Source organism: Manis javanica, chromosome 5 (assembly GCF_040802235.1).
Source record: "Manis javanica isolate MJ-LG chromosome 5, MJ_LKY, whole genome shotgun sequence".
Taxonomy (NCBI): Eukaryota; Metazoa; Chordata; class Mammalia; order Pholidota; family Manidae; genus Manis; species Manis javanica.
The window spans coordinates 154,192,417-154,258,629 of NC_133160.1; the positions used below are offsets into that span (position 1 = coordinate 154,192,417).

The window sequence follows — 66,213 nt, forward strand, 5'->3', positions numbered from 1 at the left end:
CTAGAGGATGACACTACCTGATTTTACGACTTATTAAAACAGTGTAGCTTATTTAGAAGGTGTAGTAGTGCCATAAAAACAGACATAGGTAAATGGGACAGAATAGAGATTCTCAAGATTGCCACACATATATGGTCAATTGATTTTCAACAAAGTTGCCAATGCATTCAATTGCCTTGGAGAAAGGTTTATCTTTTCATAAAAAGAAAACCAAACTTGATATATTCATATGCAAAAAACACACTTGACCCTTATCTCACTCCATATTTAAAAATTAACTCAAAATGAATGAAAGATCTAAATATATAGGTTAAATTATAAAATTTCTGGAAGAAAAGATCAGTGTCCTTGAAATTGGCAAAGATTTTTTTATATAGACCACAAAAACATGTACTATAAAAGAAAAGTAAAGTCCAATCAATAATTTGGACTTGATCAAAATGAAAAATTCTTGCTCTTCAGAAGACACTATCAAACAAAGGAAAAGGCAACTGAGAGAAGTATCTGCAAAAAAGGTACAGGACAAAGGACTTACAGATAACGTACATATAGAACCCTTAAACTCAATAATAAAAGACCAGAAACTCAACACAAAAAATGCGGAAACACACAAGTGAACAGCTGTTGGGAGCAAACCTGTGGGCCTTTAGGCAGGCTCGGTTACGAAAGCCTTAAGACAATAGCAACCTTTGAGTAAAGTCTCTCCTGTAAAATCGGAAACAATGAATCCATCCACCCGTTAGAAACAAGTTTTCCCCTATTACCAAGAAATGCATTTAGCAAACTCCTAAGCCGGAACTAGTGGTTAAGTTACCTAGCAACCTGTGCTTTTCTGTTCTTTCCACTGGCCTATTAATATTGCCAACATCTTGTTAATCAAGAAACACCCTCTGCCCCAGGGGAAAGCCCCACCCTTGAAACCTCCCTCCCAAGGGCCCCCACCCATAAGATGGCGAACTCCCTGCTTCTCTTCCGGGTTCTCCGCTCCCGCCGGCACCAGCCAAGGCCCAATCATCCCTCTACACCTTCCCGCCGGCGCCACCTAAGGCCCAATCACATTCTGACCCACCCCTTCCTTGCTACCTGTATAAATTGAGCCTGCAAACAATAAACTGTGTCAGCTTGATCAGACATTCTGTCTTGCTGTCCGTTCTTTGTGTCTCTTGCCCCTTCATTCGCTCCTCTAGGTCGTTGACCCCCATTGATAGTCCTGCAGGTCAGGACAAACAGCCTCTTCATCCAGCTAGCTGTAGGGAAGGCAAATAAGCACACTGAAAATATACTCAACACCATTAGTCATTATGGAAATGTAAATTAAAAACACACTGAGATACCACTACATACTCAATAGAATGGTTAAAATGGTTTTAACCATTCTACATACTCATAGAACCACTACATACTCATAGAATGAGATACCACTACATACTCATAGAATGGTTTAAAAGATGGGTCATACTAAGTGTTGGTGAAAACATGATGTAATGGGAACTCTCATTTACTACTTGTGAGAATGTGAAATGGTACAACCATTTAAGAAAAAAGTCTGACAGTTTCTTAAAAAGTTAACAGTACACTTCCTAATTTGATATTGCCAGAAAAAATAAAGGAAACCACATCAATTCTGAATTTCACATAAACAATGAATAATTTTTAACCTGGCTATATCCTAAATATTTCATGGGACATAGTTAATACTAAAGAATTGCTTGTTTATCTGAAATTCAAATTTAATTGAGTACTCTTGCATTTTTATTTACTAAATCTGGCAGGTCTGCTTCCCACACAACCTAGCTGTTGTACTCCTAGGTACTTATCCAAGAGAAATGAAAATATATGTTCACTTATACACCAATGTTCACAGCAGCTTTCTTTGTAATAGCCCTAAACTGGAAATAACACAAATGTTCTTGAACAAAAGATTGGATAAACAATTATGATAGGCATAGCCATACAACAGATGACTACCCAGTAAGAAAAAGAATGACTTCTTGATACATAAAAAACATGATGCATATCAAAGTAATTATGCTGAGTAAGAGAAGCCAGGCAAAAAGAGCATATACTAAATTATTCCATTTACATATAGTCCTGGAAAATACCAACTAGTCTATCATAACAGAAAGTTGATTAGTGACTGCCTGGGGCATATAAAGGTTGATGTAAAACGGGGTGGGGAGGATGCTTTTAAAACTTCTGGGAATAATGCATATATTAATTATCTTGATTGGGATGATGATATCACAGGTACATGTATATATATGTCAAAACTCATCAAGTTGTATTCTTTAATATATGTAGTATATTCTGTGTCAACTATACCTTAATAAAGCTGTAAAATTTTATTTTTATTTTCTTGTGTGTATTTATTCACATGTAACTGTGTGAATTCCATGATGAATTAGAAAAAGCATTTTACTTACTTGGAGACACAAGGCCAACAAATATAAAAAATAGATAAAAACACAAGTGGTAAACAAGATGAAATTTGGGGAAGTACTTGCAAATATTAAACCGATGTATTTTAATTTCTTGTACTACCCATGTATCTTCGCAGCCTCCTCCCTCAGAGAGAGCCCTGAAACTTGCAACCAGAGAGTGGAAGAGAGCAGGTATTTGACTTCATTATGAGGAGAACGGGCGTGCAAACTAAGCCTGGTGGAGCAAGAGCTGGTTTCCTTCATTTCTTTAGTGTATCAAAGTAGGTTTGGAGAACTAGCTCAGTAGTGTAGAGAGTACCCCTTGAGCTTGTGACAACTAAATACTATGGATTAAAGAGTATAGTAAGGGAGGTAAGAGAAAAGTCTCCTTCAGCCTGAAGGATGGTGGGGAAGAGAAAGAAGAAAAAAACCGAGTTTAGAGGAGATAGGAAGATGCCATGGTTGTCCGTTCTCACATCTCAACATCTGTCCTCCACTCCTAGTCCCCAAGAGGCTTGACCCTCAAGCTAAACATGGGGAGCCCTGGTGGCACAGAGACAAAAGTCCTGTTTCCATTGAAAGGCTCCAGGCCTGCTGACCCCCTGCCCACACCTGGGGCCCAGCCAGCACCTGTTCACGCTACTCAAGGGAAGGGCCTGAGTTTAGTTTCACTGTGTCTTCCTGGCTTTCCATGTGGTAGTAAGGTGTCCAGAACCATGTACATGCCCTGAGGGAGGGATGTGGAAGATACCTGATGGTGTTCGCTGTCAAGGCTCAAGCAGGGACTGCAGCTGTAGGAATCTTACAATACCGGGGTTCATCACTGAGGGGAAGTTGGTGCGGGTGTCCTCAGGCACTGACCAAGCCAGTGAAAGGGATCATGAGTTTGCTGACAACAGTAGTAGCTTCAGAGCTGGTTCAGTAATTAGACAGGGTCAAGACATCATGTACATTACCACAAGCATTCTGCAGGCTCCACATTATTTCGTCTTATTGTGTGTATGGGTGTAGGGGAGGCAGTAGGTTTATAATTCACTTAATTCTCACAATACTACTCTAAGGAATACATGCATTTTTCCCATTTTACAGAGGAATTAGCTATTGTTGCAAGCATACTGAGTAACAGGCAACTGCAAAATCTCAGTGACACACAGCATAAGCACTTACTTTTCACTTAGGCCTCTGTGCATTGGCTTTGGTACAGCTGAGCTAGGCTGGACTCAGCTGGGCTTGGTTCCAGGCTGTGAAGTGGGTCCAGGCGTGCTCAGTGTGTCTTGTATTCTTGTGGAGTCAGCAGGCTACTGGGACATGTTCATATTGAATAGGAACAGCATATGCCATCCCAAAATATACCCCTGCCACATAAGGATTATTGAGAATCAGTAGATGTAGGAAGAGTTCTCTGCCTCCCTCCTTCTCTGCCTAAAATCAGGGCATAATTTTCCTTTTGTGAAGGTGTCCCCTCTTCTCCGGTACCAGGAAGAGGAGAGCAAGTCTTACCTCCAGAAATGGAGAGTGAGCACTGAGATAAGTGCATAAAAACTGAGAAAAGTACATTAACACTGATCTTCCATTAGTTTTCCCATGTATTTTCTAATTACTTACCCACATTCATCATCCCTCAAGTCCCAAACCCCTGTTCCTACAGTATAAGCCCCCCAAGTCTAACCACTTTTTTTAGTTTTTTTAAACTCCTGAATGTATAAAATACTGACAAAAGGTGTACTTCTTTCCTCCTGTCAATCTGTCTTTTCTTGGTTTATTTCACAGGCTCTCATGTACTAAACATAAATGGGTAGAGGAGATGTCTATCTTCCCCAAAAGCCTCATGGCAAAAGGCTTAACAACACAACTGCACGAGCATATTTGAAGCCTTCATTTACATCACCTCTGCTAATGTCCCATTGGCTAAAGCACATGCATGGGGAAGCCATGTGGGCAGGGAAGCATATGCCTCCTGTGGAGGGGTGGGGGGCATTGCTGGCTTTCAAGTTCAACTTGTTTGATATGAAGGTGGAGCTGCTTTCTTGCAGCCTTCTTTGATTGTCCCCTTCTTTGAATTCCCTGGCTAATTTTCTTTACTTCTCAATAAAGCAATGACACTTATTGTCCTGTTGTTCAGGGCTTTGTTCTTTGGCATTTACTTCATCTTCCCAGTGGGACAATTGAGTTATCAAAGCAGAAGCGCTTCCAGTCACCCCCAGGCCCTACATAATCGTGGTTCAAAGAAGGAGCACAGTGGGTGGGTGATTCTATAAGGACTGGTCAGGTATATTTTTTCCCATCTGCCTAAGAAGAAGCCTGCAATAAGTGCCACTGTGAGCATCCTGACAGATCACATGAAAACAAGCCCAAAGCTGAACATGTAACTGTGGCCACACAGTGCTGGAAGGATATGGCAGCTCTTCATTATTCCACAGAATCTTCTCCCAGACGGTACACCTGGATTAATCAGCACTGTATCTTCCTTGCAGACCTAATTAGCAGCTTTTGTCAAAACTCATCTTGTTAAAATCATACTTAAAAAAGAAGAACAAACTATTCCAATCTTATATCCTTATCTTCAACTATATTTCATCAAGATGTGAGACCAAGATCTCACTTCCCTTTTTTGTTGAGCTCTAATTGACATAAACCATTGTGAAGTTTAAGGTATACATTGTTGATTTGATACATGTATATTGCTCTGATTACCACCATAGTGTTAGCTAACACTCACATCATGTCATAGAATTATCATTCCTTCTTGTGATGAGAACATATAAGATCTAGTAACTCTGAAGTACATAACACAATATTGTTAAAAATTAAAAATAGAACTACCATATGATCCAGCAATCTCACTGTGGATATATGTCTGAGGAAAATGACAACAGGATATCAAATAGGTGTCTGAACTCCCACATTTATCACAAGATTATTCACAATAGTCAAGATAAAGATAGAATCTGTCAACAGATGAGTGAATAAAGATATGAAGTATATATGTTATAGAATATTATTCAGCCATGACAAAGAAGGAAATCCTGCCATTTGCCTTAATATAGACAGATCCTGAGGGCATTATGCTAAAAGAGATAAATCAGACAGAAAAACAAATGCTATCTGGTATCACTTACATGTGGAATCTAAAAAAGTGAAACTCATAGAAACAAAGAGTAGAACAGTGGTTACTAGGGACTGGAGGTGAGGGAATTGGGGAGATGTGGGTCAGTACAAACTTGCAGTTAGATGAATAAATTCTGGGGATCTAATGTACAAAATCTCATCTTCTAAAGAGAGTTAAGAAGTGAGAATCAGAGTGATTCAAGAATGCCCATGCCCAATGCAAATTAAAACCACAATGAGATATCACCTCACACCAGTTAGGATGGCCAACATTGAAAAGATTAGGAACAACAAATGCTGGTGAGGATGCAGAGGAAGGAGAACCCTCCTACACTGCTGGTGGGAATATAAACTAGTTCAACCATTGTGGAAAGCAATACAGAGGTTCCTCAAAAAACTAAAAATAGAAATACCATTTGACCCAAGAATTCCACTCCTAGGAAATTACCCAAAGAAAACAAGTTCTCAGATTCAAAAAGACATATGCACCCTTATATTTATCGCAGCACTGTTTACAATAGCCAAGATATGGAAGCAACGTAAGTGTCCATCCGTAAATGAATGGATAAAGAAGAGGTGGTACATATATACAATGGGATACTATTCAGCCTTAAGAAAGAAACAAATCCTACCATTTGCAACAACATGGATGGAGCTAAAAAGGGTATTATACTCAGTGAAATAAGTCAGGCAGAGAAAGACAAATACCAAATAATGTCTCTCATTTGTGGAGTATAACAATGAAGCAAAACTGTAGGAACAAAATAGCAGCAGACTCACAGACTGCAAGGAGGGACTAGTGGTTACCAAAGGGGAGGTGGGGGGGAAGGCGGGTGGGGAGGGAGGGAGAGGGGAATTGTGGGGTATCATGATTGCTGCATATGGTGTGGGGGGGGTCACAGGAAGGACTGTAGCTCAAAGAAAATAAATAGGGACTCTGTGGCACCTTACTACACTGATGGACAGTGACTGCAATGGAGTATGGGAGGGACACGATAATATGGGTGAATGTAGTAACCACATTGTTTTTTCATGTGAAACCTTCATAAGAGTGTATATCAATAATACCTTAATAAAAATAAATAAATAAAGAGATTATGGGACTTTCCTATGATCTCAGTGCTGACAAATGATAGAGCTGGGAATGGACCCTGATCAAAATATATATATATATATATATATATGTTCTCTTTAATATTCCACTAAATCCCTACTGTGTTCTTTTTATATAAATGAATCATTTCAAACATTAAAAGAGTATACGAAATAATACAGAAACAGAAAACAGCCCACAGGTGTCGTTCCCTAATCCTTCAAACCCTTCCTCTACACACAGGTGAAAACATTTCTTGAATTCAATGTTTTTAAGTCTGATGTATTTTTTTAAACATTTACTATGTATGTATATAAGGACAAACATTACATAGAATTGTTCTGAATGTTTTAAAATTTTATTTAAGTAGTGTCCTAAAATTTGCTTTTCATTTCGCCTTACATATCTGAGATTTATCCATATTGATCCCTAAATAAATATTGCTATATAATATTTCATTTTGTAATTTTGCCATCTGTTAACCATTTTCCTGTTTTTTGTTTTTGTTTTAGTACAAACAGTTTATCAAGGGATATTTTCTGTACATTTCTCTTCAGGCACATGTGCCAGAAGTTTTCTAGGATACGTACCCAATAGTGCAGTTACTGTGTCAAAGGATGTGAATGTGTTCTACTTTATTGCTGTGTAGTTCTCCCATGTGGTAATGCCAATTTATATTCCCACCAACAGTTACCCACCTCATATACTACATACTCACCCACACTTGAAATTGTCAGAATTTTAAATATTTTCCAATCTAAAGCAGTAAAATGGCAGCTCATTTTAATTTCTAGTTTTCTGATTATTAGAATAAGCATCTTTTCATATGTTAATTGATCAGCCATGTTTCTTCTGTGAATTTGTTTTGATCTTATTTGCTGTCCGTTTCAAATGACAGTGTTTGTCTTTTTCTCATTGATTTGGAACTCTGATTAGTAATCTTTTGTTAGTTACATGTGTTGAAAATATATTCATTCCTTTAGTATATGATTTATCTTTCCACCTTTTTTGATGTCTTTAATTGTATAGAAATATTTAATTTCAACGTAGCTAATTTGCTAAATTGTAAATATATTAACCTTTCATATGAATGATAATACATGCTTATAGCTCAAAATTCAAGGGTACAAAGATCATGCACAATGACAAGTCTCTCTTCTCTTCCCCATCACCCATTTCCTTGGTATCCTTTCAAAATTATTTTATGTACATAGAAGCAAAATATAAATAAATATTTTCAACTTCAAATAACCCTAATATTAACACACTGTACCTGCTATTACCCATCTTGGGGTTCTTTCAACCTTTACATTACATCTTGAAGATTATCCCATACCAGTACTATATGAAAGAGTTTCATTTTACAGCTCCAAAGTATCTCACAGTATGAATGTGTTATAATTTGTAGTTAACCAGTTACTTATTATGTGTGGTTTGCAATCTTTTGCTTTTACAAACAATGTTACACAAAGTAACCTTGTTCTTTTATCATTATACACATATGTCTGGGGAGCAAATTCCTAGATAAAGAAAAGCATGGTCAAAGGTCAATATCAGTGCTTTGTAACCTTTTCACGTCATGATCCACACAATTATCATCTTCATAGGGCACACTGGTGTAAATGGAAGAAGCTAGTGATGTCTACCCCCACTACCTCCAAACCCCAGCTTCAGCTGATCCAGGTCTCCCCTAATCACCCCATTAGCTGACAGGATCAATATTGCAGCACATTTTCAATACAATAGAGAAGAGTCAAATCTGCCTACCTTAATACCAAACTGCTCTATTTCTATAATTAATAATAAACCTTAATCCTTGTCTGGTAAGCCAAGTCATTTTTTTGTTTTTCTTCAAAATTTTCTTTACTGCTTTCTGTCCCTTTGCTCTTCCAAAATAATCTTAATATAGGTCATTTGCAGATGAATTTTTGGAGACTTGGAATCTTTATGCAATTGACTCCCCCATCTATGAACATGGTATACATCATTTATTCACCATGATCTTATGTTTAGAGTTTTCAATGAAGTTGTATACTTTTTATCCTAAAGGTTTAGCAAAGTTTTTGTTACATCTCTTCTTTGGTATATTATGGTTTGTGAAAACTATGAAATCGTGCCTTTTTTCTCTTAAGTGAGGAAAACATGATAATGATAACACCAACAAATACTAATGCTGATTATATAATGACAAATAGTTACCACTTACACAGCCAATAACTATTCTAAGCCCTTACATATTTTAACTCATTTGATTTTCAGAAAAACCCTATTAAGTAGTGTTACTATTATTCCCATTTTATAAATGAAGAAACAGAAGCACTGAAAAAGTGTTTAACGTGCCCCCAGGGTGATCCAGTTGGTAGATGGCAGTCTTGCTGGAGGAGGAATTTTTTGAAATCCTACAACACTCCACACTTGTTTATTATTACATCTCTGAGAGAGGTCAGGAGGGAATGAGACACTAAAAGAACACATGGTCTGAGACACAGATTGTGCCAGGGATTTTCAGTCTCTCAGCAATCCTGAGCAATGAGGATAATTGTTCTATTTGTAAAATGATGAAAAAAAGCCGCATGAGTGATTCATAATAGCTTGTCTTTCAAGCTGGATGCAGAGCATGTTGTGAGCATGTGTCTTCCCACCTCCAAAGCCCATGTTGTCTCACAACTTGAGAGCCAATATGGTCATTTTCTTGCATGAGTTTTCAGAAGCCGGCGGCATTGCAATCCCAAACTAGCACCAGCACCCCAAAGCCAAGTATGGGTACAAATGAAGGGTAAAAATGTGACTGCCTCACCTATATGAATGTTCTTAATTTATTGTCAGAACTTCGCTGTCTGAAGAAGTTAGTGAAGTGTGGGGAGTTATGGAGAGACCTCCTTTCTGGCTCCTCAAAAGACCTCTGAAAGAGTTGAAGCGCTCTATCAATCAACAAGCATGTAATGAAGAGGAATCCTGTGCACAGCACTAGCTCCTTCCCAGCTTGTGGTGGTGACTGGTACCTGCTCTTAAGCTACTCAGGGGACATACTAATCATAGAGGACTGATCCCGTAGAAGTTAGTAGTCTTAGGTAAAGGGGAGCAAGGCTCCCCAAGTATCACAGTCATGATACAGTTTGCTCTAAGCTATCCAGTTTGATCAACAAGATGCACTAAATACATGTTTAAAATCACAAGTCTTGTCCTCTGGAAAGCAAATTCTACTGAAGCACAGAGATATGATATTCTTCTCCAAACAGAACTGTGAAAGCAACTCTATTATAGTATTTATTTAAATAATATTTTTTATCAATTATAAAAAGTAACATGTGAATTAGAGAAGAATCTGGAGAATATGGAAAAGTAAAAAATTCTCCATAATTCCCATACCTGATAAATCCCATTGCTAATAGGGTTTACACTTTCAGGTTTTGGCAATATAGTAAATACATGATAGAAGACAGATAGGCAGCACTGCTTTGTAACTATGACTTAACTCTTATTTTTACCCATGGAAGATCTTTCTGTGTCAAAAAAATTTGTTTCAAAAAACACATCCAGATTGGTAAGGAAGAAGTTAAACTGTCACTGTTTGCAGATGACATGATATTGTACATAAAAAAAAAAACCTAAAGAATCCACCCCTAAACTACCAGAACTAATAACTGAATACCAAAGTTAAAGGATACAAAAATCAATACACAGAAATCTGTTGCATTCCTATTTACTAATGATGAACTAGCAGAAAGAGAAATCAGGAAAATAATTCCATTCACAACTACATCAAAAAGAATAAAATACCTAGGAATAAACCTAACCAAGGAAGTGAAAAATGTATACCTTGAAAACTACAAGATACTCATGAGAGAAATTAAAGAAAGCACCAATAAGTGGAAATATATCCCATGCTCATGTATAGGAAGAATTAATAATGTCAAAATGGCTGTCCTGCCTAAAGCAATCTGCAGATTCAAAGCAATCTCTACCAAAATACCAATGGCATTCTTTAATGAACTAGAGCAAATAGTTCTAAAATTCATCTGGAACCACAAAAGACCCCAAATAGCCAAAGCAATCTTGAGAAGAAAGAAAGCAGCATAGATTACACTCCCCAACTTCAAGCTCTACTACAAAGCCACAGTAATCAAGACAATTTGGTACTGGCACAAGAACGGACCCATCGATCAATGGAACAGCACTGAGAGCCCACATATAAACCCAAGCATATATGGTCGCTTAATATATGATAAAGGAGCCATGGATATACAGTGAGGAAATGACAGCCTCTTCGACAACTCATGTTAGCAAAACTGGACAGCTATGTAAGAGAATGAAACTGGATTGTTGTCTAACTCCATACACAAAAGTAAACTTGAAATGGATCAAAGATCTGAATATAAGTCATGAAACCATAAAACTCATAGAAGAAAACATAGGCAAAATCTCTTGAATATAAATGTGAGCAACTTTTTCCTGAAAATCCTCTTGGGCAAGGGAAACAAAAGCAAAAATGAACAAATGGGGCTACATCAAACTAAAAAGCTGTACAGCAAAGGACACCATTAGTTGAACAAAAAGGCATGATACAGTATGGCAGAATATGTTTGAAAATGACATAACTGATAAGGAGTTAACATTCAAAATATATAAAGAACTCACAAGCCTCAACACCCAAAGAGTAAATAACCCGATTAAAATATGGGCAGACAATATGAACAGACAATTCTCCAAAGAAGAAATTCAGATGCCCAACAGGTACATGAAAACATGCTCCACATCGCTAATTATCAGAGAATCAAAAATTAAAACCACAATGAGATATCACCTAACACCAATTAGGATGGCCAATATCCAAAAGACACAGAACAGCAAATGCTGGTGAGGATGCAGAGGAAAGGAAACCCTCCTACACTGCTGGTGGGAATGTAGGCCAGTTCAACCATTGTAGAAAGCAATATGGAGGTTCCTCAAAAAAACTAAAAATAGAAATACCATTTAACCCAGGAATTCCACTCCTAGGAATTTACCCAAAGAATACAAGTTCTCAGATTCAAAAAGACATATGCAGCCCTATGTTTATTGCAGCACTTTTTACAATAGCCAAGGTATGGAGGCAACCTAAGTGTCCAACAGTAGATGAATGGATAAAGAAGATGTGGTACATATACACAATGGAATACTATTCAGCCATAAGAAAGAAACAAATCCTACCATTTGCAACAACTTGGATGGAGCTAGAGGGTATTATGCTCAGTGAAATAAGCCAGGCAGAGAAAGACAAGTACCAAATGATTTCCCTCATTTGTGGAGTATAACAATGAAGAAAAACAGAAGGAACAGAACAGCAGCAGACTCACAGACTCCAAGAAGTGGCTAGCAGTTACCAAAGGGGATAGGTGGGAGAGGGTAGATGGGGAGGGAGGGAGAAGGGGATTGCAGAGCATTATGATTGGCACACATGGTGTGGGGGGTATCACGAAGAAGACAGTGTAGCACAGGGAAGACAAGTAGTGACACTGTCGCATCTTACTACACTGATGGACAGTGACTGCAATGAGGTGTGGGGGGACTTGATAATGTGGGTGAATGTAGCTACCTCAATGTTTTTCATGTGAAACCCTCATAAGAGTGTATATCAATGATACTTTAATTTTAAAAAATTTGTTTCACTTTACCATAATTTTAAAGGCTGAATTGTGTGTCATTATATGAATGTATTGCATTTGGTTTATCCACTCCCCTCTGGTGTTATATTTATGTTATCACTGCTCTTTGGTTATTAAATACTTTGTGAGAAGAAATCCTTCTAGCCAAATTTTTAGTTTCCATATTAATTCCCTCAGCATAAATTCACAGAAGAATTGCTGGATCAATGAGAATGTACACTTTAAAACTAACTGTATGTGGATGGCTCTGTGTAGCACCTCAGGTTGGGGCTGGCGTGACCACATAGCTTAAGATGCTTGAATTTACAACAGGATTTCCAGCAATTCTGGCCTCTTGGGGTGAAGCTACACTTGCAAGCTCAGCAGTTGTCTCCCCACTGCTAGGCTGCCTTAGGATCCTTGGTAACAAGACATTCTTCTGCCAGTTGCTCTTACCCTGCAGGATTAAAATCACAAACAGTGAAGGGGGAAAAGGTAGATCTTTCTGGAGTCTTGTAAACCCTAAAGGCTCAGAATCTAGAACTAGCTAGAATCTAGAACTTGTAGAACCTGGAGTGAGAATGGTAGCTCCAGGTTAGAACTAGCTCTAAAAATCTCTTGGGGGTCTGTTTTGGGGAAGAAGAAATCATTGGTTTTAAGTAAGGGAGTCAAATAATTCTCAAACACGCACTACCTTTCTATAAGTGGTGTTCTAGTGTATTGGAGGCCCATGTGATATTCCAGTTTAACTGGCTTAAATATATAGAAGAAAGAGAAGCTTCAGTGTGAATTAACTGGGTTATTTTAGCTTTTTTTTATTTTCTATTACCATTGTATTAAACTTTGTTTCCACTCTTTAAAAGAGACTGTGAACTTTGAAGCAAGACAATCTGGACTAAATTCCTGGCTTTTACACGTATTAGAGATGTGCCCTGAGCAAGAAACTTAATTTCTTTGTGCCTTAGTTTCCACATCTGGAAAATGTAAATTAGAATGCCTACTTCATAGGCTAAAGATCAGATGAGAAAACAAAGTTGTGCACCTGTCTGAGTGCCTAGCATATAGTAAATACTTAGAAAATAATCTGTGTATCCTCTTCTCTTAGTTTAGCAGCACATCTGGTGAAGTACACATATTATATATGTGGAGCCCTTCCTGAGTGTTGACTTACAGTTGCAAGTTCATTGACTATCTTGAATTAGAGTGAGGTCTTATTTCAGTTAAGCATTTGCTTATAATAACCAAGAGATTAAATCAGCCCAAATATCCTTCAAGGAATGAATGTAATAAGAAAATTTTGGTACATACATACAATGGAGTATTATTCAGCCATGAAAAGGTACTGGTACATATTACTATGTGGGTGAACTTCATAAACATTGTGTTAGGTAAAAAAGTCCAGGAACAAAATGTCACATATTGCATGACTCCACTTCCATAAAATATTCACAATAGATAAATTTACAAAGAGAGAGAGACAGGTGGTTACCAGTTGCTGGGGAAGGGTGTAACAGGGAGAAACTATTTAATAGGTAAGGGGTTTGACTTTGGAGTGATGAAATGTTTTGCAGCTAGATAGAGATGATGGTTGCACAACCTTGAGAATGTACTGAATGTCATTGAATAGGTTAATTTTATGTTATAGGAATTCCACCCTAATAATTATTTTTTAAGAATCACAAGAGGACCAAAGTCATTCTCTAAAAAAGAAACAGTCTGGCAGGAGTGAAGAGGTGAGCACACACTCTAGGAGATGAGGGGGTATCTCCTCATTTATAAAATAGAATGACAATAGCTCCTAGCGCACAGAGCTGGTGGTGTGGTGCATGACTTAGTCTGTATAAAATGCTTAGAACAGGGCTTGCACATGGTATATATTCCATGCATGGTGTCTATCATTATTATTCATTGTTACCCAAGGTACCCACTAGAGAGCTTCACCAAAAAGTCTTAATGCAAATCACTTCCTCCTTCATTCCTATTAAGATAATAAAAAATCAAATAGTCTTTCATTTGAAAGAAAAGGTGGGACAAGAGTAACCTGAGTGTAACTAGCATCAGTGGAATCTACAGCCAGGTACTTTGCAAATACTACCACACTCATCCTTCCATTTTCTGGGTAGGCATATGGTCCCCATTTTGCAGCTGGAGAAACTGAGGCTCAAAGAGCTTAACTGACTTGACCAGTACCTCACAGATGGTCCAGAATTCAAACCCAGTCTGGCAGTTACCCAGACTCACACGCTTGCTAGTCCAGTGCCCCATGTTCCCTCCTCAGAGTTGGTCTCTGGCCAGGCTCATCGGAGTGGGACATGGGTGAGAGGCAGAGGTGGGAGCAAGAACCACAGGGCATCGGAAAAGCCCCCCAGGGGTGTGCCAACCCTGCTGACTGGTGTGCCCAGCACCACCAACTTTCTAGTTGGCCTCAGTTATATCCTTGATTCCTCTCATGATACATTAATCCCAAGCACGAAACTGGGACCATCCTGAGGTGGCTTCACCTCATTAAACTAACCTGCTGATCAGAAAGGAGTTCTAAGATATTAGCCAGGAAAATGCATGGGAACCAGAGTCCTCTCTCTGTGCTCTGCTCATGCTGGATGTGAGGGGCTCAAGATAGAGGTGTCAGCCTGAATCACCTCCGATAGGGTAATGCTTCGTCCCTGTCCTCTACTCCTCCCAAAGCACCACTGTCCCTCCCAGTGGACCTGGGGTTGTCTGTGTGATTGGCAGCTGTTGGGGGCGTGGGAGAAAGACCTCAGCTAATCAGCATGTGCTGTAGTAGCTCAGGGTCAGAGCCAACCAAAAGGTGAGAGGCGGGGACTGTTGCTGGAAGGTTGAGCTGGCATGAGTGGGGGAAAGCAGAGATCCCCAGTTTAATACTAAAAGGTGCCAGCCCATTAGCCAGCCCACATACATAGGGCTGATGGCAGGTCTCTGTCTCTGGGCAGTCTGGGTGCATGGGACACTGATTCTCATGTCCTCCCCAAACCTCCTGTCACATGGTGTCACTGTGGCCCTACACCTGCCCTGGGTTCTCCTCTCTTCTTCCTACCCACCCGGGTCCTGGGTGCCTGGACAGCTGTCCTGGAGTTTGTCCGCTTTGGCCATGAGCTGGGGAGTGTGGGACTCCTCAGTTAGAGGGCAGCAAAGCAGACTGTAATCCCACGTTAGGACTAGGACACAAAACATAAAGAAGCACTTGCATGACCCCGAGAGTGAGGGCCTCCTCAGCCTCTGTGCCCCTGGTGCTGCGCTTGCCTCAACTCGGTCTCACCCTGCTGGCCCTCAGCCACACCTGGCTCAGTAATCTGCACACACGCAGCAGATTTGACTCTCAGGGCACAGACTGCCATGAAGCCAGTGTAGGAAGCTGGTGATTGACACCAGAGAGCCCATTTGTTCATTTGCCAGGTTTGAGTAATTCAGGCAGTTACAGATTACAGAGTGTAGGGGGTGGACTATAATAATACTCATACCAAACCCTTACTAAACTTCTGAGGGTCACGCAGCATCGTAAGTGCTCTATTCAGTATCTCACGTAATCCCCACAAACAACCCTATGAGACAGACATATGAATGTGTTGTCCCCATTTGTCAGATGAGGAAACTGAGACTTAGTGAAATTAAGGGATAAAGTGATTTGCTTAGCATCCTGCAGCTTCCTCAGTCTAAGAATCCGGATGTGAGCAGCAGTGAGACTGGTTTGGAGACCATTACAAAGCACGGAGTGGAGAGTGGGAACTGCAGGACAGCGCATCGCATGCAGACGAGGGACAATAGTTATCAGTGTTGGGAAGGGAATCTGAGGGGCCTGTCACTGCTGGCTGTGGAGGGTGGGGCAGTGGGAGGAGCTGCAAAGAGCTCCCACCACTGGGTGGTGAATGACGATCACAACAGCGCAGCACTTTGGACAGAAGAACCTCATGTCAGAAACAAAGTGCTCGTTTCTGCTGAAATAAGAGTTCCATGTGGATGCCTTATTTGGAAACCCCAGTTAGCAAATGAAAGGATGGGTACTGGATGCATGAGAGGTGTTTTTACAGATTTCTCGGGCTGCCTTGGGGCAGCCTTCTGCTGAGCCCCTCTGAGTCATTCTCTGAGACCTTCTCAAGCTGTAAATGGGATTGTGATTCCTCAGCAAGTTTCTCCATATTCGTCAGTATTAAGCCCAAACTGCTTGGAGAGCAAGCACACCATCCCTTATCTTGATCTGAATGGCTTTACAGTCCCTCTGGGCTCATCTCTCACAGGCTCCCCCCTAACCCAGCCTGGCTGCTCTAAGGTCCTGTTCTAGATCCTGGCCTTTGTACCCTTTTCTTGGAAAGCACTTCCCCACTTCCCTCCTGCCTTCCCTAAGTGCTTCCACCTGCCTGACGGCAGCTCAGACTTCAGGCCTGGTTGGGCATCACTGCTCTGGGCAGCCTCTTTCCTCCTTCTGCTCCAAGGCCTTGTGTCTCCTCACCTGCTCTGTTCTTATCTCTCAGAATCAACAAAGTTGTATGTATTTAAGCCTTACTGTGAAGCAGCCATGTGTTGCGTGCTTTAATTCTGAATTTTAGTATTTCCTTATCCCTTGGCAGCATGTGAAGTGTTTCTGACTTAATGGAACATTCAAACTTTTAATAACTATGCATTTTCTTTAATGTTTATTAGGAAAAAAAATAATAGGAATCACACCAAATCCAGCATTTCACAAGTATTGCTCCTTAGATGAAGTCAAAGTGGGTAGCAGTGTTAATGAGCTAACTGTAGAGGTTGTAGGGAGATGTAGCAAACATTTCCAAAGACACATGCTAGTATATAAAGTGTGGGGAAATCACATTAAATCCCTGCAGGAACCCTGTGAAATAAATATCTTCATATTTCTGAGATAGAAGTCCTTGAGTCAAAGGTTAAATAGCTTGCCTCAGTTCACAGTTCTCCCAAGGGGCGTTAGGATTTCTTTTTAGGTGGGATTGACTCCTGTGACCTCCATGCATAGCTCATGTAGGTCTTTGTCTGTCTCTCTTTGGATGGTCGAAGGTCCTTGAAAGCAGGAACGTGCCTTCATTGTCTGTACATCCCATGTCTGGTGCTCTTAACACATTCAGTATAGAATTCGCTATGGTCCTTTGGAAAGAGTGAATGACTTCTGGACTGACTCCCTGCACAGTTTGCCAAGCCCTCCCCAACATTTTCATTCAATGCTCCCAACACTCTTCTGAATGAAGGATTCTCAGTCCCCGTTCCTGCTTCCCCGGGGACAGCAGAGCTGACCAGACCTGCCTTCACGCTGAGAGCAGGCAGAGTGGGATCCAGCTCACCGCAGAGCCAGAAGCCCTGGGATTCGGGGAGGGGCAGGAGGGTGCTAGGCAGAGAGGGAAGGAAGGGAAGTGACCAGGTGGTGCTCTGCAGACCTGGGGCAGATAACCTTTAACCTCCAGCACCTTTTCCCTTGCCAAGCTCAGCAGGCCAAAGCCACAGGCACTCCTGACCTTGGTGAGCTCTGACAGTCACTGGGAACAGCCTCCTGGTTACTCAGCAAAGATATGAGGAGACAGACCTTGTCCCCGTGCAGGGGAGACTCCTGGGTCTGACCCCGTTTCCCAGCAGACACACTTCCTGCGGGCCATTTGAGTTTTTCTGTACTTTATTACATTTTCTTACTGTGACAAAATAATATAATTTCATGGTCCTAAAATTTGAGGAAGACTATTTATATTTGTATTTTTCTTAAACCTCCACATACATGAAAACACAATTTTAAATGTATAAATAAATACATAATGTATATATAATTTTCTTTACAAGTATTTCTTACCACCCAGAAATGACTGGTAACATTTTTACAAGTGTAGGAAAATGAAGGAGGAGAGAGAAGGAAGAAGAAAGGAAGAAAGGGAGGGATGGGAGGAGGGCCTGGGGCCTGGGTCGAAAAGGGTCTCAATTTTTGCACTTTGTTGGGGGCAGAGTTCTTGTAAGTAGGACCTGAGGATCACCTGTGTCAGAATCACTGGGGAATTTCTGGAGGCTCAGGTTCGGGCCCCTCAGCCTACTGAGTTGGGGTCTCCAGGAAGGGGCCTGGGTTGTGTGTTTGAACAAGCTCTGCAAAGTTCAGACCCCTGGAACCAGGGGCCCACAAAAGTCCTTCTGGAAACAGGGGGATGGAGGGGAGGCTTATGTCTCCGCCTGGCAGGGCATCTGCGTTTGGAAGGAGCTCCCCATCCTGCACAGTCAGGGGTAAGTGTGGCTGCCTTGGCTGCTGGGATGTTCGCTGATTTCAGGCTTCCTCCGTGGGCGCCCGGGATACAGCGTGTGTGGAGGTCCCTGGGCCTGAGGGGAGGTGAAAGTGAACAGAGGCTGAGATCTGAGAGGAAGGAGCTGGCCGCCCCAGAGGCAGGCCAAAGAGAAAGCCCGGCGGAAGGGACTCCAGGTGGCCCATGTGGCTAACAGATGCAGTTGGGATTAAAGTCTTCCCTCTTGTATTGTCGCCTCTATGGCATTTTCAAGTTTTTAGGAAAGCCTGTGGCTTTAAACTGCTCAGTCTTGGTGCTTTAAGTGCAAGAAGGAAAAGGTAACTGAGACAGGAGACAGAGGTCCAGTTGGGAATGAAAGGTGACTCGTCACAACCAGAAGCCACATGCAGCCCTAGAGACCCTGAGAGGTTTACAGGAGCGAGCCAGCATTTCTGTTACCCCAGACAGAGGGTGACTTTTAACGGGAATGTTGGGAGAATGTAGTGACATTTGTGTAGACACACACAAACACCTTTCCTCTTTTTCCCTCTGTCTAGGTTGACTCTAGGAAAGTGGAAGCACAAAATAAAGTTGGCCAGGAAAGCCTCATTCTTGCCTTGGGCTGGGAGGTGTACTCACCGAGAAGACTTGGGCCATGAGAAGGCCTTAGGGCCCCCGAAGCCCTCCGGGCCTGCTGTCGGGGGGTGGAGGACTTTAACCAGTTGGAGATACTTTATCACACAGCATGCTTGTCCTCTGGCATCTTTTACTGTCACCTCAGTAGCTTGACCCACTGAGGAATTTGAACCACTGACGATCACATTCAGCTCTGGGTGAATACAGACACCCCCCAGGAAAGCAGGCTTTCATTAGAAGTTATTGGGAGAGAAGCATATGCAGCTTGGCTCCAAGTCTGTCCCTGTGCCAACTCTGCCCTGTCCTGGCCGTGCGAACTGCTCTCATTCTACTCCTACTCTGCCTCGCTAGGGATTTCCTTTCTTTGCTGTTTCCTTTCTTTGCTGTTGCTTTTCATCTTTTTCTCATCATAAAACTTATGCATATGCTGAACTGGCAGCATAAAAATTTGCTCACTGTCTATGCTTTTTTAAAAATGTAATAAAGATTATGTCATATACATAATTTTGATTCCTTCTTTGTCCACATTTGTTTCTAGGTTTATTCTTGGGTAGTTAATCACATCATTGCTATTGTGAATGGGATTTCTCTCTGCATTACTATTGAGGAATGGCTAAAATTTCTGGAACAATGGTGAATAATTGAGGTGGTAGCCAAATCTTTCTCTTGTTACTGATTGCGTTGGGAACGGTTTTGTTGTTTCCCATTTAGGTATAATGTTGATTCCTATTTATACCAGTTAGATGTTGAGATAGATGTTCTTGATCATGAAAAAAAAAAACTGTTTTTAAAATCAAATGACTCATAAGTGAATATTGAAGTATATTAAATTTTTCAAAAATATTTATAAAGAGGGCAGATATTGATGTTAATTTTATGAGTAGATTTTTCATATTAAGCCATCCTGACATTTTTGGCATAACATTATTTAGTATTTTATACACTGCTGGGCTTATTTACTGGACATTTGTTTAAAATATTGTTTCTATATACTTAAGTGAACATCATCTAAACTTTTTTTTTAACTCGTCTGAATCAGCTTTATAAACTGAATTGTGGTGCAGTCCATAGTGTTCTCTGTCTAATCCTAGAGCAATTTCTTTAATGTGGGCATTATTTATTTATCCCTTGAAGTGTTACTGGGCCAGGGCCTGGTCTCAAATCCAGTTCTGCTGCTCATTTCTCAAAAGGCCAAGACTCAAGTCATGAGTGTTGGTGAGAAGGAGTTTGCTTTGAGGCAGCCAGGCAACCAGGGAAGATGATTTTGGGATTCGAGTCAGGTAGAGTAGTGATATGATTACCCTTGTCTTTTGTTTTGGGGCCCATTTGATTTTGTTTCTTCCAGTGTCCTAATTGCTGTCTCGGGTATTGTGGCATATTTGTTTGTTTTACAGTAATGCAGCCTGGTGTCCATCTTCCTTGGGGTTTGGGTGACTGGGGCCAGTTAATGGGTCTTTGAATTTTGGTACTGTTTTCTAGATGGAAATTTTTTGTAAAAAGAGAGGGAAATGAGATGAAATACTTTACATTCAGTCCCTTATATGCAAAAGAGATGTGAGATCCTGGTTTAGAAGGAAGGTCTTGCCTTCTCATGATCTTGTGTTCTTTGTGTGTGTGTGTCTTCTGTGCCATTTGTAAATACGAACAGTAAAGACTGTTGCTAAGGGACATTTTGGAAGACAGAGATGCAAAATTGCTGTTCATGGATTGAGCAGTTCACAGCTGTCAGCTCACTCACCACCTCAAAAAACTCCTGTGAAAGGATAAGTTGGTTAAGGAATGGGATAGATTGACACTGGGTCACCTGCCAACCTCAAGAAAAGTGTCTGTGCAAAGAGGCACACTGTAACCACACAATCACCAGCCCCATGGCACATCCCTCCTGGGTATTAGTTGCATCCAAGGCCCAAGGCTTAGTTAAAGCTGTCAGTGTGCCTATGTCTGCCTTTTGCCTTGTTGTGTGTCTTGGGACCTTGGCTTTGTGACCTGGGAGAACATTCTCTCTGGGCTCTGCCGTCTGGAGGATGCACATACAGCCAGGCATCTGGCAGGCAGCCCCATAGGCTGTGGATCCAGGCATCTGTGTTCTTGGTCCAACTGAGCCAGCTAGTAATTCAGTCAAATACCTCCACTGCTCCTCTGCCTCCACATGGAGGCTCTGGGCTGTCCCCCACCGCCCCCTTTCAGTTCCACCCCCAGCTTTGTCAAAACAGGGAATGGCCTTCCCCACCTCACAGAGGGAACAGATGAGCAGAATTTCTCCTGGACTCTCCTGTAAATAATTTGATGAGGGCCAGTGTTTGGGAGGTGATAGAAGGAGATGGAATTTCATGATACTCTTTCTTTTACAAATCTATTGGTTATTGATCTTTTTTCTCGGGAATAGCATTTGCCTTATTTCTTTTCTCACCGGCTTTCTTCTTTCCAGGGAAGTGCAGGTGTTGGTTTTTCCTTAGTTATCTGTGGGAGTGATGATCTTATAAATATCTTTTGTGCCCCTTTGAGGACAACTCTTCCGGGGGTTGCTTAATACTGCTAGAAGTATTTACTGTTGTCCCAGATGAATCCTGATAGTATGATTTAAGCATACTTCAAAGCTTTATGGAAAACGGTTTTGACCAAATTGGAACTTAATAGTCAGACACTAATATAAATTTTTTTAGGCCTCTCCTGAGCTAAGTGTACCCAGTGGGGAAGAAAAACATTCTAACAAAGGTGGATGGGTGTGTCAGTCCTTTGATAACATTCAGGTGGCAGCCCAATTCTTTCAGTTGTCCTAGTTTTGCACACAGCGTTTTTACAGGACCAGGCGTGTGGCTTTAGAAACACTTTTTCCCAGGCTTTGACTATTCAACTTAAAATGCTTGTAGATATTAGAAAAGATAGGACATTTGGAAACAGGACCATGCTGGGCTTGAGGAAGGGAAAAATTTCAATATCCATAGGACTGTGATAATAGGCAAATGTGTATCCCCCTCAAACTCAACCTTGAAAGAACACTTGGCTACTCAATCTGTGCTTTTATGATGTAAATTTTGTACCCCATCTTCCCTTGGACATAAGAGCCATTCTCTGACATACAGACTTAAGGGAGCATATTCTCATCAGCAAATAAAAAAGAGAGAAAGGAACTACTTAGAAACTAGAAATTGGGTAAAAAATTTTTTCACAAATATTAGTAACCAGGAAATCTTTGTTTATATCTGTTTGTGTGTTTTTGTATGTATGTATTCTTACATATTACAAATGGAAGTTTATTTTTTTACCTCTGAATGGTATTGCTAAAATTAATTGGTTTAAAGAGAAGTGATTGTAAGATTTGGGCATTCCAAAACTCTCAGAAATTCTGAGAGAAACTAACCCAAATGTTTTTCAGGTTCAGTGATCTGGGAAAATATTTGATATTAATGCTACTATGCATTTGGTTTAATTAAAGTAGACGTGTCTTAAAGGTTATCAGAATTAGAATTTAAACTTTATTCTACTTGGTTTGATTAAAGCCAAATAAGTCAATGTTATCTGTTACAATTTTTTTTTTTTTTAACATGGGAGAATGGCTGATTTTGTTTGATGTCCAATGAAGATTTTGTGGGCAATCTAGCATGGTTGTTGAGAACAAGTAAACTGAATAGGTGTAGTAGGTGAACTTTCTAGCAGCAATATGTGTATGTGTAAATAAAAAAAGCTTAACAATGTTTTTGGTAATCTGAAATCTCATAGTTTCGCTAAGCTAAGTGATTAGTTAGTTATTCACTGATGGCTAGTTCATTTCCAAATAAGATAAAATAATGAAGCATTTATTACTGTATGTATGTTTATCTACTTTCAGCTTCCTTATTATAGAGACACTAAGGACAAATTTGAATCTGTTAATAGATATGTTTTGTGTGCTTTTGAAAGATTATACTATGAAGCAGCACATTTCTAGAAATTATGAAATGCATTCATAGATGTTCCAATCTAAAGAATTCTAATGTAACAGTTCACAACTGCTTACGATTTAGTTTTTACTGGAAATTATTTCCAGTTTCTGGAAAGTAAGAATTTTAATAAGTGTAATTTAGGCCACTAGAAATAATAGGGAAAACTTATCCCTGCATGCAAGAAAACTATATGCTTTTATTATAAGAAGTTCTGAGGAATAGAAATGCATTTCTGTTGAAGAGTAAAGGAAGTAATTTTGTCCTAAACTGAGAGGTTGGTTATTTAAAGATGGAAAACTTAGGACAAAATTTGAATATGAGGGCAAAGCTGTAGAAGGTTTGTGGGAAAGGAATTTTAATGTGACCAAGTTGGCTAAAGTTGCAATTAGTTTGTGAAAAGGGTGTCATAAGTAACCTTTAATATCAATGATCTTGTGTAAAATTGGAAATTAATTATGTTTTATCTGCTAAAGGACAAAAGTTTTCTAAACGGTTGGTCTACTCTTGATATCAAGAGATTGTGAAGGTTCTTTTTCTTTTTTGCCTTTAAAGTAATCATTTTGTCAAAATAATTTCTTGTGCATCATTGTCTTAATCAGGTCTTTAATTAAATAAGAAAACTGAATGTTCTCAATATTACAAGAACTAAAACTTGCTAACAACTATACAACTTTCTCTATTTGCCTTTAAGGTCTTTTACTGTCACTTTAGTTAAATGGATAACTATTGTTTCATAATGATCTGTGATCCTATTTACACTAATGCCTTAAAACCTATTTTGATACTTTTGATAAACTTCCCAAAATTGGTTATAAATAAAGTTCTTTTACCTCTAGTCACCTCTGAGATTTTCGAGAGGGACCCTGGAACACATCATTTGGTATGTTAAATTATATGGGTTTAACATGATGCTAAACCTTGTATTACATTTGTGTAGAAATATGTTATTAAAATACTTGTTCTAGAAATTGTATGAAACTCCTAGAAATCTAATATGTACTAGTAAGTTACCACTTGAAATTATAGTTATCAAAAGGTTATATGTCAGAGAAAGAATCAAATTTCCTTGTCAACCACATTATTATGAACTCTCATCAGATCTTTAACCATGGTCATTTTTAAGTCTTTTGTCTTTTACAACAGTTGTTGTCAGATGCTCCTACAAAAGGGTCCCTGGAAAAGAGCATTATCCTCAAGGAAAAATAAGGGTGTCTGACAAGTATAGACTTCTGATGACCTTAAGATTATAAGACTGAACTGGGCAAGAATTTCTGAACTAATGGAAAACTGAATTTAAATAGAACAAGAATTAATAACATGGGACTGAATGAACTGAGGAAGATGATTATAATTTGTATGACTCTTGTTTAAACATTGCTGGTTCTCTAAGGTTTGCTGGTTCAGATTTAAGGGAACGTTTTCTCTTAAGCCATCTAGGTCTTATAGCGATTCGGTAAATCATACCTTTATAAGCAGAATAAAAACATTTATCTTTCTCTATCTGATCCCTCCAGAATTTGGAAACTCTCAGTGAATATTTTTATATTTTTATGGCTATAAATTTATTTGCATAAGATCCACTGGAAACATTAATTATATTACTAAGGCTGTGACTGGAATGTCGTACTTGAGATATAGACTCAGAAATGACCAGACAGCTTCAAGTAACTAAAGTTGACCTTATGGAGCCAATTAAGCCCCTGATATTTAGCCTGCTGCCTTGTTTACTCGGCTTCAAGCAGCTTCACCAGGTGACTAAGGAAGATCACTTTCTGGGAGGCACAGGAGTTTCAGGATATTTTGGGGACCTGATGAAGAGAGCAAGTAACCCAAACCATACAAGTATTTCAGGCAAATTCTAATGGGAAAGTCCTTGGTTTGGCTTTCCTGGCCTCAAGAGGCCTTTTAAAATTTCAATCCAAGATTTCTTATGAAAAGTTCCAGCAAAGCAAACTGAAAAGCATCTATGTGGACAATCGCTATTCTTGCTCACCTACATAATTGGGCCAATCGTGCAATAGTTAATTTACAAATAAATAGTTATCTTTGATAAAAATGAGGGTGATTTTAGAAAAATTATGTTTTATTAACATGTCATTTGGAATATTAGTTTCTAGCTCTGATTACTTAATTGTCTTTGAGAGTATATTGTTTGCTTGTAAACTGGACTGGATCTTGAATTCTTCTGATTTCTTGAAATATCTAGTTATGACTCCAAACATTTCCAATTTTCTCTCATCCTCTTGGCTTAGAATCATTATGAATTAAAGCAGCTCTTTTCCTGAAGCCCTGAAAGTTAAAACCAGGTGACTTGATATAGACTTCAGAAGAACCACAACAGCCCATGTTTAGACAATCTTTATGCCTGTTGCTACGTTAGCCACTCAGAGAGGTTGCCAGAGACATTCAAACTGCAAATGAGGACAATTCAAATGACCATAGCCTGCACTCACTTTGTCTGAAGATGCTTGGAGACTAACATCTTGAATTTGTCTCCCTGGCAGTGCTCAGGACTCAGATCCTGGGTTTATGATATTTGCTCCGAACATTAACCTTTGTTTTTCTCTTGAGTCTGTAAAAGTGCTTCTTCCTAGTTAATTACCTGTTCGCTTGCATAGTATAAGCCTAACTTTGGGAACCAACCTGGCAAGACTGACTCCTGAAATGACACAACCAGTTCACTGAACTGACCTATTCTCAAGACTGAGAGCGGTTTACAAGCAGGACTGGAGACTGAAGGAGTTTAGGACAAACCCCGGGACTGTTTCTATGCCACCCTCGCCAGGAATCTCAACGTCATCAATTTTTATGAGAACTAAGTCCAGGTACCTGAGCTTATTTCTAATAGCAATTCTCCAGTTTTCATTCCTCAACCTCCTCTCTGCTCACTGTCAGCAAGAAGTAGCTGAGAATGATGATCTATTTCCCATGGTGGAGGAATTAGACAACAGGAGAGGGGACTTGAACCTGGACATCTATTTATTTCCTCGTGCCTTCACTAGGCTCTCCCTCCATACTCACCTTACCTTCTGCATGAACTTGCAAGAATCATTAACCTTGTCTTGTCCTTTGTCCTCTTTCCTGAAGCTAGTTACAGGTGGGGGTGGAAAGGTTGGAGTTGGTTGATAATATCTGTGTTGCAGAGCTGATACCAGATGCAGAATCAACATAAATCACACCAGGACCCCTAGGCAGTTCCAGGGAGATGGGATTAGTGCATAATTCTGAGAAGTTTCAAGGCCATCCAGTTTCTGCCCTAAACCCCACATTCCTTTGCCAATAGAATATAACCCATCCCTTGGCTCAATGGAAAGGTCCCCTGCCTGTTTGCTGAGCTGCCCTTTATTTGGGGGAATATAATGTGAGTCCTAAACCTCATTTAATGAAAAATGGGTGAACAGACGCATAAGAAAAAGCCACTGTAATAATATGATATTTCTAAAGCAAAACAACAGAAGAAAGCACTACAGTCTTTTGAAAGAGTTGCTTCTGGAGAACCAGATGGAGCATTGAGATGGAGGGGTCAAAAGACAGTAGCTACTCTGCAACTATTGGATCTTTAACCTACACAAAAGCAATGTGAAAACATCTTTTAAAACCATGCCTGCCTCTGTGTTCTAGACTGGGACTAGGAAGTGAGCCTCTCCCTGGAGGAGAACAGGACTTTGATTCCAAAACATGAAGTCTTTTTTGCATCCTGTCTGACTGCCCCTTGTCCAGCTCATCCTAATCCTGAATCCAAGACCAGTTCTGGCCTCTATGGCTTGAGGTGATGGCAGCTTTTATGACTAGGTGTTTCATTTTAGAAATATCCAGAGAAAGAAAACTGCAAGCAAGCTTGGGAAGTGTAAGTTTATCATCTGTACAACTGCACGCATGTTAGTTAACCGTCTCTATTTTGAGGCATAACTATATGCCAAGCACTTACAATAAACCAATCTGGGCAAAATATTTACACACATTACCTCATTTTAAAAATCATGGGAAACAATGTGTTATTGTCCCATTTTCCAGAACAGGAAATTGACATTGAGAAAGGTTAACAGATTTGCTAATAAATGACAGAGCCCAGAGTGGAACCCAACTCACCCAGCAATCCCAACCTTGAATTTGTTGTCTCAGCCCTCTGCACATGTTTCAGCTGTCCCAGAGAGGATGCCACCATCTGTAGTCTTCCTGCAAACATGTCTTAATTTAACTCAATTCTTCCTTAAGTTTCTCTGACTGGCATGGGGTATTGGACAAGCTGGCTTCTTGTGCATGTAGCTACACAAGACTCCACTCTTAGAACTACCTCATATTTGGCTAAAATACTCTATTAGCATCCTGAAATTCTTAATCTTTTAACTTAGTTTCATACATAAAGTCCAATGGCACAATGGAGCCCACCTGTGAGCACAGAATGGGCTCTGTGTGCTCACTGTTCCCTGCCCCGCACTCACATACAGCATTTGCAATGTCCCATGTGAGAAAAGAATTTCAGTAGACCCACAGTGAATGGCAGGCCAGCAACACACAAAGGTTAGTACAAGTTAAATGTGTTACGTCTGCACTCACAGACTCCAAGAAGAGACTAGTGGTTACCAAAGGGGAGGGGTGAAGGGGGTAGGTGGAGAGGGTGGGAGAAGGGGATTAAGGGACATTATGATTGGCACACATGGAGTGTGTAGGGGATCATGGGGAAGATAGTGTAACACAGAGAAGACAAGTAGTTACTCTGTGACATTTTTCTACACTGATAAGACAGTGACTGTGGTGGGGTGTGGGTGGGGGGATCGGTAATATGGGTGAATGTAGTGACCACAATGTTGCTTGTGTGAAATCTTCATAAAATAGTATATCAATGACAACTTAATTTAAAAAATTTTTTAAATGTGCAATGACTCCACCCAAATAACCTGGAGTGCTGAGAGCCTTGAGGCCACACTACCCATTTAAACCAAAACTTTCTCTGAATGCAGCAAAATGACTAAGGAACCCCATCATATCCTTTCTCACTGGCATTACTTGCCTCTGCTGGCCATGCACTTAGGCTGACAGCGACGATGACATAGGAGGCAAGGGCAGCCCATATACCCGGTCCCTTCCATGCCACCTCGCTCATCAGGAAGGTAGAGATGGCTGGTAAAATGTACACACAGCGAGAAGAAATAAAAACTACTGAGCTCGTTTTGAGCTGTGTTCCTTGTGTTCTGGTAGAAACAAAATACATGCTATTTCCACATTACTTAGAATAGCATTGAATAGAAGATATTTTAAAACCCTGAGAGAAAGACTGTGGAAGAAAGAAAAACCTATTTAGAGCCAGTGATGGTCCATTTCCTCTGCTTTTTGAACAAGGGGCCACATAGCCAGTCCTGGTGCTCGGGACCAAGTACTGATGTTAAGAGAGGGAAGAGACCTCACATTTCCAGAAAACAGATCCAGGAGGCCGATGTTTCACTGTTACTAAAAACAACACACTCCTTATGGGTTTGATTGTTTTATTTCTCCCTTCCCACAACCAGTAAAAAAAATACAGTCAAAGCAGGCACAAGGACCCAGTTTTTAAAAAATCATCAGAGTGTAGAGGGCTGCAGCCCCAACCAGGTTTAACTTACATATTTACAGGGTGTGGCGGGGGCATGGCTACAGAGGCAGGGTGAAAAGGTGGCCTTACAAAATATACACATGTGGTCTTTACACTTCATAGTAGAGTCCAGCATCATTTCCAAAGACAGCACCATAAAACACGAATCCCACGACTATTTACTGTATAACTTACGAAAAATGCTGTACAGGTGCGTGACTATAATAACAGAGTATAAGTGGCTCCTCTCTTTCTTTTTTTTTTACTTTCTTTTGTGAACAGTCTTTGAAATCTTTTGGGAATTGGTATATATACTGGGGGAGTCAGGGTAGGGCTCAGTTTGTATCCCAACCTGTTAAGATGATAGATAAGCCAAGATAGCGATACTGACCCTCCCGCCCCACCTTCTCATAGTTGGTTGAAGGTCCCTCACTCTCCGAGGGGAACCGGGATTATTCAGGGCGAAGAGCTGTGGACGGAGGAGGTGTGAAGTCAGCAGAGGGCTCTGGAGGGCGCGAGAAGGCGTCCGGGGCGGGAAGGAGCACACGGACCCAGAGACGCTCACGGACCCCTCCTGCTGCTTGACCACAGTGACTCTGGGGCGGTCCAGCCACGCCCTGCTTCCCACCCTCTGAGAGAAGGTGGGAGCTTTGCAGGCCTGGACAGAGGGCAGGAAATCAAAGTTCCTCTACCCATGGGAAATGAGAGAAGGATTGGAAATCCATGCCTTCCTGGGAGAGGAAGACCCTGGGAGCAGGGGTGAGATGAATGTATAGGGCAAGCTGTTCTGCTGGGCTAAGGGGCATGAGAGTCAGGACTGAGGTCACCTCCGCTCCTCAGGGAGGGCAAATCCCTGCAAGGCGGCGGAGAGAGGCGTGCAGAGCCAGCAGGGAGCAGGTGCCGTGGACCTGGGGCCCTGCTCCCCACTCTGGGCGGCCCTACAAGGCTGTGCTGCTGGACATGGTCTGTGTGCCCGGGGCTTCCGCTTGGGACTTGGGGTCCGCGTCCAGGGCATCTCGGCTCATGGCCGCGTTGTCAAAGGCCTCAGGGGCCTTGACGGGGGTGCCCTGCGTCTCCGGCAGGTCCTCGCAGCACTTGCTGCAGCGACAGCACCTGCCGCAGCCACACAGCAGGCAGCATACGCGGCAGCAGCGTCTCTGGCAGCAGCCAACGAGCAGCGAGATGACGTCGTCCCAGGGCTGCAGGGAGCGCATCCACAGCGGCAGGAAGTGCCAGCTCCGCAGCTTGGCGGGCAGGGCGCCGGGGCAGCGGGACTGCAGGAGCCTGAGCAGCACCACCAGGAGGAGCACGAAGATGATGGGCGCCCCCACGCCCACCAGCACGGGCCAGCCGGCCAGCGAGAGGCCGAACACCGCCAGCGGGATCAGGAAGAAGAAGATGATGAGGTAGAAGATGGCAAACCAGCGGTACTTGGCTGAGATGTTGCCCAGTCCCTTGGCCAGCCGGATGGGCAGGCGGGTGAATGGGATTGGGTACCACAGCAAGATGCCTGAGATGTTGAAGAAAAAGTGGCACAGTGCAATCTGAAACACAGGAGGTTGGACAGGTGAATGGGCTGTGGGCTGGAGGGTCGGGGAGAAGGGTGGTGGGTATCTAGTGGGCATGCGCAGAAGAGCCATGGGTCGGCCTCGTCTTCATAGCTCAGCCCAGAGTGGGACCTGCATGACCTGCGGCCCCACTATGGGTCTGGCTGGGAGGTGGCAGGCCCCAGACACAGCCCAGCTTTCAGGGCTTGAAACCCTTGAGGCAAAATCTAGCCCTGGGCTTTGGGAATGTACCGCCTGCTACCTGTGCGTGGACGCTGCTGCTTCCAGCTGAGCAGTTAGTTACAGCTGTGGGGCAGAAGGGCTTGCAAGAGAGCTGGCTTTCCCGGCTCAGTGCCCCACGCCAGGAGCAGCGAGGGCAGGAAGGAAGGTTACAGTTAGTAAATTAGCAGCAGCAATATTTAGGGCTCTCTGTGTGTGAAGCAACTATCCTAAGTATCTCATATCTTGTGGAGGGACAACCACTTAATGTAGGAGGAAATTGGGCACCCTGAGGTACACATATTTTGCCAAAGCCACACGGGTGGGCGATGGCAGGGGTGGGATTCAAAGCCAGGTAACCTGTCTCCGGAGGCTTTGCCTCAGACAAAATTTGCCACTTTTATATACATGCCCCTAGGTGCCAGGCGTCATGCTAAGGGTCCTGGACCATCCTGTCCAACACATTAGCCACTGGTCCTGTGTGGCAGCTGAGCACTCACAATGTGGCTACTCCGCATTGAGATGTGGTATAAGTGTAACATACATACTGGATTTCAAAGACTTTGTTCACAAAAGAAAGTAAAATTTTCTTATGTTGAAATGATAATGGGTTAAGTCAAATACATTATTAACATTGATGTCCCTGTTTCTTTTAACTTTTTTAAAGGTGGGTACTAAAAACTTCAAATTACCTGGGTGGTTCCAATTGATATCGTATACTCACATTAATTCTACTGGACAGCACAGCTTTAGACGGAGCATTATCAGATCTGTAGACTAATCCTAACAAGATAGGGACCCCCTTTGTCAGTGGGGGAACTGATGCGCAAAGGTTAGGTCACCTGTCTAAGGTCAGTTGGTATCTACATGATAGGACAAGGGTTCCAATGTCAAAGGTCTTCTTGTGCAAGGTCACCTAGTTAATGTAGGCAAGGCATTTCCCCCTGATTTTCTTAGTGTCAGGACCAGGACACATGGACCTCCCAACATCCAGCCAGGGTTCACCAAGTGGGAGGTCAAGGAGTTTGGGAAGGATTATCTATGCTTCCTGAATATTTCTTCCACCTCCATCAAGTGGCCACCCCGCCTTTATTACCACAGCCTTCAGAGTTGAGTTTCATTAGTTCTAAGGACTAAGGACTAGATGGTTCAGACTATTCTCAAATCTGTCCTCCAGTGGCTTCTCCTCCATATCACAATTTTGGACATAACAGACAAAAGTTTAGTTCTTGTCAGTAGCCATCTTCTTGCAAAACCACAGAAGGTCTTGTATCCCACTCAGAACCCCTGCCCTGTGCAGTATTTTCTCACCTGGAGTGAGCTCTTTAGAGTATTGCCTGGACTGGCTAAGGCAGCCAGGATGGCAGTGGTGGTAGTGCCGATGTTAGAGCCCAGCGTGAGCGGATACGCCCTCTCAATGCTTATCACACCGATACCTGGGGGAAAAATACAAAGCCCATAGCATCAGCTCCAGGGATGACAGGAGATGGTAGTGTTGCCCAGAGGGAGAAGCCAGGGGGAAACTCACCAATCAATGGGGTCAGAGCAGACGTGAACACGGAGCTGCTTTGCACGATGAAGGTCATGCCTGCCCCCACGAGGATGGCCAGATAGCCTGTCAGCCAGGCAAAGGGAAAGGGGAAATCTGGAAGACAGAAGGAAAAGAGATCTGTCACACCCCTTCTAGGGACAGCATGGATTGAAGGCCCACCTGGCACCTTCACAGGACCTGGGCTGGAGGGTCGCATTGTGTAGACACCCCCACTGTGGTATAGAATTGCAAACTGAATATTTAGAATTCTTTCACCCTGCACATCCAGATGGTGGAACCAAATATGCGGGTGTGTTATGACGACCAAAACATATATTCACTGGAGGTCACTGGAGTCAGATTGGCTGCCTCAAGATGCTGATGTATTCATGTAGAACCACATTTTTTTCCAAGAGTTGAAAGTGAGTGGGGAACAGAGTGAGCATCTGATACCCTTTTCCTAAAGGATCCAGATATACCCAGTAACATCCTGAGCATATAGACAGTCTGCCAGGAAGGAAGGCTGAGCTCACGGCTCTCTGGATTTGTGCTGGCTCTTTCTCAGGACCTTGCATGGGGGCAGTAGAAACTCATGCCTGCTTCCGGGGCCTCACCGAAACCAAGATGGAAGATTAAGGATGAGTGGTACCTTAATTTCTTCAGCTTTTCAGATCCAACAGAGCAGGTCTGAGCAGAGGCCATTGTTTCATGAGAATGTAAAGCACCACTGGTGTAACCACAATGATGCCCCCCCCCAGGAAGCAAGGATGGGGCACAGTGAACCCACCTGTGTTGAGCGTCTTCTTGATGACGACGGCTACCTGCCCCTTAAGCACAGAGCCCAGGATCTTGACGATCATGATCAGGCAGCCGCAGAGGACCAGCAGGGAGACCAGCAGCAGGATGATGCCAACAACCAGATCCGGGAGACTGGAATTCACAAAGACGTGCTGGCCTGAGGAGACCATACAAAGCCTGTGTGAGGAAGGCTTGGCCAAGGCCACACATGGTTGTTTATTTCCCAATGTCCTTTGGCCTCATAGTAACTGGTGGTTCTTAGCTTGATCCCCCAGCCACCCCATGGTGAAGTGAAGCCCAGAAGCTGTGTTCTCGCCAGGGGGATCTCATGTGGCTCGAAGATGAGGTGACATCTGTAAATTTACACAGCTCATCAGCGGCAGACCCAGGCCTCCAGCCCTACTCACATTGAGCGATATTCTCCTGGTGGCTCACATTCTTGATGGTCCAGGTGTGAGAGCCATTCGTCCAACAGAAGGAAGGTGAGGTGCAGTTTTCAGGTGAGGGGACGGTGACATTCATCTGAGTCTGAACGGCAAACATGAGAAATGGCAGATATAGCCCACAGGACTCACTTTCGGTGGGGAGTGGTGGGCATGGAGGTGGGGGGCAGCTGGGAGGCACACATTGATGTGTGCATCTGTAAGTGGGATGTGCTATTTCCATGGGCCCCTCCATAGATGGGAACAGAGGCAGCCGAGCTAATCCAGGTTACATGAAAATAACGAGCCGGCAGGGGAAAACAGGGTCCTTCTATCCTATTGCATCTTGTCTGTCCATCCAGCATTTAGGACTTGTTTTCTGAAGTATTCTCACTGGCCAGTTTTGACTTTGTAGGAGTCTCAAATGTTCTCTCACCTTGCCTTTTTTTTTAGTTCACATACTTTGAATGAAACATTTTGCTTAAAGTACAGACACAAGAGTTTACCCACCCAGCAATATTCTTTGAGACTTACCATGTTGGTAAACGTTTTGCACCAAATCTTGATCAGACTCTTGTTTTTTGCTGCTTCATCATTCATTGCAATTTGGTTGATAACTTTTTTATCCAGCTGAGGAGGGCAGCAGACAGAAGACAATGCATCTTCAGAACAGATGTGGGAGATCACATAGGGGTTACTTTTAAAAGGGTCTCTGAGGGCATGAACTAGACTGTGAGCCCCTACAGGGGTGAGTTAGGACCCTCTCTACCTGCACTTTTGGGATAGAGTGTGGCACCTAGGCGTTAGCAGGTTTTCATAGATAAACAAATGATGTAGGAGCCATGGACTGGTATTTAGTAGAACCTGCAGGAGATCCCCACTGCATGACTGAGTGACAGAAAACCAGGAGGTAAGAGTGAAAGTCAAGGCCCACGTGGGCCTGTTCTCCTCAAGGCAACATGCACAAAGCCTTCCTTCACTGGTTTCAGTAGAATGAACAGACCCTAGTGAGCAGAGGGCGGAGTGAGAAGGAGAGGGCAGCAGCCTTCCTCCTTGGCTCCAAGTGGGAGAACCCTGTCAGTGTGCCCGCTGGGGATGAGGTCAGTAGTGTGCACAAGTGGTACCAAGTATCCAGTAGAAAGCCCCTGAGAAGCACCTGCCACTCCACACCCCCAACCCGATGCAGATGACACAAGGACTCAAGTCAAGGACAAAGGAAGCCCATTCCTCTATCAGGTGTCCCAAAAGTTATGCCTCCCTTGGCCTTTTTCAGAGGCAACCATAAAGCACTGTTTCCAGCCTTTACTGTCTCTGCCCAGCTGAGTGGGTGGGGGCGCTGGCATGGAGCTAGCTCCTTTCCATCTTTGAAGGAAGTGGGGTTACCTGAATAATGAGCTTTGTGAAGGGATCTGTGATCACTTTCAGAAGTGCCGGAGCATCCTCTCCATTCTTGAAATGGAATGTGTTCACCACCAGGTTGGTCAGGATCTCCAGGTAATGGGTGGCAGCCTCCAGGGGCAAGAGCACAAGCACAGAGAGCCAGTTGAAGAAGTCGTGGACGGTGGCCCCTGCAAAAGCCCTACAGGAGGGAAACCCCACCCCGAGCCAGCAGCCAGATTAGTCAACGGGAGTGTGGGCACCATTATAGACAGGCCATTACTCATACTGCCTGCCAGGTGTCACCTGTGTCCACAGGGGTGCATTCTGTTTTCATTCTCATAGCAATCCTAAAGGGAGTGGCATTAATATCCCCATTCATCAGACACGCAAACAAGAGCAGCAAACTCAGGGAAGTTGCAGACTACTGCATGGATGCTGGGTCCAGGGCCGATATCTCCCACTACCTGTCAGAGCCAACCCCACCACCTGGAGCACCCAGCTCTCTCTGCTTGGGGGAAAGGGAACTGGCCATGTCAAAGCTGCAGTAATTAGGTCAGAGGCCATGGTAGGGAAGAACCGCATGAAGATCACTTTTGAGTCTTGCATATTGAGGTCAAACCTTCCTTTGGGTAGGTTGGGACCAGTGTGAAGGTAAAAATCAAAGCTCTCTGCACAACTGACATCTTAATTTTTTTTTTTAATCTTGAGACTGATGAAACATTTCTACAGTCACCACAAGGGACAAGGCTAATCTGCACCACAATGTGCAACTATCTAAGAATGTTCACCCAATACCCCAAATTCTGTCCCTCTCTCTCCACACTAAGAGATGCTACTGATTTCTTTTGTCCTCAGTGAAAATCCTTTCCTTTAAAAAATACTTGCAAAAATGCCCAAAACCAGATGGGACATGGGCCATGAACAGACAGAAGCTAATAAACACATGGGAGAAATTGCTTAACTTCACTAGTAGTAACAGAAATTTGAATTTTATTTGCAAGTCAAATTTTCACCTACCGTATTAGCTAATGTTTAAAAAGTAACTTTTTCTTCCTGGAGAGGGTGATTTTATACATTTTCATACAGTGCTGATGTAAAAATATATTTTTACAAATATTTCTTAGAAAAGAAATATTTCTTAGGAGTTTAGAAAAATGGTTTAAAAGACTTACAGGTGTTTGATGTAATAACTATTGTTCTAGAAATCTAAGGAGATAATCCACACCTCCAGGGAAGAATGATACACACATCCAAAGAATGATACACATTATTGAGGGCAATCTACTTAAATATCCTAAGCAGGGGGTGAGCTAGATCAGTCATACCCCATGTGAAGGCACCTACATAAGTCATGTTTATTTCTCATGTGTTGTCCAGATGCAAAAATTAGTGTTAACAGTGAAAACCCAAAATCTGGAATAAGAAAACTTGAAATGAGTCCTGGCTATGCCCCTCAGTGAACTTACTTAATCTCTTTGGATCTCCATGTTAATAAAATGGAGCATGGAATAGTCTACTCATCTTCTGGAGAAAGTCAAATTAGCAAACTCCCTGGATGATATGTATTATTATTATTGTGACCCTCAGGATGCTTCCGTCAGGGACCAAAGAAGGCTCTGTGTGGCTGAGTGGAAATGAATGGCTCTGAGGACATCCTCCGCCAGCCAATCCACCAGTGAGTGAGGGATGACATTTGCTGACCACCCAAGCAGCCTGATTAATGCCTCTGGCTGACCCTCGCAGTGGGGGCATCACATACATGATGCTGGGAATTGCTTCTATATCTTAGTAAGCTCTGGAAAAAAACCATCACCAATTAGAAGAGAGGCCAGGGAATGTGCTTATTTTTCACATTACCCTTTTAGAAAGAAAGGGATCCCTCTACTTATATTTGACCCACCCCATTTCCAGATCTTATTCATCCACAAAAACTCCATTTTGCCTTTTGTTGGCTTGCAAGTGAAGAACAATGAAAAGGTAGTATGGGTTGGGCTGACCAAGAATGGAAGCTTTAGGAGGTTATAATTATTTGTGACTAAGCGGGACAGAGAATCCTGGCCTAAATGTCCTAGTTCTACCTGCAACACTCGCCAGGAAAGCTTCTAGCCAGGTCTTACATTAGGGAGCCCTGTCAATGTGCTAAGCACTTTGCTAAGCATTCTCCCATGTGACTGTGTTCACTCCCTTTACACAACCCACTGGTGACAGATACTATTGTTGCAGCTGTGCAGATCATGGAGTGAGTCTAGCCACTGGTAAGTATGTGACCCCAGTCCCTAGCTGCCCTCCACTGTGTCTACCTCTCAAGAGTTCCAAAAATGATAAGCCTTTGTCACTGACTAGTTCAAGGTAGTCACACAACCTGACCAAAACCCAAGGGCCCATAGGTGGCAAAGGCTGATTCTGAGCCTCTTACCTTCTGAACTCACTCCGGTCTCCTGCCTGCATGAGCGCCACGATGGTGTTGGTGATTGAGGTCCCAATATTGGCCCCCATGATAATGGGGATAGCAAAGCGCACGGTCAGCACTATAGGGTGAGATGGAGTGAGTTGGCAAATTAGCAAGTTTAGGAAAGTAGTGAGGCCACATTGACCTTCTCACTTGGGCTGGTGATCCCCTAACGCAGCAGTTCCTAACTGCTCTTGGGGCAGCACCTCACTGAATCTGATGAAAGCCGGGGCAGCTCACCTGGAAATAGGTCCATGTGTCCAGCCCATAATTTGGGGGGATCTTCAGAGTCCACGAAGCCCGCCTATGGGCCCCAGCGTAAAGTGTCTCTAAGTTTCTCTGTCCTCCCTAGGGTAGCTACGCCAGCTTAATGGAGACCATGGAACAATGCCTAAGGGCATGTATGCATACTACAGCATTTGCCAGCAGCACTTCTTTTTCTAACATAATGTGACAATGTTCTGATGTATGAAAGTAGTTTCTTAAAGGAAGTAGTACTTTTTTCCAATTTGGCCCAGAAAAGTTCTAGTTAATTTTGGCTGGAAGGTACGTTTGGGCTGAGAATGAACCTGTTCAAATCGTCCCCCTTAGAGTGTCTGTCCCAACTTAACCAGAGCAAGTATCAGCAGGTTCAAGTACAGAGTGCTAGCTCCCTAAGCTCAGGTCTCCCAAAGCCAACGGGTCATGTGATTAGATGTCTTTATTCTTAGCACTGAGGGCGGGGACGGAAATGTTCTATACCCTTGCTGTCAAACATGGCAGCCTCTAGCCACCTCTGACTCAGATCCCTTGAAATATAGGTAGTCCAACTGAATTATTTATTCTAAATTTTAAAAATTAAGGTTAAATAACATTAAATAGCCACATGTGCATAGTGGCCTTCAGAATGGACAGCACTGTTCTAGAATTCAGAGCTGAGTTTTAAGCATCTGGGTCCATTGGCAGACTTGGACACAGGAATGGAAACAGGAGGCTGCCTGGAATCAAAGCAGAACACATCCTGGTTGCTCAGGATGGCATGACAGTGGTGACAGGCCTGGACATATTCAGAGTAAAGTCCAGCCTCCCCAGCTGCACAGGGAAATGCCTACATGTCTAAATTCAAGGGTTCTTGGACTCACACGAGGAGGCCACCATGCTGACGATAATGGATGAAGAGGTGCTGGAGCTCTGTACGAGGACAGTTACCAGCACACCAATCACCAGCCCGGCCACTGGGTTGGACATAACAGAGTTGTTGCTGAAGAACTGCCCGGCCACCTTTCCTGAAAGACAAACCCAGGACCACACGATGAGGGGTTAGATGGGTGCTGAGTACACGAGTCTCCAGGCAAGGCCAGCTGGCTGTGGGTGGGGAGCTGAGCCTCCAGCCCTGCGGGTACCACTGGATGGAAGCCACACCCTCTTGCTCCTTCCCAGGTTGCCTGATGCCGCATTTCACCTCTGTGACCTGGCTCCCCACACACCCCATGCTCTTGTTCCTCCTGTCTCTTCACTCTGTGACCCTGCCCCAATCCTCCTGTGATTCCTGCCATCAGCAAGTCCTCTTCCAACCTCTGATCATGAACCTGGTCTCAACACTGGGCTTGGCTCAGCAGTACCAGTGAATCTCCTGATGCCCTAATTCCTTTCTATGGGATGTATTTCCAATTCAGATTTATCCTCCCAGAGAGTATCTTCTCATTTTTCTCTATAATCAACACTCCCAACCCCACCCCAAAGCCCCTGCTTCCATTGCATGCTAGGAGCATCACTTTTGCAGAGTGTTCTGCTGCAGCCATTAACCCACTCTCCCCAGTCCATTCTAAAGGACACTGAGGTCCAGAGAGTGGAGGTGACTGATCTGACAGAGAGCATAGCTGCCTCAGACCAGGGGGACCAGCAGTGGCTTCCAGGTAGGGAGACTGCTGCTCACACTTCCAACAGGTGCCTCTCTCCCAATTTTCCCAGGTCATGAAGATGACTTCTCAGGAAAGGCAACAAGGGGTACAGAGATATATGGTCTTCTGTGTGTAAATCCCACTAGGCCGATTACAGGTTGTGATCTCTTTGAGCCACAGTGTCTGCATCTCTAAATGGGAAGGGCTTTGGGAAGGAATATTTAAGACACCCAGTAGGCATGCCACTCACTGTTCTTGTCCCTTGGAGGTTCACAGGTGTCCAAGCACATGGCGATTTCACTTCCGGGTCCCCGCACACCCCCTTATACTGCCTAGGAACAATGAGTCCTGGGAGATGATTAGGCATCTGCTATAGATGCAGATTGTCCCAGCCTGGTGATCCCTGTCTGTCTCCAGCAAAGGCTAGTTTTGATTTGAGCAGTTGTTTTAGCCTAAAAGAGCATCTTTATCCAATAATCCCCCCAGGTAGGGAGGGCAAGCACAACAGGGCTCCCTTAGATAGCCTTTATGTCAAACAGCTTCCTGTCCAGGGACCATGGACAAAAGCAATGGTCAGTGAGTTGGAAGTGGCTAGAGCGCTGGCTCTGGGTGTAAGATATCTGAGCTTGGCACAGCTCTTTTGCAGGCCTCACTCAGTTTTCTCTTCTGTGACATGGAAGCATGGCTTTACAGGATGATCTGAAGTGGCTTCCAGCCCTAAAACATGCCAGGAGGCTGCAGCTGAAGAGGGCTTGCTGGGCTGTGATGGTCTGAAGCAAATCCAGGGAGAACACCCCCCACCACACCCCTCTGACCCGTTCGCCCATACCTCCAACCAGCTGGAAGGCACTGCTGAGCACATCCAAGGAGCACACGAACAAGTAGAGAAATCCCAGGAGCAGAACGAATTTCCCAATCCCTTGGAAGACACAGAGGATCTTCCCTTTGGTGTCTCTCTCTGGGGGAGGGGATAAAGCACGAGGGCTTTTAGTGTCTAAACACTGAGAAGTTTGAAAGTGAGCACAGAACTCCTCCCCCCCCTTTTCCTCTCTGCTAAGTGGCTGCAAACTGTTCTGTATACAAGGCCTGGGATGCGTGGCATACACGGGTGCAGTTTTGAAAGTAATTGCCAGTGTAGTCCATTTAGCTGAAACGTGTGAAGTGTCTCTAAAGGCTTTGCATCAGGAGGAGAGGTTCAGTGTGGTCTGGGTCACAGACAGGAAGCCATTCTCCATGCTAGGCTGAGCCAGTGTCACTGGGAGAGGCAGTCTAGAGCACTCGACACCTGCTAAGTGCGGGGGTCAGACACAATAGCTCTACCAGGCACTCAGAGCAGCACAGAATATTTTCTAGAATGTGGCTGCAAGATAGATTCACAGGCTGCATTTGAAATGCTGTTTCTGTGGCTGCTGTTTTCTCCACTCAGTTTTACAGAGGTTCTCACCGCCTCCCTTCCAGCTCCCTTACCCTCCCTCCCCTTCTGTTCTGCAGAGATATCCCACACCCTGCACCTGGAAAAGAAGTGCACTGTTTGCCTGTACTGTTCAGGCTTTATACTCTGTCTTCTGGAAGCCTTCCCAGCTGCCTGCAATTAGGTCAAGGAGTTACCACCCAGGGGCGCTCACACCAGGGACCCGCTCTGTTCACTGCGGCCTCTATAGCAGCTCATGACTGCCCAGGACCTGGTCAGCACACAATGGATTATCCATATATAAGGAAGAGCACAGTGGCTGGCCTGGTTATTACCCCAGTGCTGGCACATTTGTTAAATAAAGAAAGGAAGAAAAAATTAGTCCCCAATCCTCACATTGTGCTTCAGCTCCAAGTCTGAAAGACTGCAGAGTATATCCCTAGCGAAGACCTCCATTGGAAGGACATTGGAAAAGTGCAAGATGACATAGAGATGATACATGAAGGGTGTCCTCAGGCAGTGCCCTCCTGCCTGCTCCCGCGGGCCTCGTTTTTACCTGACCACTTGATCCCGGTGTTCTGAAGCGCAGGCAGGTCCCAGGGGTCTGCATCTCCCGTGGGCTCCTCTATCAGTGCGACAGTAGAGTAGGATGGCAGAAGTTCAATCTTGGTTACCGGGGTCCCCGTGTCACCTGTCCAAACAAGCAGCAATGTTTGTACGGAATGAGGAGCCAGACTGGGTCTGGTGGGGTCGCATGGGGGCCAGGTTGGGGCTGATGGGCGGCACTTACTTTTGTCAGTCTCCTTGCCTTTCGCAGGCCCGGTGGACTCCTGACCTGTGGTCCCTTCGATGTATTTACTGGCGTTGGGCTGGGCATTTTCCAACTCAGGCCAAGGAGCCATGGTCTGCGCATGAGAAACCAGAGCTTAGAGGCAGCCACTGAGGAGCTGCTGTGACAGGAACAACAGGTGGTTGTAAAGGTCTAGCTGGGGGAGAGATGGGGTGTTGTACTTACACCTTCTAGTGCCTGCTGTGTGGTCTTTTAAGTACCCTATGATTTCACTCTTCTTAGGTTTCCTTCAAGTCCCCAGCCTGTCTTAAATAGAAACCCCCTTGACGTGTTTTTCCATTCTAGCTTCAAGTCTATGTATCTGTGGAGACTCCTGTGATTTCCCTCACTTCTTTCCGTCTCAGCCTCTGTCTTGACTCTCAACCTTATTTGGTAATCTGATGTGAACCCATCCATCCTCACCAACTCATGGCCGACCAAGCCCTCCCAATCCTCTGGTGGGTTCACCATCTGCTTTTCATTCGGAGACAATTCAACTGCAGATCTGCACCAAACATTGAGCAGTGGACTTAAAGTAAATGTCTATGCTCATAGGCATTCTACCTTTTTTACCAACTATGAGGTCTTCCGTGAGAAGCACTGGATCTGGTTCAAACCCCAAAGGGGCCACTTATCAGTCAGAGGGTGTATTGGCAAGGCCCTTTATGCCAGGCCAAAGACTTGGTTTCCCCATTGGCAAAATGGGGATAATACTTAACAGTTTGCAGGGTTATGACATTAATGGTGATACCTAGAAAGGGCCTGGAAGCAGCAGGCAGTGATAAATCGTACCCATTATTGCCATGCTGTACTGTCTGGATTAATGACCCTTTGCCAGAACTACATTCTTTCTAGCTTTTGGTAGAGATTTCCTCATATCCCATTGTCAACAAACCCTTTCTCGGTTACAAGGAGAGGACGTGAAAACCAGTTCCTTGTGGGCCTTGTCTTTTGACACACATTAGACACTGCAGTACAAGAACTGGAACAAATAATTTAGAAGAGGAAGTACAAATGGCTAAAATACTTATAACAAAATGAGAGTTCAGCCTAATCAGCAACCCAAGATATGCAAATTAAAATAGTGAGATATAGGTTTCAACTACCAAATTTGCAAACAAACTTTTAATATGCTATGCTTGAGAAGATGTCAGGAGATGAACACTGCAAGAAGCACTGGAAAACAGCAGAGTATCCAAAGTGCCTTACATTTCCTTATGTCCCTGACCCAGTAGTCTCACTTCCAGGAATTAGGCATCCAGGAATATTTTCTCTCAGAACATACTTGGCTCCATCTGATCACCTCTTTGGAAAAGGCTTCCCAGAAACTGGGTCTGTCTTTCTTAGTTTTGTTAAAGGAATCCAGTTCTTAAATACCAAGATGGAAACTCTACCAAAAGGGGCTTTATCGTGTTCATCACTTCATCCCCAGGGCCTGCAGCTCTGCCTGACACACTGACGAAGCCCTCCAAATATTGGTTGACTGAATGAATGGGGTGCAGACCCAAAAGACATTTGCTGCACTCTCATTTACATAGTTGATAAATTAAAAAAAGGGAAATCATTGCTTAACCACGGAACATCCATGCAGCATAATATCATACTATGAAAAAGACTTTAAATAATCAACAAACAAAAAACAAAAAAATACATAGGAAAAAACTTCAGGAAATTGTGACTAAAAGGCATGCTTTTTGTCCTATTCACACAGCATGATCTCAATATGGATCCAGAGAAATGTTCCATGGGGTTTAGAGTTGTTGGGATTGTGGGTAGATTTTTCTTTTATCTAAAACTTCCAAATTCATTTACTGATGCAGCCCAACCCCCAAACCCACAAAGGTAAGATGGTTCAGGAACACCTGTATTGCTCCTGTTATTAGTATTGATAAAGCTAGGACTTAAAATAAGCTGATCCTGTGAGTTTCTATCATGATGGGCTTGCATGAATCTGTTTAGCCCAAGGAAGGTTCTTTCCCCATGAAACTACAGGCATGCCACATACTTGTATGATCACAGGGAACATCTTGCAGCCAACAGCTTCCATGAAGACACAGACCAGGTCTTTCATTTGAGCTTAAGTGGCTCCCAGCTCACGACCTGGTACTTGATTGGCTTTTCTGAGTAGGATGCTGGGAGGTGCCTAGTCAGCAAGAGCCGGTGTTTAGGGAGCCAGGTTGAGCTCAGCCTTCCAGGCACGTGGAGCCTAAGTGACCTGCCTGAGTGGAGGAGCCCTGACCCCGGACAGCTGGGACTCGGCCTTGTCCTGCAGCCACCTGGGCTGGGTGTGCTCTGCATGCCACTCAGGTGGTGGCTGGGGAAGCTGGGTGGGGGTGGGGCTGTGGGGTCTGTCCCAGGGGTCAGGCTCAGGGAACAGCCTCCTCAGAGCTGACGGAGGGGCAAAGCCTGCTCTGAAAGCCTACCCTGTGGCTCCTGCCTGGGTGAGCTGAGAGGCCACTCAGGGCGGGGCCTGGCAGGGGCGGTGCTGAGGAGCTGGGTGACTGGGGAGCAGAGACCAAGGCTGACCTGGGAGGGACCCAACCTCAGCTCAAGGCCACTGTGTGGGGGTCGGGCTCAGGTCTGAAACGCAGAGGTTAGCAAGAAACAACCAGGCTGGCCGGTGTTTCTGGACTATAGCTGATGTGACTGCTTCTGTGACTCCCCTGACACAGGGATCCCTGTAGTGTACGGGGCTCTCAGTTTCACCCAGGCACCAGGCGGGTGACTTCACATAGCACAGACGTTCACAGCCAAATTCCAGGTCTGCCCCAGAAACACTGACCTTGGGCAAGTCACCTGGCTACTGTGCCTCAGTTTCCCATCTGTAGAATGGGATTCGCACTGAACAGCTTATACCCATTGGGTTACTAGGGAGCTACAGAGAGTTAATTTCTGTGAGGTGCTTGCCACAAAAAAATGGCCAATAAATTGGCCTGTGTCACTCCTTCTAACAACCCCGTGAGGGGTTAGTGTTAGCCCCATTTCATACACGAGCCCCACGCACCCAGAGGGGAGAAGCCTCTCAGCCCGAGGCCACAGGCACAGCGAGGTTCTCTGACCACAGAGCCCTTGCTTGCCTCTCAGTTACTACACGACCTGGGACACTCCTAGGAGGGGTGAGTCAGGCACTAATAGCACCAAATGTGAGATGTGTCTGATTAAGGATCCACTACTAGGCAAATGGGGAAGATGCTTCAGCATCCTGGTGGACACCAGTGTCCCACTTACTGCGTAAGAATCCAGGGAGGTGAGGGTGCTGTGATCTGGATCTCAAGGCACCTCCCAGCCCAGGTACTCAGACAAAAGCACTTGTCCTGCATTTGATCTCTGGGCTTCCCATCCTCACTGTTCATGGACTGTTTAGTGCAGTCAACAGCACCTCAGGGCCGCTCCGACTGAAATCCCACCCATTCCTCATCACCCCAAACCGTCCCCTCTGCGGAACTGCTGTTTACAGGACTCCTGCTCTCGTCCTTCCACAACCTCACAGTCATCTCCAAACCCCATATTCACCTGGCGCCAGGACCCCCTGGCTTATTCTGGGAGCATCTGGTCTGTGGTCACTGGGTCCCGTTACCTCCCCCACTGGGCCTCAGAATCTGCTGCCTAGACAGACACCACAGCCTGTTTGACTGGTGTGGGCCCAGGTCCCTCCCCGGGTTATCTGCCCCAACACACAGCCATAGTCGGGAGAGCTCCTCACGTCTTTATTGCCCACGGTCCCCCCAAATGATCCCTCCTGGGGTCACACTGGCTTCTGGTTGGGACCCTGAGTCCTCTCCACGTGTCCCATCCTCTGCTCTTGCCTGGCAGTGTCCCCAGTAAAAGCCTCCCCCTCATCTTTCTGTCCCCCCCTTTGGGTGCATCCCAATACCTCCCTCGTCCTCTGCCTGACTTTTACCGGCCTGTCTGGTCTTGCCCTCCTTGTGCTCATTGTACCTGTGAGACTCATCTGGCAGCCTATCACACACCACATGTGTAAGTGACACCTATAATTGATTTCTAAGAACAGCCATCATTGAATGAGCACCAAAGAGGTGCTGGGTGCTGTGCTGGTGCGTGAAAATATTAATTTTTATGCAAGAAAGGGGTCATGATCATTCCCATTTGCAAATGGGAAAAACTGGAGCTCAAAGACATTAAGCAGCTTGTTGCAATCACCCACTGGGTCAGTGAGAGAGCCAGTTTTCAACACAGCTCTACCTGTCAGTGCAGTTGGGGCCCTTATCCCCAACATCTTTGGCCATGAGATGAACATCTTCCTGCATCACTCATTTTACTCCCATAACTGGGAATGGGGATATTGAGTAATATGACTGGTAGTTGATTCATATTGGAAATATTATATTTATATGGACCAAATGGTTTCACTGTCTTGGTACTAAGACATTTGGGACCAGATAATACTATTTTGTAGGAGACCGTCCTGTGTACTCTAGGATATCCAGCAGATACCATCTCCTGAGTTATTTCTCCCAAAAATATCTCCAGACATTGCCAAATATCTGTTGGGAGCTGAGAACTGCTTGTATAGAGGTTAACAGATCAGACTTTAGATGCCAACTGCTTGGGTTCAAGTCTCAGCGGTGCCGTTCCCTCTGTGACTTCGGGCTAGTTCCTGCGCCTATATTTCTCCACACGTCATATAAGGATGACAATACCTCTGATGAATTACTGTGATGATTAAGTGTGTTATGGTTATAAGTCTCAGAATAGTAACTGACACATGGTAAACCTTCTGTGATTGTCAGGTATCATAAACAAGCATGGGCAAATTATAGTATAGAATGCAAGATTTAAAAAATTTTTTTCAAATTTTAAGGACAGGTACAAAAAGTTCCTTTGAGCTTGCAATGGATTAGAACCTCCAGAGGTTCACATACCTGGATCTCTGCTCTTGGAGTCAGTCTAAAGAAAAAATCTGATTATTGTTACTCTCTACCACCTCTCTCTTCATTCACTCTAGAATTGTTATCCTATTTCTGATGCACACTTACACCGCCTTCTCAACTAGAACTAAAGTTGTAGAACGTAGGAACCATCTGTTATGCTTTTTTTCCCCAGGGCTTGGTAGATGGCACATAGTAGGCACTTTACATTTGTGAAGGGAAGAGTCCACATATAGCGTGCCTGAAGGAATGCCCTAGATCCATGCTGGTCGTGTGTAGGAAACAATCAAGGCTGGATCTCACTGACGGTGGTTGTTTCTCACTCCCATATGTGAGGTAGGTTGGCCAAGATCTGTTGGATGGAGCAGCTGTATTGAGAAACAGCAGTCCGCATGTCACATTGGAGACCCAGCACATAAGGTGTAAGAAGGATGATTTGCTTAAATTTAAATATGCTTTCAGTGACTGAGTTTCTATGATCAGAATTATTTTCTTTCAAGGAGTGAACACAAAGAATCTGGTGAATACAGACCCAGACTTTTCCATGGCTCAATGCCTATAACAACAGGAGCATTTCTATTAAATGTTTGTACTCCTCCTTCTTGGAAGTGTTGCCTTCCCTATTCTGAGATCAAGCATTTATCACAAGCCCAATTCCTCTTTATAGACACTTCCCTGATGCAGCACTTCATATTCTGGTACATTCATGTACCCCACAGTCCTTTGTTGGGCGTTCCCTGAGCTGGACACCTGCAGGTAAGGACAGGAGGTTCAGGTCCCCACACCTAAGCACTGCCCCTTGAGGGGCAGGCAGCCAGGAGAGCCACCTGAGCCAGCCCAGCATTCTGAAACTTCCCTCCGCGCCTCTCAGGACTCGGGAAGTAGGGGGAAATGGGAAAGTACAGAGCACCTGGCTCCCAAACACTACAGTCGGCCGTGAGGTTATACAAGCCCCGTTCACCGGGCGCTCCTGGTAAGCAAAGCCCCAGGTCTGTGCAGGCTGACCCCACTGATCTGCAGTAAAGGGAGGGCCTGGAGCAGCTCTGAGACTGGGCACTGTTCAGGGCTCCTCCAGGCCCCTTGAGTTGCAACACCCACTGCTCATCAGAGTGTCTGTCACACAGCGCCCAGCACCCCACAGTGGGTGAGGACCGGCTCTGCAGATCCCTGCTGCTCACTCAGATCCTGCCTCTCCCAGCCTGTTTAATCATATCAGAGGGTGATACCATCTCCCTCACTGAGCTATTACAGAACTAACTGACCATGGAGCGTAGGGGAGGCCCTGAGCAGAGTGCCTAGCAGAGTGAACCCTCACAACTTTGTGAAACGAATTGCATGGGCAATAAATAGCCTAACTCTACTTTGTCCTGGACCATAAGCCCTTCATCACAGTGCTCAGCACAACAGGGGGCCCTCAGTAAATACTTGTGCAATAAATGAACTCAAACCATGTTAGAGGAAAGAGCTGATATTCTTTGTGTGATTGGAAAGTGTCGTATGTCATCTGTGACCTCATTAAGTCTTATAATAAGAAAATTCTCTCCAGTTTACAAAGAAACTGAGGTACAGAGAAATTAAGTCCAGCAGCTACTTAGAGATGGAGTGAAGATTTGAACCCCAGACTACTAGTTGCAAAAATGAGGCTTTCCCAAGGACCTGTCAGCCAGGAGCTGGCACAGAGGGAAGGGACACCCCTGACCCCAGAGCAGCCATGGCACCAAGGGGGCACAGGTCCAGGCCCTGGGGGTCCCGGGTGTTCCTGGCATCACTGGCTGGGCTTCTCCCTGTGCAGGGGTTGCTCCTGCCTCGTCACTCAGCCAGCTGGAAGTGCCAGCCAAGGATGCTGAGTCCCCACTAGGCTCAGGCACACTAGAGGCCTGGACTGGGCGTAGGCCCAGCCTCTCAGGAGTCTCAGCTGAGCAGGGGCAGCCCTGGAGGTGCTGGATAGAGAATGCAGTCTGACTCAGAGGCCACTGCTGCTGGGGTGTGGCAGACACCCCTCTGTGGGGAGCCAGCTTCCCTAGGGAGGGGCTTGAGGCCAGCAGGGGTCCTTGGAGCCTCTGAGCCCCTCCACAGGCTTTACCCCCAAGCCTGTTCCTCCAATCAACCTGTTCCCTCTCCTGCCTTCCCCCAAAGCCATCCTCAGCGCAGTGCTGCTACTCGCCAGAAGAAGCAGAGAAGGAAGGGGAAAGCCATCCACTTGGGCACTTTGGCACTAATACCCAGAAAGATGTTTAATGCCCAGCCACGAGGTTAGGGGCTGTGATCACGCATTGGCTCCCTTGCTTCACACCACTCTGCCCTACAATCCAGCTGGCTGGGCTGACAACCCTTTGGGCTCAACTTCCTGCACCCACACGGTACCCAGTGCCAAAAAGAACTCTTGCAGGCCAAGGAGAGAAACTTTTCTGCTCTTCTCAGACCTGGGTAGCTGGTAAATGCAGGGCCCCTGGCAGTCACCCAACCCCAAGCTTTGCATTGTTTGAGCCTCTCCAACCAGGACCTGTTCTGGGGCCACCTGTGCTCAGAACAGCAGGGCCAAGACCTTGTGAAGGAGTGGGGAGAGGGGGAGGCATGGGGCAGTGTCCTGCAGAGATGGAAACATCAGGCCATGGCCTCCCCTAGCGCAGTGAGGAAGTCCTCTGCAGCCCCGCATGTACGACAGTGTGTGGCACATAGTAGCCTGCCAGGTATTATTTAGCATTTTGTGCCAGGTGCTGCTGTAGGCCCTACACATCATTAACCCATTTAATCTCACATGCAATTTATACTTATGTACCTATGTTATCCTCATCCTACATAGGAGGAAACTGAGGCACAAAGAAAAATTAATTGCTTCAAGTCACACGACACTACACCTTCTCTGACAATTCAAAAAGACTCAGCTAGTCTGACTCCAGTATTCTCAATATGCTCAAGAAATAGTTGCTTATACTTTGAAAGAATGACCAAGACGTCTAAACTTCCCAAGAGGGTGATGGCTGCTTTTCTCTTGCTTCCTTTAGCCATCACAAGCAATAATAACCACTCCCCTACCCCCAAGGAGGTGGCGGCAGTCAGAGGGAGGTGTGTCGCACAAGCGGAAGAAAATCAATTGGCCTGGGTTTTACACTGATAAGTGGCTTTAGACTAGACTTGATGATATGCACTAATAGCATTTTTTTAAGGTATTATTGATATACACTCTTCTGAAGGTTTCACATGAAAAAACAATGTGCTTATTACACTCATCCGTATTATTGTGTCCCCACCATACCCCACTGCATGCACTAATAGTATTTTAAAGTTATTTATCCTGTTGCTTTAACTAGTATCCTAATATGAAACTACACGTCACAGTGCATTTTAATTTGTATTTATGATATTTTTAAATAATCCATTAGTTAACTTGTAATTTATAAAGAATTGTATCTATTTTTTTGCACTGTGGTAGGGCATTAAAGGGCTAATAAATAAAAATGAATGTCTTAAACAGATTGCAATCCTTTGCAGTCCTTGTTTTGTACTCTTATGCATTTTAGTTCACTGGGATGTCCTGACCGTCCCCTGTGGATACTGCCTTTCTATCCTCAGGGTGAAGGTGGGGGCAGTGGAGTTAGGAAGGTGGGTAGAAGGTGGCTGAAGTGGTATTGAAACTGTATTCCGAATCTCACTGATCCCGAGAAGCTATTTGTTCATTAAACTGAATCCAGGCTATTTTGATGTTGGCTTTATGCGTAACAGCAATAATCCACACCACAGTCCTCCCACCCCTGGGACCTGTTTCAGTGATATGGTTGAGTGATTTGGGGTAGATTGTGGAGGGGGCAATCGGTTTAACATCCAAACCTTCCACAACGCCTGCCCTTCTTGCCACCAGTTCCCAACATTACAGAAATACAGAAGAGATAATTATTAGCAGGTTGGCTGGCACCGCAGAGAGGTTCAAACACTCTTAACAGCCTGAATCAACGTCACTCGTACGAGGCACCACTTTTTCAGGAATACCCAACACAGACCAGGCTAAAAGAACTCCTGCACAGAAAAGGGGAGAAAGGAAGAGAGACAATCAGGGCCGGAGCAGCAGAGCTAACACAGGAATCTCTTGGTGAACCTAAACAGGATGGAGAGGGGATTCCAAGTGAGGAGATCCACAAGCTGCCTCCTTGGCAAGAAAAATGCTTCAGTTCAGTGCCAGCTGCCACGGCAGGCACCTGCCCCAGGGAATCTGATGACTGCATTGACTCCTGTCCGTGCGCCACCTTCTTTCCTGGGGAAGCTCAGCCCAAGAGCACCTGCACTCATCTCCTTGTAAGCCATTTCCCTGCCCACTTGCCTGGTGGCCTCTGAATCTGAAAACACCAGAAAACTGTGGGCTCTGCTCTCCCAGGCCAGGCTGAAGGACAGACCCTTTGCTGATCTGATGGTTACAGCAAAGCAGGACTGTGTGGAGCAGTCACTTTAGGTAACTCCGCAAACAGGAATGGTAGCACATGGAAGTCACGCCTGGGGACATCGCATCACTGGCAGGCTCTGAGGTGGTTCCATCCCCGTCTGGTAAAGAGGGGCATGCTGACGCCAGGCGGCTCACAGGGACCTGTCTTAGGTCCACAGCTAGTTAGTGAACAAAAATAGAGCCCAGTTGTGCCTCTACCATTTTTCTTCCCCAAACCACGAATCTGAAAACATCTAAAACTTTAACTTTAGAGTCCCAGTGTGACTGGTTAATAACACAGCCAGCAGCAGTAGTGGGGTCCTGATAACAGCAATAGCTGCAACATGAAGAAATCAGTCTGCAAATTTGGGGGACGTGTATTTTTTTTTCCCCTTCTGCAGCCCAAAGCCAGCCAAGTTCCTTGAGCTCAGCATGGAGGCATATCTTAAAAGAATTAATTAGAAGCCAGTTAAAGTTGTTTTGATAGCGAGAAGGGAGGAGGAGGCGCCCTGGCCCCAGCGGCGGTACTCACCAGCGCTCCCGCGCAGGTACAGGGCCCAGGGAGGCACCCAGGTGGAGCGCGGCGGCCCGGGTATATATAGCCGAGGTGTTGCGCAAAGACGCTGGCGGCAGCTGCTGTCATCACGCCCCTCGCACATTCCAGGACGGCCTGCCGCCGCCGCCGCCGCCGGGGCACTGCCTACCTGCCGGCTTAACCAGCCCATCGTGACCTCGCCCGCTGCGCCGAGAAAGGCGGGCGGCGGGGAGAAACGTCTGATGGTCGCGGAACACAACGCTCCTTGTCCCGCGCCTTGGGTGGCGCGCGACCACCACGCGCACACCCCGCCCGACGCGGGCCCCTGGGGCGCAGCAAGCCGGGGCTGGGGAGCCTCCCTGTCCCCTGCTCTCCTCCTCGACAGCCTGAATCTTCTGGTTTAGCTCCTCTGAGGCTGAATAGGTCAGAGACACAGATAAACGCCAACTAGAAACTCAGGGAAAAATCCTCCCAAAACAAAGCCAGGATTGTTTGGCCTTATCAGCCTTTGGGGTGCTTTCTGCCCGAGGAGCCTGGCCTCAGCAGTTAGACACTTAGCCGGCTGCAGCCCTGGGTCTGCACTAGGCCAGGGCTGCATTTGCCAGGCTGAGGAAGGGGAAGGAGCACTGCTCCCCTCCACGAGATCTGCTCCCCAACAGCTTGGTGGGGCTTTGCAAACCAGGGCCCTGTTTCACCTTCTGCGCTACCCTGTGTGTTCCTGTGTGGCCACGCAGCTTTGCCCATCCTGGCTGGGAGAAGACCTACCTCTGGGAGAGCCCATCGTGACGTTTGTCATAACAGCCACCCAGTTCTGAGCAGGGGGGACCTTCTCCAAGCTCAGAGAAACACCTTCCCTGGGGCGAGAGGAGCCCCTTCCTAGTTAAGGCTAGGAGGCAAGGGGCATGTAGAGGGTTACTCAGGGTTTGCTGAGTAGGGATCTAACCTAATCTTACTCCCAAACCCAGGCCCTTTCCCGCTGCCACTCAGGCCTGGCTTTATAGCCTTGGGGAGCTCACGAATTGCCCAGCTGCCCACGGCTCATGGTGGAAGTGCCCTGTTGGAATGGAACCAGGCTGATTTCATTCCCAAACCAAGAGCTCTGGCCTCCATCAGAGGGAAGAAGTCAGGAGGGCTGCCTCCAGGAGCCCGCAGGACCAGGCTGTCTGGGGGCTGAGTTAGACACTCTGGGGTCGGAGTGTCTGAGGTCAGTTTCCTACTCGGCCCTTTGCTTTCTCTGCCTTTATTTGCTCGTGTGTAAAATGGGAATAATAGACTCTACCTGTTAGAGTACAATGAACTAAAATATATATCACATATTAAGTAAATATTTAGCACATAGAACATACCTGGTACATGAGTACACAGTACATGCTAACCACCATAATTTTCACCCAGAACCTCTGGTGTTGGGAGATGGGTGGGAAGCTTTGATTAAACTCATCTGGAAGCTTGGCACTCTGAGGTCATTAGACCCCAGCCTCAGATGCTGGTCACATCAGTGAAAGGGCCAGGACATTGTTTGGAAAGTGGGTATTAGAAAGAATTCAAATTAGCCCAAGGTGTTCTCATTAGGGTGATAATGGATTTGCTAGTGGGTGCTGGACTTTGAGCTCAGCTATGCACCCAGCTGTAGGCAAGGCGACTATCCTCAGGGGTCACGATTGGACATTTATCCCCACAAGCCTCCCGGCAGAAACTGCGGGCTTTGATGTGGGGCACAGATGTAACTGCCTTCACATTGTCTTTCTATCACTCCGAACAAGAAGCTAATAGATTGAAATTTCAAACTTGGATAAAGAAAGATGTCCCTTTTAAGTTCCAACTGAAAAAGCAAAAGGCTGGTTCAAACTTATTTTTTTCTTAATGTGCACGGATCATGGCAATAGATCAGGGACATTTGTTTGATTACAGGTTTGGATTGTAGTTTTTCATATTCCTATTTGTACAAAGTCTAGAAGATATGTAGGTGGTGTGGGAGAAACTAGAATTTCTCCTTTTAGGGGAACACAGTCTTGCTGCAGAATAGTTTCCTATCTTCATTCCATCTCAGATACAGAACGCTAATCACCATTTAGTACTTTAAACATACAGCCCGTGTTTATGCACTAACTTTCTAAAGTACTTTCATTCAGCACATTTTTGTGCATACTCTTGTCCTGTAAGGTAGAATAGATGGGATTAAATGGTATAATTGTGAAATGATACACAGACTTTCCCAAGCTCAAAACTAGGAGCTAGTTAGGCATACATGCCTTACTGTACAGAGCCCCTGGGGCCAGGTGTGTTTCAGAATTTAGAACTTTCCATTTTTAGAAAGTATGATGTAGACACTCCACTGGGACCTTGTCAGTGTCCTGTAATTAAACCCACTGATATTTCTGCAGTAATAATGTATAAATATTGAAAGTGGAGGAAATTTTAGTTTATATGATCAATTCAGGTTAGGGTTTGGCACTAAATGAGCTTAGATATCATGACCACTGTTTGAGTGCTTACTGTGTGCAATTACCATTCTGAACACTTTACATATATTAAGTCATTAATCCTAATACCACAATGAGCTAGATACAAAGGCCAGGAAACAGGGGTCCCAGGACTTCTAAGTGGCAGTGTTAGGACCTTAACACATTTACCAGTTTCGTCCATGTAATCAGCAAACTTTTTATTACTTTCTTGCCTCCTTGTCCTCATTGGGATATGTGGATGTCCAAAGGACTTGTATGATGAGTGGAATGAAAGAGAGAACCCAGGGATATATTTGGGCACTTGATTTATAACAATATCGCTACAGAACAGTATTAAAGATTATCTGCAATAAAGGGATATTCCAGTGAGAACAAATGTAACTTGACCCCCTAACTAAGACACCCTATACACAAAAAATTTAAATAAATGTAGAAGACAGAATAATAGGATTTCTAGAGGGCAATAGAGACAAATGTTCATGAAGTCTGGATAGGGACAGGCTTGTTAAATAGGAGACAAGATGCATTAACCATATCAGGAAAAGGCACTTTTAAGAGAGTGAAAAGGGACCCCAGAGTGAAAGGAGAGATTCAGAACACACAGTTGACCAAGAAATTATTCTGGAATATGTAAGGAATGCCTTCTAGATCCAGAGCAAAACCCAGTTGAAAAATGATTAAGAGACTAGAACAGGCACTTCTCAAACGAGGATAGTTAATAAACACATTAACAGGCGCTCTGTATCACAACTGAGGGAAACGCAAATTAAACCACAGTGAGATTCAAGCCCAGTGTACATATGCCCACGCCTGAGCCTATGGCCGAGAGACACGTGTGCATATGTTCACAAAAGACACACACAAAATTGCCCAGTGCAGCACATACAGCCCCAACAGCCCCAACAGCCCCAACAGCTCAGATGTCCATGTCCATTAACAGAATGGAATATGAACTGTGAAGCACAAAATGAAATACTATTATGAAACTGTCATTTTTGAGTCAAAAGTGGTCAGATAATATACATCAATGAAAATGAACTATTTACTTTTTGCTTCACGGAATTGAATGGATAGGTGTGATCTCACAAACATGTTAAGTTAAAAAGGGTTTGTGTATGTCTACTGTTTGATTCCACTTGTGTAAAGCTCCCAAACCAGCCAAACTGAACCTTAGTGTCCAGGAATGCATGTGTAGGTGGTAAACCTGAGAAGAAGTGAGGATGTCCCCATGGAAGTCAGGTGGGGGTGAGACTGAGGGGACTTGGGGACCTGAGGAGCTGACAGTGTTCTCCTTGGTTGTGGTCTTTGGCTTTGAGATAAATCCTTAAGTGATACTAACCCAACATATTGTCTTTTTATAAAATATCACAGTAGAAGGTTAAAAAGCATTAGTGGTTTTGGAGAAGCATGTGGGCCAGAGGGTAGGCTCTGGGTTGTACCACTGAATTTGAGTCCCTTTGAGGACTGAGTGTGAGCCCCTTACTGGCTCTGTCGCATTAATGTTTACCATGATCATCAGCCTCGCGCTTATACATGGCTCGCTCTGTACCAGATGTTTAACCAATTATGTGATAAACTTTTAAAATAAAACACACACTGATTCTCCTGCCGGGAGCAAACTGAATGTATTGAACTCCTAATGATGCCTTATGAGCATTTCACAAAATCCAGTGACGATCTCATAATACCTTAAGTGCCTCAGAGCTGTTTTTCTGTCATAAATAGGCCCAGACAGCTACATTTTACTACATTCTAAACTTTCTTCAGTGTGTGTCTGTCTATATGTATGTATGTATGTGTGTGTGTGTATAAATATACATAAATATATATATAAAATTGTTCTGCTTCTCCCCTAGCTGCAGAGTGTTAGCACTTGGTTCTTTACAAAGTTATCTCTGTAACTATACACAGCAATAACTCCCCTGCTTTATCATCACCATCCGTCAGCTCTAACACTGTTACTTCTAACCTGCTGTGGATTAAGAAAATAGCTCACCTCATTCATTTATCCATTTAACTATGGTCATTAAAAAGGCATATAAAACAACAGTAAGTAAGCCTGAAAGTTATATGATGTGTCTGTTTATGTGCATCTTTTACTGCCTTGACTTCACATTTACTTTGGATACAGAATCTTTCTCTTACCTAGATTCTAAATAGTTGATGCCACTGACATTAACTCCCACATTACAAGGGCATCCCGTATTAGGAATAAGACCAATAAGTTGGTGCCACACACAGGGCCTGGGGTAACTGGTAGGGTCTCATAGCCTGGGTGATGACCACAAGTGCAGTCTGGAGAACGAGGTGGCTTCCACCCATTCTGGCCTTCTTTCTGCCTCTATCTCTCATTCCCACCCCAGGGCCTTTGCTCTTGCTATCCCCCTGCCTGGAACATTCTCCCAGTCTTCAAATGAACACTCTTGATTCAGGAATCAGAACTTCACTGAGCATTTCCCTTACCTGCAGCCATTGTCACCCTATTTTTGTTTCTTTCATACATTGTTGTATCACTTTTTTTTTTACAAAAGTTCCCACTGATATGGTTTCTTCCTGGGTAGGGGGATTGGGACTTGGGGCCCTGTGCCCCACTAGATATTTCACTTTTGAATTAAACATTTTAATCAAGGGCATTTGAAGTTATTAGCATATATAACTTTTTTCACATTATTTAAAATGAATTTTCAATTAATTAAAATCAAAGTATCATAAAATGATTTGAAAGTAAGGAGGAACTCACAGCTGGGAACTTAAGTCTGGACGCCATCGCGGTTGCTTGAATCTCCCTTCCTTTCTCTCTTGCGTCTGGGTCCCACAGGCCTGGTGAGAGGTGCCAGAGGAGGAGGTGTGAATGGTTCCAACCACGCCACCCACCCAGAAGATCTCCCCACGGCCCTTCAGGGCATCTCATATTCCCATGATATGCAGCCAGCTAAAGAGAAGGGGAAAGTTACAGAACCCATGAGGGTGGAGTCATGGATAAAGGGTGTGTGCATCATCTGGCAGGACAATGCTGACCGGGTGACAACAGTGCGTAAAAATGGGCTTCTACTCTGCTTTAGTTCCAAGCCTGTCCGATGACCCTCCTCCAAGAGTATTTTGTGTTCAGATGTTCCTAAAGATAATGCTTGTGGTGGCAAACAATCGGAAAGCATTTAAGTGAATATAAAAGAACTTCAAGCTTTGTAACCTTTTTCACATGGAGATATGCTGTTTGTTGGCCAGCTAATATACTTTCTGTTTTCATACCTACATAACAAAATTGTCATATCAAGCCACTGGGTACCACGGAAAATAATTATGCAGAAAATAACTATGGATAGAAAAGTGATTGGAAGATACACCAACCTTAACAGGGCTAGTCTGAGGATTTAATATTTTATTATTTTTAATATTTTATTCCTATATCTCCATACATACTCATTTGGAAATTAGAAAAAAATATTTTATCTTTATCCATCCATTTAGTTCTCTCAGTCATTGACTAGACAAGCCACCTGATGAGTCTCTCCATTTTCTCACCAGATAAATGGGGACAACATATAGACCTGTCTTACCTAACTCATAGGTGATGAAAATTTAGTAAAATAACATAAGGGCCTTGTTACTGTGTAAAGAATTACACAAATGCATGCTATTCAGACTATATCAACATACTATATATACACACATATCGTTAAGTCAAATATGTAGAAAACAGGGTAGTCACAGGCAGCCCACCCACCTCTCTCCAGCCCAGTAAGTTGTACCATGAGTATTCATGCATTGACAAGGATTAGGAATTACATGTAAGACTTTCTGTCAGCCTTATATCCATTTGTTTTACCTGAAAAACTGCTGAAATGCATGGTAAATTTTAAATACTGATTCTGTCCCTTTTGGGGTACATATTCTCATGCATATAGCACAGTCTAGGACAACTTAACCCAAGGTTGAGGGGAGGCCTGGCCTGTGCCAGGGTGACTCTGCTCTTTCTCTTCTCCCAGAAGTGCTTCTGCATTAACCCACCTTGTTATGCCCCTCATACTTTACCAGCTAACAGAAGAATTTTAGGGGCATTGCACATAAAAGGATGTCTTCTCATAGTTTCCTTCTTGAAAGATTTATTTCCTGGAAATCCAGAAGCCTGAGACAACTTCCCCAAACGTCCCTGGCCCCCCCACCTACCCCACTCCAATGTTTCTGCCTTGGGAGGGGCAAGACACTCCAGGGGCAGGAGAAGGAAACATCTTATCTCTAAATAGTGCTGCTGCTTTCAAAGCTTCCTGTTCATCCTGCTTAGGAAACAGCTAAGTGCCTGAGCCCAGAGGGGGGCAGACTCCAGGGGGGGAACGCTGGAGGGGAAACCAGGCAGGTAGAAGACAGATGTGCTCTGTGCTAGTCTGGAGAAAAAAACGCCCTGTCCAGGCTCAGCTCCAGGCTTTCCCTGAGAAGACATGGGCTGCTGCCACCAGATCTGTGGATGGACTCTCCTGGAGAAGCTAGATATCCAGGGTTTTATGTCCTATTTAGCACTAAAAAAGTAAAAAATACCGGGCAGGTCAAACAAAGCAGGTGTGTGGACTGCCAATTTTCATCCTGACACAGAATATAGGCTCACCTAATTGGTGCCTGACCTAATGCCCTGCAAGCCCTAGCATGCAGGGCTTGAACTCTGGTCCCCTGCTGCTTTTTCCTGCCCATCTTCTAACCTACTCAGTAAGGCTGACATTCTTTACAAAGTAGAAGTAGCAGAGACAGGCTCCAGAGAGAAGAGGATGGCACTGTCCTTCCGAGATGGCTGTGCCATGAGAGAAGAGCACCCCGGAGCCCAGGCTCTCATTTCTCTTCCTTGGCTCACTGCCTTACCCTCCGAGTCACCAGACCTGGGAAGACCAAGGTCCTCAGGCTGATGGGAAAAGTCTCGGCCTTGCCCTGTTTATTCCACACTCTCCAGCAGCCCATGACTGAAATAAGAAAAGGGGTAGATAGCAAATACTGCCGAAGTATTACTCTAGGTGGTCAAGGCTGGGACTAGAAAGATGGTAGCTGCTTTCTGCACTTGCTTGCCAGGCCACCCACCCGAGGGTCAGTGGGCAAGTGGCTTGGTGATCTCCTGGCCACAGCCGCTGCTGAAAAAGGGTGTAAAGTGGCTGGTACTGTAAAAGCCTGAAAAAAATGGCTCCAAAAATAACACCTGAACAAATCCACTTTGAGCTTTTGCACTCATCAGGAGCTTCTTCAAGACCACATAACAGTGTAGATAATCGTAGAATTGTTCAGTCAGGCCTGCTGACAGGCTATCTGTCCCCTCAGATATAGTCAGAACTCTAGAAAAGTCAAATAATGTGTTACACCGTTATGAGAAAGCCCTAGACTTCAAAGAATCGGATTTAACTGGAGACCTGCTAAAGGAACAGAGCACAGAATGACATAAATAGAGGCTGTGTTCAATATACACATCAATATGCAGAGGGAAAATTCTGGAAAGCAATACACAAACCTGTTCATAGTGGTTATCTCTAGTAGCGGGAATGAGTGGCTTTATTTTCTATTCATATACTGTTCCAAAAAGAATTTAAGGCAGTTTACAAATAGTCAAAGGCAAATTGATTCAAAAATAAGTGAGAAAAAACAGGCAAAGAGAGATGTGGGGAATAAAATACAGACAGGTGCTACATATTAAGTCAAACCATATGAAATCGCCACTTTTGTAGGTCAAAAAAACCTTCATGTAGTTCAACTTAATACAAAAGGCAGAGAGCTGCGCTTGCTGGAGCTATAGCAACTTAGCTCTTAATTTTCTCACCATCAACTAGAAGAGGGAAAGAAAACCAGTTAAAAACCTATGATGTCCATTAGGACATTCCTTCTATATTTTCCAAGACCATATTTTTCTTTTGTAACCCAAGATTTTGAAAGTAAATGCTTTTTAAAGAAATTACTACTGGTCCTGTGTCCTTCATCTCTGAATCCTCAATTTAGGGATATTTCCCTACTTCTCAACAGGATAATCTCTGCCGAACTCAAATCCGAAGGTAGTTTCAAGTATTCAAATGAAGTGATGGTTTGTGAAATTAACCAAGAGCTCACCTTGTAAAGCCTTGTAAGGAATAGTAATGGCACCAATAAGCCCTCACTCTATTTAGATACTGGGCTGGTGCCTAGAGACAAAAAGCCCTAGAGAGCTGTAGTCACAAATATAAGAGCCACACACATTATGAAACTGGTGACTTTAAGTGTTACGGGTAAAGCTATCTTGCATGATGACTGACAGGACACCAGTCCCAGTAATGACTGTTAGTACTAGTAAGAGACATAAATGCTTTGCCTGACTCAAAACTAACATGTCCTAATAATAAAGTTTGTAGAACTATGATTGTATATAAGTTTTTTTTAAGTGACTTAGTAAGGTAATATATATAAAGCATTATCATAGTGCCTGGTACATAGGAGGGGCTTGTTAAATAGCTATTATTCCATTTATTTCTTGTTATGTGTCTGTTACAACTAGAGGCATCCCAAATCCTTGTGTCTCTGGCTCTCAAACCCTGCCCACCACACTATATAAACATTTTGAAGAGGTACAATATATAATTAATAATAGAATGAACTAGGCTCCAGAACCTTGACATTTTTACCTTGCGTCAGTTTTTAAGTTATAAATGTTCCTCTAAAATCCCCTGCTATCCTCTTTGTTTCACTGCTACTGGCTTAATTTATCCAGCCATTCCTCATCCTACCTCTCCTGGGGTGACAAATCATTCTTGTGTTTTATTCCCTCTGGAATCTGAGGTCTCCCCTGTCCCGCAGCATCATCTCCATTCTAGAGACACAGAGACCCTCCCACAGCAGTAGGTCAAGAAGCCTGATGGAGCCACCTACGTGCTATACGTCAGGCTGTGTGAAGGCCTGGCTGCTGCCCTATAGAGCTCACAGTAGTATATTGCCATGAGGAATAATGTAGCTCCTCAATGATGCATATGCACTGCCAAATATAATACTTGGCACACAGTAGGTACTCAGTTGTGGTTCTTGCCTTTAGTTCTCTGTGGGGAGCCTCTATGTGCCAAACACTAACTCTAGCTCTTCATGCATTATCTCGTTTCATCCTTACAGTGACTCTATTAATCGTTTACATTCTGGAGATGAGGAGGAGTCCAGACCAGAGGTTCATTACTTTCCCAACCAGTTGAGATTCACTTATTTGCTAATTCCAAAGCTCAAAATTCTGTCCAGGGCAGGTGCAGGGTGAGGCAGGAGACACCAACAGCACAAAACTCAAGAAGGTGCTCATTCTCAGGTTTGTGCGAATGCACACCTTCCCATTCCCTCCAAGGTGCCAACAGGTTACTGAGATCTGCACAGCTAGTGAGATTCTAGCTCAGAGATTCTGTGAAACTAACATGCTCTTCTTTCTTGACCTGTGGACTCCTTTCTTCATATTTTTTTACTGCCTCAATTCAGCTCAATGCTGGCGTCTACCCTGCTCGAAAACCAGATCTAAGTGGCCCATCCAACCCGGGCTTTCTGGCAGCACACATCTCTAAGCCAGTGGTCTTTCAAGAGAAGGCATGCTCTGGGTGCTGGCATGCTTTGCCAGCTAACTTGAATCTAATCATGGGGTGTCGCTTGATTGTATGAGGTGTTTTATATACCTACCCAGGCACCAAAGCAAGAGCCAGGTCAGCTGGCACGAGTGCCAAAGAATTCTCAATATCTCATCTAAACAGGAGTTCATAAGTGTGGCTCCCAGACAGGATGTGACTGGCAAATGTAAGTTTTGAGGCCCTGCCCCAGACCTTCTGATTGCAAAGTCTAGGGTTATGACCTAGCAACCGTACAGGGCATTCTGGTGTGCACTTAAGTATGAGCTGGCCTGTAAGATAGAACACAAACTCTATTCTAGCAGAACCTCCATGGCCTCTGCCTACACCTTCAGCCTCATCTCTCCCCTCCCCCTGCATCACCTCCTCCAGGAAGCTCACCCTGAGGAAGGGAAAACACTACCTTATTAATTTTCATGTGTCTGGTGACTAGGACAGGGTCTGGTTCTCAGTAGCTGCTTAGCCAGTTTGTTGACTAGCAATGAAATAAAAACAGACATGTAAAAATGGGTTTTAGGGTGTGGCTTCCATGGAAAAAGCGTTACACCTGCTTGAGCTAGAACTCTGGCCAGTGGTCTAGGGACATACCATAGGTCTTGAGTAAGAAAGACCAGGTGTAACAGAAGGTCTCAGAAGAGTGAACTGTCTACTTTTTTCCTCCTAAAATGGGCAGCTGCTGCAGAGTTTCAGCTGTTACTGCTGGGAATGAGGGCCAGGGTTGCTACTTCTGTCACATTTCAGAAACCAGAAATTTAGATCTTTGGGCAGAATCTCGGGACTTTGAGATGTTTGTTCAAATGTTTAAAGAGCTTCAAAAACCCAATCAAATCACCTAAGGCCAAATGCCACAAACTAGCTGCCTCTTCCTGGCATTAGTTTAGTTCCCCCTAGAGCTTAAGTTCTTGGTCACAATAGAATACAAGCCGCATGAAGGCAGGGAGCATTGTCTCTCACCTGCTGCTGTGTACCCCAAACCTAGAGGGTTACCTGGCTCTGAGTGGAGCTTCTCTGACATCTTTGGGATGAAGGAATGACTCAGGACAGCCCCAAGCCAAATCAGGGCTCTTCTTTGTGTCAGTTCCCCCTTGTCCAAACATGGCTCATCTCAGGAAGGAAGGCCCGCCAGAGTCCCCACCCCCACCCTGCCCCGATCCCAGGCATCACATTCTCACCCCAGCTCCAAACGCCCAGTGCCTTCCCACTCCTAACAACGCAGTTGCTCTTTGATGCTCTCCCATCCAGGGATGAAGAGGGCAGGGAGGGGCACTTTGCCCCTGAGTCTATGCTTACACTGGGCCAGTGTCCGGAAGATTGTGTGCTCAGAAGTACTGGTGGTTACTAGGAACAATACAAGCTCTTTGCCCAAAAAGAAACTCAAAATTGAGATCTTTTCCCTCCCTTGCAAGAGGCTTTATAACCTCTGAGAAAGGACAAGGAGGTTTGCCATTTTTAACAGCCATGGTTAATTATTTCATTCTTCTGTAGCCACTGTAGGGCAAACACAACTAGTCTCATCTTGATTCAGGAAGTGGGTCTCCCAGTTTGGGGCCACTGCATACATCGCCTAGTCCCTCCTCTTTATGGTAAGTCTGGTCAAATTTCACTTCTTCCCAGAAGCTTCCAGAGTAATCCCTTTCAATCCAGGCACTGTTGTATGCACAGACCCCTCACACAGGGAAGCTGTCAAAGCACTGTCCTCACCCCCAGAATCTAAGGTACCATCCTGTGTATAATTCCATGGGATCCTTTGGATAAAACCACTGCCATCATCTCAACAATTCATAGGTAACAGAGAAACACAGAATGTTTAAGTTGGAACAAACCTTAGAAATCCAGCCCAGTGATTTTTTTCAGTGCAAACATAAAACAGATAACAGCAGCATCACTTGATCTGTCTGCCTCCCCCGTGCTCGCCTCTTCCCAAGCTCCCTTCCAGACCTGGGGTAACCTGGGGCCAGGAGGCAGAATGGGAGCCGGCTGTGGAATCCAGACTTGCAGTTTGAAAACCTGATCTAGTTCTTTCATTTAGAAAAAAAAATACTGAAGATTTCTATTATAAAAGGAATATACAGTCGTTATGGAAATTGTAATGTCTCTAAAAAAGGGGGTAAGTTTCTATCTGGACAGCCATTATGATGGCTTTGGTGCATTAACTTCCAGTTTTCCATTTTTCTACACATAAGCCTTCGTTTCTGTTTTTACCTGGGGCTGTGTCCCGCCAGAGGGAGGGTAACTTTTCCCAGTCCATACAGAAGCATGAGCCAGTGGCAGTGGAGTATTTTGTAGTTGCATTGACTTCAATTCATACCAGGCTGATTCAACAGATTGGGCTTCACTCTTTGGAGCCACAGTCGCCCTTTTTGCTGACCTCACTGTTTAGCGTGGATGAGAGTAAGTGGCAGATCTGGGGTCGTAGGGAGAGATTTTGATGGGAAAGTGGGTACTACAGTTAACCCCAAATGAGGCCAGATTTATAGCCACCACTTGCACATCCAAGCATTCTGTTACAGGTCAAGGTTGGAGGGTGAGGGGGAAAGATGGGCAAGCGGGCGTGCTCTAGCATCAGGCTACACCCATCAGAGGACCTTGTGTTTTTTTCTGTGAGCAAGTAAGTACCCAGGGATCACTCACCGCCCCCTCCTCACTCTCAGCTAATGATTCTGTTTCTAATCTGAGGAAATGGAAGCCCTCAGTAGATTTCTTCCCATCCCTCCACCAAATTAATTGATCTTCCTGAGTTACACCCATATATACTGCATGCCCTCAGTCTATGGCTGAACTTTCCTGGCTCCTATCACAGAGAACCCCTTAGTAGATCCTCTCCCCTCCCACCTGCTCCAGGTCAACTTTCCTGGAAACATAATTAACACCCCACCCCATTTACACCATTTAGCCCTTCTTGCTTGGGAATTTTTCCCATTGGCCTGTAACTTGCTGGGCTTTCTGCCATCTTTAGAAACCACCCTCCCCCGATTTCACATTCCCCTCTTAGCTACTGGCCCATGTTTCTAGCTCCTTTTTATTTCAGTGTTACTTGGAAGTCATTTATATCCAGTCTCCACCTATTTCTTCCATACCATTCTCTTCTGAATCCATTCTAACCAGGTTTTTGACCCCAATATGCCATTAAGAGCGCTAACCAAGGTCACATGGCCTTCCGTGATGCTAACCCAACAGTCAGGGCTCAGCTACCTTATTCATGTTCCTCTCACATCATGGGCCAGCCGCTTCTCAAGTCTCTCTTATTGGATCCCCTTCCTTGACTTCTGCATGTCAGTGTCCCAGGACTTCATTCCAAGCAAGTCAATGCATGAATGACCAGCCTGGGATGGTAGGAAGAAATGGGGCTTAAAGTAAAATGGAGGAATCCCGCTGTGCCCTAAAGCATTCAAGTTCACATGCAAGTTAATCTAACAAAAAATACTATTGTGTTGACACAGCTGGAATCCTTCAATGGGCTACCAATGTGGGGTCGAATGGGGTGTGGCTAACTTAAAAAACTCAGAACATTAGACTAGGGATTTTTAAGAAACTTTCCTCATTAAACAAATTGACAACCCCACGTTCAAAATTTGAGTTGTCCAGGGTAACTCTACAATTTGAAGCAAAGCCAAGGATGGGCAAAGGTCTTCTCTACCTGATACAGGGGTCATCTTTCTGCCTGAAATGGGAATTCATTATAAGACCTTGTAGAGGCCACATGGAAAAGTTAATTGTTGAAACATAGAAAAGCACTTGATAATCCATTCTCTCAGTGGGTAGTTGCCCAGTCGGATTAACTGTAGAAGAGCAGATCTGAAGGAAACTTTAGTCAGAAGTGACAAGATTACCTACCCCACCCCCCCATCAGATGGGGCATTAGTATAAATTCTCAACTTTAAACCAAAGCTGGCTCTTGCTAAGATTTATGTACCTGAATACAAGTTAACTTTCTAACTTCAGATTCATTCAGTGAGGCTTCCTATTCTTGGGCTGCCCTCTGCATACTGAGAGACAATCTGAGCCAATAAATAACTTAAACATGGCCCTGGTCTAGGGGGCCTTACAAACTAAAGTTACTTGGGCACCACTGGCATGGAAATGAGATGGCCTGCGATGTTAACAGAATTGTTGTTATTCTATACATGAGCTCTGATTCCCTATTTCTCCCTTTTAAGTTGTGAACATTTTCCTGTCATCAAGTTTTCTATAAAGTTCTTGAAATGCCCAGTTTGCAAATGCCCAATCCTGCTGAGAGCTGCAGCTAGAGAATTGGGTGGGCTCCTTCACCCTGTCCCTCCCCCAACTGTCCTGCATTCTGCAAACAGTTATTTATGGAGACCACTAAACCCATAAAGTTGTGTATGGGGAATTGGGGTAGTTCCCTTCTGTATTAATATGGTCTGTGGTTACCTCCCCAAGGAGGAGGTGGCTCCACCCACCCTAAAGAGGATTACCTTCTCCTTCTAAGAGCCCAGAAGCAAGAGGGAAAAGGCCATGCAACAGCCTTGATACAATGCCAGGAGCACCCAAGGCCCCAACTCCTCCTCCCCCACTTTACCCCAGGGAAGTGGAGTAAATGGGATACCCCTTGAGCTCTGGGAATCACCATATTTGCCGAGAGTAGAGTAATATGACAGCCCAGGTTTAAACCTTTAGGGATTTCCATTTATCTCATTTAATGTTCACAATTAGTTCATAAACTCAATCCACTTTGCAGTTACTTAAAATCATATAGCTAGTAAATGACAAAGCATAGAAATCCCGAGATACCAAAACCTATTGCTTTTCAGCTCTAAAATTCAAGGCAAACCACAAGACTCATTGTTAAATTCTCACAACAATCCTAAATAAACTTGTCTTTTCTCCACTTTATAGATGGAGAGCTCAGGCTCAGAGAGGTTTCAGTATTTTGCCCAAAGTTACAAAGTTAGTTTCTGATCCAATCAGGATTCCCATCTAGATTGACTATTACTTCACACAAACTCTCACAGGCCTACATATGAATCTGGGGGCCCATCTCCTAAGGGGACCCAAGCTCTACAACTGGCAACCCCCAATGGGGAGCTTGGCAACACACAAGAATACCCCCATTACCCGGGGCCTGGAGGCTCACCCTGTTGCTCTACTCCCAACACACAGAACCTGCATGGACTGGAGAATGGAAACCTTGATGGATCCCCCTGACTGCCACCATCACTCCCTGCCCAGGGTGACCATCTGACACCCCACCCTCCACCGCCTTCCCAGAGACCAGGTCTGTTCACCAGTACGTGAGCAAACCAAGG

The 66,213-nt window shown here is 44.3% G+C and overlaps 1 protein-coding gene across 1 annotated transcript; it reads right to left on the reverse strand.

Annotated features, from left to right (window-relative positions):
- Nucleotides 1-28,488: 28,488 nt before the first annotated feature.
- On the reverse strand, nt 28,489-51,044 carry LOC108408021 (sodium-dependent phosphate transport protein 2B). Its single transcript, XM_073237768.1, has 13 exons — nt 50,893-51,044; nt 41,019-41,133; nt 40,785-40,919; nt 39,647-39,775; nt 38,059-38,202; nt 36,905-37,016; nt 34,492-34,687; nt 33,643-33,738; nt 33,094-33,214; nt 32,676-32,843; nt 31,886-32,002; nt 31,669-31,793; nt 28,489-30,135 (listed from the first exon to the last, which is right to left on the reverse strand). The coding sequence occupies exons 1-13, from the start codon at nt 51,001-51,003 to the stop codon at nt 29,530-29,532; spliced, it is 2,175 nt and encodes a 724-aa protein (XP_073093869.1). The 5' UTR covers nt 51,004-51,044; the 3' UTR covers nt 28,489-29,529.
- Nucleotides 51,045-66,213: the final 15,169 nt, after the last annotated feature.

Bases quoted from the DNA above. Each gene is read 5' to 3' on its own strand.
- LOC108408021 (XM_073237768.1), bottom strand. From the start codon at position 51,003: ATGACAGCAGCTGCCGCCAGCGTCTTTGCGCAACACCTCGGCTATATA. The intron at 40,920-41,018 runs GTAAGTGCCGCC...TTGTTTGGACAG, and splicing joins AGGCAAGGAGACTGACAAAA to GTGACACGGGGACCCCGGTA. The intron at 38,203-39,646 runs GTATGGGCGAAC...TTTGTCTTTCAG, and splicing joins TGCCTTCCAGCTGGTTGGAG to GAAAGGTGGCCGGGCAGTTC.